The following is a 70,986-nucleotide window of genomic DNA, read 5'->3' as shown; positions in this document are numbered from 1 at the left end:
TAACCAGAGTGACCCTCAGAGCTCTCGCTGCGGATCTGGGACGCAAACTCTGGCTCAGCCCCTGGGCTTGTTGGGACGGTGCTTTACTTGGTGCTTTACTTGGGACGGTGCTTCACTGATGAGCGCAGGTTTTCTTTTCACTCCTCCCTTTGAAGGGTGGGGTCTGTTTGCCCTCCTCTTCTATGTGGGTTGATCTGTGATTGCTCTGAGCAAGGAGAATGGTGGAAGGGGTGTGTATGAGTTCTAGGTCAGGCTTTTAAGAGGACCAGCAGCTTCTGTGTTGGTTTACTGAGCCACAGGGTAAGAAACCAGACTGCCCCGCTAAAGGGACCTCTCTCAGGAGAGGGCAGGGCCCAGCTGAGCAGCCTGCCGGACACCCTGGCCAAGGGGCTGGGTATCTTTTGGACCCTCCAGACTAGACCAGCCACTATCTGAATACCTCCCAGCAGCACCAGCTGTTGCCACATGAAGCAGAGGACTTGCCTAGTTGAGCTATGCCCAAACTCATAATCCATGAAACTGCAAATTATAACAAAGTAACTGTTTTAGTCCATCAATTTAGGGATAATTTATTATGCAGCAAGAGTTGTTGCGGCCACAAGTGGGGGTGTCTAAAGCCAGCACGTAGCCATCCTGGGGACCAGGTAATAGAGCTGAACCAGGAAATCAGACCAGGTAATGGATCTGGTGATCTTTTTGAATCCTGGATCAAGCTTGACCTGAAGCTGTCCCAGATTTGCCAGTTACACGAGTCTACTATTTTCCTCTTTTGCCAATTAGGGTTAGGTTTTCTTCTGCTTATAAACCAAAGAATCCCAAGTAATCCAGCACCCAGTTTTTTTTAAGCTATGAAGAATATAAAGTTTAGTTTTGTTCTGGCGTCGGCAATGGTTGAAGGGCAGTTACTTGATAAGGCTATGTCTCAAGGGCATGAGAATCCTGATTCTGGCTACCTGTCAGAAACACTGAGAGATCTTTTAAAAATACAGATGCCTAGGCCCATCTAGTCAGTAGCACTGACCTTGGGGGATAAAAATAAAAATTCAAGTGAAAATCTAGGTTCTGAGGGGACTTGGGGGCAGATGCAGAGATTCTGAAGCTTTCCTTGAGGAGCCAGAGGGAAACTTCCAGCATGCCCCTCCCCACTGTCTCAGAGGTTGGCCATGCCCAGCTTGGGGTGGGACGGAGCTGGGGTAAAGCAAAAGAGTGCTGGGCCAGCCCAGGTAGGGGTGAGGGGCCTGTCGAGGGCGGAGTGAATCTGTGGCTTCCCAGAAGGACCCGAGAGGATGACGAGCCCGTAGCGTGTCCCCAGGATCAACTTAGCACAGAAGCCCAGTGGCTGTGGGGTGAGTGAGGGCAGAGGATGTCCCAAACATCCAGCGTGGGGCAGCATGGGGCGGGAGGAAGTATTTCGTGCCCCTGGGAATATCCCGGAGGTAATAATGGATCCTCCCATCAAATCTTCTGTGTTCCCAGAGAGGCTCAGGGAGAAGCACTATTTCCAGATCCTGAGTTCAGAAGTCCAGGCTCAGAGAGACCTTCCCCGTGTTAATGAAGAAGATTCAGAAGTCACTTGTGTAGACCAAAAAGTAGATGCCCACTTGGCCTCTGACGCCTCTACGCTGTGCCAGCCTTGCAAACTCAGACTCCGCCCAGGGGAGGCACCCTGCACTCACGGGATTAGGCCCCCTACACTCTCTTATCCCTGAGGGAGGCGTTTGAGTTTGGGAACTGTATGCATGGCCGCTGTGCTTATTCTGCTACTGTTTAAGAACCCTCCCTCCACGGGGAATCCACTGCTCCGTGTTTAACCAGAGTCCTCAGTGTATCTTCATCTCCCTGGTTTGCTCTGGGATCCCACAGACTTGGGGTAGAAGGCCAGGTCTTCCATATGAGGTTGGAGAGCTTACTTCTCGTCCTTTGCACTGTTATCTTCCGGCTCATCATTTCCAGGCTTTGAAGTGTTTCTCCTTAATGTCCTTATTTAAAGGAATGAATTGCACACAGTCTGCTTCTATAGTCAGCACACTGACTTGCCTGATTCGTGTGCCTTTATGCATTTTTTATTTTTCAAAGATGATACTCCTTTGGCGAAGTTTGATTCCAAAGAACTAGACTTGTGAATTCTTTAAAAAAAAAAAAATGTTTTAGCTTATTTAGAATTTTTGCCTCCTAATCTAGAGTCTGGAAGACTAAAAAGTAATCAGGACATCATCTTCTTAATATATACATATATTTTTGGCCACACCGCACAGCATGTGGGATTTCTCAGATCAGGGGTTGAACCTATGCCCCCTGCAGTCAAAGTGTGGAGTCTTAACCATGGGCCCCCCAGGGAAGTTCCCAAAGTCTTCTTAAATTTGACCTCAAATAAGAGCTCTTAAATTGAAGTTCTGTAACTTTTTTTTTTTTGCACTCACTCTACTTGACTCAAGGTACACACGCAAACACGTTGTTATCACTTCCCTTAAAATTCACAAGCGTGTGTTACGTGTCTAACAAGAGTCAGATACTGAGCTAGGGATGCTAGGTAAAAATATGGGCAAAACTCTAGACTAGTGGAGGAGACAGATGTTTGATCCTTTCAGTACAGAGTGGTCCATGTTCAGGCAGAGCCAGGTACCCAGCTCCCAGAAGAGGGGTGCTTAGCCCAGCCCTGGGGCTCGGGGAGGACTCTGGGGAGACGCTACATGAACTGTCAGGCCTGATAGATAAGAAAAAGCTGAAAGGAGGAGAAAAGGGGACTCCTTTTTAAAAATTATTTTATTGAAGTATAGTTGATTTGCAATGTTGTAATTTCTATCGTACAGCAAAGTGATTTAGTTATACATATGTATGCGTTCTTTTCCATCATGGTTTATCACAGGATATGGAACATAGATCCCTGTGCTCTACAGCAGGGCCTTGGTGTTATTCATTCTGTATACACTACTTTACCTCTGCTAATCCCAAATTCCCTAATTCTCCTCCCCCTCCCCTTCCCCCAGTAGGGAACAAACAGTACGTGTGTTCTCTGAGACTGTGCGTCTATTTCTATTTTGTAAATAAGTTCATTTGTATCATTATTTTTTAGATTCAGCATGTAAGCAGTATCCATGTGACATTTGTCTTTCTCTGGCTTACTTCACTCAGTAGGACAATATCTGGGTACACCCATGTTGCTGCAAAGAGCTCATATTTTATTCATTCTCTCTTGTGTCTGAGTAACATCCCATCGTGGTCTGCATGCGCGAATCTTCTCTGTGCACTCATCTGTTGATGGACAGGTAGGTTGCTCCCATGTCTTGGCCATTGTTCACGGTGCTGCAGTGAACACTGGGGTGCATGTCTCCTTTCAGATCATGTTTTTCTCTGGGTGTACACCCAGGAGCAGGATGCAGTATCAGATGGCAGCTCTATTTTTAGTTTTTTAAGGAACTTCCATACTGTTCTCCACAGTGGCCACACCAATTTGTATTCCCACCAACAGTGTGGGAGGGTTTCCTTCTCTCTACACCCTCTCCAGCATTTATTGTTTATAAATTTTTTGGTGATGACCATTCCGACTGGTGTGAGGTGATATCCCAATGTAGTTTTGATTTGCATTTCTCTTGTAATTAATGAAGTTCCCTGGTGGCTCAGACAGTAAAGTGTCTGCTTACAATGTGGGAGACCTGGGTTCGATCCCTGGGTTGGGAAGATCTCCTGGAGAAGGAAATGGCAACCCACTCCAGTACTCTTGCCTGGAAAACCCCATGGATGGAGGATCCTGGTAGGCTACAGTCCATGGGGTTGCAAAGAATTGGACACGACTGAGTGACTTTGCTTTCTTTACTTTCTATAATTAATGATGTTGAACATCTTTTCATATGCCTATTAGCCATCTGTATGTCTTATTTGGAGAAATGTCTATTTAGGTCCTCTGCCTATTTTTTGAGTGGGTTGTTTATTTTTATATTACACCACACGAGCTGTTTGTAAATTTTGGAAACATCCCTTGTTGGTCACATCATTTGCAAACATATTCTCCCAATCTGTGGGTTGTTTTTCGGTTTTGTTTATAGTTTCCTTTGCTGTGTAAGAACTTTTGAGTTTAATTGGGTCTCATTTGTTTATTTTTGTTTTTATTTCCATTACTCTGTGAGGTGGAATGAAGATACGGCTGCAATTTATGTCAGGGTGTTCTGCCTCTGGTTTCCTCTGATAGTTTTAGTGTCCAGTCTTACATTTGGGGCTCTAATCCATTTTGAGTTCATTTCTGTGTATGGTGTTGAAGAGTGTTCTAATTTCCTTTTTCACATGTGGCTGTCCAGTTTTCCCAGCACCATCTATTGAAGAGACTGTCTTTCCTCCATTGTAGAGTCTTATCTCCTTTGTTGTAAATTAACTCGCCACGGACGTGTGTGTTTATTTCTGGGCTTTCTGTCCTGTTCCATTGATCTATATGTCTGTTTCTGTGCCACACTCTTGTGATGACTGTAGCTATGTAGGATAGTTTGCAGTCAGGGAATCTTATTCTTCCAGCTCCATTTTTCTTTCTCAAAATTGCTTTCTCTGTTTTTGGGATCTTTTGTGTCTTCATACAAATTTTAAGACATTTTTGTTCTGGTTCTGTGAAAAATGCTGTTGGTAATTTGATTGCATTGAATCTGTAGATTGCTTTGGGTATTTTTGACAACATTCATTCTTCCAATCCAAAACACGGTGTATCTTTCCATCTGTTTGTGTCCTCTTCAATTTCTTTCATCAGCGTCCTATAGTTTTTAGATTTTTGAGGAAGGGGCTGCACCAACCTACATTCCTGCTGACAGTGTAGGAGGGTTCCCTAGAAAAGGGCATTCTTGGTAAAGAGAATAGCATATCAAAAGCAGGTACAAAAGGAAGAGCGTTGTATTAGGGACCACGTGTTGGAGACAGTGGGATGAGTGGCAGCTGGTGAGTCCAGAGGCTAAAGGCCAGGCTAGCAAGGAGGTTGTAGGCACGCTATGCTGGGGGTCCATGGTATTACTCTGAAAATAACGGGGGAGCCATAGAGGGGATTCCATCAAGGGAAGCATTTTAGCGAGATCACTTGAACTGTAGGAAAGATTGAAGATGCTTGAATGAATGAATCTGAGGTTCAAGGGAGGAGTTGAGGCTGGAGAAACACCTGGGAATTATTTGAATATAGGTGAATTATTATATCACACATAGGTATTTGAAGGGTCACTGGATGCTGGGCCTGTTGCTGTGGCAATTTTGGAAAAAAATAATTATTTACAAATGTAAGTCTATTTTGTGTCCCACTTGGCAAGTGTACTTAAGAAGCCTGTTCGTTTACTTTCCTGGAATTGTTTTTGAAATAGCTCTGCCTTCCCAGAAACCAGAGAGTACATATCCAACTCCGTCTGAGTCTGCGCTGACATAATAGGCAGTGAAGATGATGTTTTGCAATTTTCTGATTCATGGATGGCTCATCAAGGTCGTCCAAGCTTAGCTTCCCCAAAGCACATGGGATGAGGACCTAGCTGTGTCTTTGATACATGACAGAGATTCAAGAAATACTTGGTTCTTTTTAATTTGGAAAGTGACCAGAAGTGTCTAGAATTCACTCTGGAAAGAGCAACGTAATCTGGGACTTGAACAGCAAACTTATCATTCAGAAGCTTAACTTTGAGCTCTGCAGGCCTCCTAAAGCCCAGCTGTTGAAACTCATCAGAGCACAGAAAGGTTTTCACTTTGCCAACTCAGTCCTCGTGGGTGTCAGCAGATGCCGCACCTTCTGGTTAATCACTGGGCAAAGAAGACGAGGATTAGGACCAAAGGGCTAGAGGATTTTGTCTTAAGCACTTGCCTTATGAGAAAGCCTTGAGGAAATCCAGAGGCCCCTTGACAACTGCCATGTAATGAGTTCTGCCACTCATGAGGAGCAGATGAGTTAGGAGGCTGAAACTGTTGTTTTAAATGAACTCCCCCAAACAAATTCCTATATCTCACACAAAACAGGAGGAAAGTCATTATAAATCCCAAGGGACATTCCCTCCTCACGTTCAGAAGCTGTACTTACTTGCTGTTTATGTTTCGTTTAGAAAGCAATGGAAACCTGCCTCTCAGAGACAGGAGTAATGCTATGCTATGCTAAGTCACTTCAGTCGTGTCCGACTTTGTGTGACCCCATAGACAGCAGCCTACCAGGCTCCCCTGTCCCTGGGATTCTCCAGGCAAGAACACTGGAGTGGGTTGCCATTTCCTTCTCCAATGCATGAAAGTGAAAAGTGAAAGTGAAGTCGCTCAGTCGTGTCCGACTCTTAGCGACCCCATGGACTGCAACCTACCAGGCTCCTCCGTCCATGGGATTTTCCAGGCAAGAGTACTGGAGTGAGGTGCCATTGCCTTCTCTGGATGGGAGTAAAGGGAAAGAGTTTTACAGGCTGGTGCTCAGGGCCACAGTGTTTTCCAGAAGGTGTGTGAGAAAAGAGGTCAAACACCTTCGCCTCTCAGCTTGTCTGAGCAGCCCCCAGGGGTGGCGGGCAGGATCTGTATGCCAGGCGCCCCACACTGTGAGGTGGGAGCAGAGCTGGTTGGACAACACCCAGGAGTTGTGAGCACAGCACGCTGTGGGTCTTGGACTCAGGGTCAGGCAGTTTTCCTTTCATAATGATAAAGAGCAGGAGCAGAGCCCAGTCTTGCCTGAGAGAGGCGCTGTCTCAGCAGCAAACACAGGCCCTGCCCCAGTCAACCTCCCGTCTTCCTGGCTGGCAGAGCCCCAGTGAGCTCTGAGCAGCAGGGTGCCCAGCCCTGTCCTCTTTGTGAGGGACTTTCCATGACCGTGTGACCCAGCTCTGGCCAATGAGGCAGAGGGAAGTCTACTGATAGGAAGTTGGGGGCAGGTCAGGGGAAGATCTCTCTCAACACAAAGATGTTGGAGGAGAGCCTCCTTCTGCCCCCTCTCTTCCTTCCTACCTGGGATGCTGGGCCAAGGATGTCATGGTAGGTGTTGGAATGGACATCCTGTAACCATGAAGGGATGGATGCCAGAATGCAAAGCCAACAGGGATGGCAAGCGGAAGGCAGCAAGAGCCTGTCGATGAATGAGGTCTGTGAGCTGCTGCAGCCAGTGGGGAACTGCCTGCCTCTGAACAGGGCGTGTGAAATGACTCAAGAGTGCCATTTCATCATCCCCTGGGAGCCGATTATTCCTTTACTTGCTTCCAAACTCATTAAACTGACTAAATTTTGGTAGATCCTAATACGAACTGTGGCGTTGGAGAAGACTCTTGAGAGTCCCTTGGACTGAAAGGAGATCCAACCAGTCCATTCTGAAGGAGATCAGCCCTGGGATTTCTTTGGAAGGAATGATGCTAAAGCTGAAACTCCAGTACTTTGGCCACCTCATGTGAAGAGTTGACTCATTGGAAAAGACTCTGATGCTGGGAGGGATTGGGGGCAGGAGGAGAAGGGGACGACAGAGGATGAGATGGCTGGATGGCATCACTGACTCAATGGAAGTGAGTCTGAGTGAACTCCAGGAATTGGTGATGGACAGGGAGGCCTGGCATGCTGAGATTCATGGGGTCGCAAAGAGTCGGACATGACTGAGCGACTGAACTGAACTGAAAACAACTTGACTCTTACTTTCACCCATTCCTGTTTGGGTCATTGTAACAAACACTGGGAGGCAATACTGAGAGAGATAATCCTTTGGTAGGTTGATAAGGAGTCCAGGACCCTCAAGGAGGAAGGGCTCCAGGGCTCTCAAGGAGGAGAAAGGGACAAACTTTTTTTTATACATTGCTTTGTCTTAGTCACATAAGATGTTCTTTTCTTAAACTCTGAGTTGTTATGACAACAATCTTTAAGACTTTCTTTAAGCCCAGAGCTAATGATTACACAACAAAACAACTCATGCTTTCCCTTAAGCTCTGTGAAAGTGAAAGTGAAGTTGCTCATTCGTGTCTGACTTTTTGTGACCCCATTGACTGTAGCCCACCAGGCTCCTCTGTCCATGGGATTTTCAGGCAAGAATACTGGAGTGGGTTGCCATTTCCTTCTCCAGGGGATCTTCCCGACCCAGGGACTGAACCCGGGTCTCCCACATTGCAGGCAGACGCTTTACCGTCTGAGCCACACAGTTCAGTTCAGTCGCTCAGTTGTGTCTGACTCTTTGCGACCCCATGAACCGCAGCACGCCAGGCCTCCCTGTCCATCACCAACTCCCGAAGTCCACCCAAACCCATGTCCAACGAGTCGGTGATGCCATCCAGCCATCTCATCCTCTGTTGTCCCCTTCTCCTCCTGCCCTCAGTCTTTCCCAGCATCAGAGTCTTTTCCAATGAGTCAAATCTTTGCATGAGGTGGCCAAAGTATTGGAGTTTCAGCTTTAGCATCAGTCCTTCCAATGAACACCCAGGACTGATCTCCTTTAGGATGGACTGGTTGCATCTCCTTGCAGTCCAAGGGACTCTCAAGATTCTTCTCCAACACCACAGTTCGAAAGCATGCTTCCCTTGTGGCTCAGCTGGTAAAGAATCCGCTTGCAATGTGGGATTCCTGGGTTCAATTCCTGGGTTGGGAAGATCCCCTGGAGAAGGGAAAGGCTACCCACTCCAGTATTCTGGCCTGGAGAATTCCATGGATTGTATAGTCCTTGGGGTTGCAAAGAGTCAGACATGACTGAGAAACTTTCACTCACTTCACTGGCTTCCCTTGTGGCTCAGCTGAGCCACATAGCCTCCCCTCAAAATCAAAAGGTGAACAAAAGGCATCCCTGGGTGGACGTCCTCGGTACTAATGATTATATAACAGCAATTTATGTTGCTCGAGGACATGTTTTTTCTTCTTAACAAGAACCTTCTGACTAAACTTGTTATCTTAAGACATGTGTTGTGGGAGTGTGCCGGGGTCCAGCCCCGGGGGATCCAGGGAAATTCGAAGGGGAGACGGCTTCAGCGATCAGGATACGATAGCTTTAATTAAATATTAATTAGAGATATAAAGAGTAATAGAATAAGGATAGCTCAGTGAGAAAATTCAGTGGAGAAAAGGGGCTGAATAACTTGGTTTACGTGGAAAGCTAGTAAAATTCCAAGGCAAGGAATTTACATCACCTACGTAGGCCGCAGGCGTCGTCCCCTTCTCCTGAAGGAGAGGAGACACTAAGGCCTCCCTGGTCAGATCGTAGAAGCCCAGGCATAATTAGTAGGATTGACAAGCCTCCACATTCCAGATGGGGATTCAGCCAGAAGATGAGAGAAAGAACGACATGGGGAGACCAGTCTTTCGAGGAACTGATCCCATTCTTTATTTTCCAGGGTCTGTTTTTATACACTGAGATGTTATACAAAAGTCACGCGGGGTCAGCAGTCCTGACTTTTATTAAAGTCAGGTGCTTCATACAAATGTATACAGAGGTCTTAGGGGTGTTACATCATCTTTTGGCCAGGGGGCCTGCTAACAATTTATGACCCTCTCCTTGTGACAACAGTCAGTCAACCAGAACACTTATTTTTCCAGGGGTGATTATTCTTAAAACAGATGCCACCTTCCGAAGGTACCAGATAAAGTTACATTCCTATATGGTGAGGGTGTAGTGGGTTTTAATTAAGGAAAGAATTTGCTAGCCTAAGGTCCAACGTGATTAATATCAAAGGTTAATAGTTATTTCTTCTATATATTCATTAATGTGTGTAAGGGCAGGGGATGTGGAGACTTAGCAGTAAACATTGGCTCAACAAATAAAAAACCCTTCACCAACACAATTTCTAATCAGCCCACTATACTATACTAATAGTTTTCTAACTTCTCTAAAGAACCTGTTTTTAGAAGGTTTAAAGCATCTCGTGCCTCTCACGGTTGGGAGGCTGTGAGCAATCACATGTGGCCGGACAAGCCTGTCAGGCAGGCTAGAGAAGCTTCAGAGGAGTTTGTAGGTTAAAACACTCCTGTCACGCCCAGGAATTATTATTAACTGGAGCTCTAAGTTAACTCTTTTTCAGAGAGAGGTGGTGGGGGACAGCCCCCCGTAAAGTCAGAGGTGTAGGTGAGAGCACAAAGCAATAAAGTAGGCAGACTCTGGTTTTGGGGGTAGATGCTCGAGAATTTCCAGGGGGACTCCTGAGGCTCCATCCCGCCTTTGCATATGCCGAGCCTCCTTCCTCATGACCTTTGCCACGGGCGGAGTTCCTCACACTGGCTCCCGGCAGGAGTGGGTCTGGTAAGGCCTTTCTCTTGTTAGTTCTAACCTTGTTAATTTAAGATGTATGTTGTGCAGTGGGTCTGGTAAAAGTGTATAAGGCCTTGCTAAGACTAGTGAGGGGGGCACTCTCCTGATGTCCCTCTTCTGATGTCTCTGTCAGAAACTCCCTCTGTCCCTTTTTACACTTTAATAAGACTCTGTTACACAAATGCTCTTGAGTGATCAAGCATGGTCCCTGGTCCCAAAGCTAAATCTTCTTCTTCGGAGATCATGAATCCAACACTGTTCACCGTAAACTATCAATACGATGTGGAGGTTAAAAATAAAGACCTTGGAACCAGGTGAAAACCTGGGTTTGTGATCTAACTGCATCCCTTTCTTGGTTTGTGGCCTTGGGAAGATTGCTTCATCCACATAAGCCTTTCTTTCTTCAACTATAGAATGGGATGATATAAAATGAGGATTATAATGGTACCTACTTTGTTGGCCTATTGTGAATATAACAAGAAATAATGTGAGTTAAGCATTAGGCACAGCTTCATCGCCTGTGGCTGTTATTGCTATTATTTCTGATGGTGGGTACATATGTTTGTCGCAGACGTCTTATTGTCTCTTGCCTAGTTAGTGTAGAAAGTTTTTCCTACTTGATTTTTCTCCAATCTCTTGAAACATCGTTCATCTGTACTACACTTCCTGGTTTTCCCTCTGTGATAGAATCCATGGAGTTGAGCGTCCAGCCCTTCGGTAAGTGCTAAGGGGGAACATCATGAGAAACGCTGGGCTGGAGGAAGCACAAGCTGGAAGCAAGATTGCCAGGAGAAATATCAATAATCTCAGATATGCAGATGACACCACCCTTATGGCAGAAAGTGAAGAGGAACTAAAGAGCCTCTTGATGAAAGTGAAAGTGGAGAGTGAAAAAGTTGGCTTAAAGCTCAACATTCAGAAAACGAAGATCATGGCATCTGGTCCCATCACTTCATGGGAAATAGATGGGGAAACAGTGTCAGACTTTATTTTTGGGGGCTCCAAAATCACTGCAGATGGTGACTGCAGCCATGAAATTAAAAGATGCTTACTCCTTGGAAGGAAAGTTATGACCAACCTAGATAGCATATTCAAAAGCAGAAGCATTACTTTGCCAACAAAGGTCCGTCTAGTCAAGACTGTGGTTTTTCCAGTGGTCATGTATGGATGTGAGAGTTGGGCTATAAAGAAAGCTGAGCACAGAAGAATTGATGCTTTTGAACTGTGGTGTTGGAGAAGACTCTTGAGAGTCCCTTGGACTGCAAGGAGATCCAATCAGTCCATCCTAAAGGAGATCAGTCCTGAATATTCATAGGAAGGACTGATGCTGAAGCTGAAACTCCGATACTTTGTCCACTTGATGCAAAGAGCTGACTCATTAGAAAAGACCCTGATGCTGGGAAAGATTGAGGGCAGGAGGAGAAGGGGATGACAGAGGATGAGATGGTTGGATGACATCACCAACTCAGTGGACATGGGTTTGGGTGGACTCCGGGAGTTGGTGATGGACAGGGAGGCCTGGCGTGCCGCGGTTCATGGGGTCGGATAGAGTTGGACATGACTGAGCGACTGAACTGAACTGAACTGAAGGGGGAACAGGGGCTTCCCTGGTGGCTCAGATGATAAAGAATCTGCCTGCCAATGCAGGAGAATTTGTTCAATCCCTGGGTCAGGAAGATCCCCTGGAGAAGGAAGTGGCAACCCACTCCAGATTCTTGCCTGGAGAATCCCATGGACAAAGGAGTCTCTGATGGCTACAGTCCATGGGGTTGCAAAGAGTCAGATACAACTGAGTGACTAATGCTTTCACTTACTTTTAAGGGAGAACGAGGAAGTGCAGACCATGGCTCTTTGCTGAAGAAAGCCTGCTGCTCTGCTCAGTCTGGGGTAGACTTCCACTGTGAGCCAGACTGACCAGCAGTGCTGGACAGGGGCCATCGTAAGACAGCGGCACCATGTTCCCATCCGGGCCCCACCAGTGAGTCTCGGGCCAGCTGGGTAGGGAGGCAATGCAAGGAGGTAGCAGACCGGTTTGAGGAGGGGCCTGGAGACCCGACCTCAAAAGCTGGAAGGCCTTTGCTCAGACGGTCCGTGTGGAGATGTCCCTGTCAAGGGCTGGAGCCTCAGGGAGATGGTAGCAGCTCCACCACCCAGCAAAGCAACCACTGCCTAGAGCCCTGGGCACAGGCCTCTGTGGAGAGAGGTTAAGGGTACTCTTAAGAGCTGACTGGAGAAGAAAAGAGCATTCCCAATAAAGAGTAGGAAGAGTGGTTGCTCATCCTCCCATTCCATGAGGCATCTGACCAGCATGCGGGAACAAAACAAGACCTCTCCACAGCAGGTCAGCGTGCTCAGCGGCACCTCTCTCCGGGTGGTCGGAGTGATGGGGACATCTGTTCCTTGTGCTTGGTGAAGGCTCGCTGGACAGGCTGGGTCAGTGACCTGCAGAGCAGAGATGGGGTCGGGCGCTTTGAGCTGTCTGTGTGGGGGGAGGAGGCGTCCCCAGGCTGTTTATCAGGAGCCAGCCTTGGGCATGTGGGCACCAACTGTCAAAGGGCATGACAGGCTGGCAGCTTTGCATGCAGATTGCACCAGGCAAGAGGTACCCCTGGATCTGGCCTTGCAACACACTCCACGGGCCGTGTTGGCTCAGGAGCACAAGGAGGGAGGCTGATTGGCCTCGTGCAGCCTGGCCTCGAGCCCTGCTATTGGGAGGGCCTGACTCCAGCTTGTGTGCTGAAGTCTGGCTGAATGGGCTGCCAAGGATCAGAGTTTATGTAAACACACAGAGGCCATGGTTCTTGCCCCACGCAGGAGCTCATATCTGATCGTCCTCACTTCCCAGTTGCAAGGGAATCATGCTGGGGGGAGGCAGGGAGCATGTGTGTTGCCCTTTGTTAGTGTCTTCACCACCATAACCTAGAAACATGTCGGATTTCATCGGTTCCTGCAGTTGAATCCCATTGGCTTGGCTGAGATGCTGAGAGGTACTCTGCTCCTTAGCACCCCTCCCTTCCTTGTTGATGCTGCCTGTGGTCTCATTTAGGAAGCTCACCCTGCCTGACCTGTCAACCGGGAAGGCGCGGGGCATCTGTGCGTCCAAGGAAAGGCAGCTGACAGCTACAGTGTCAATGTTTTATATTTTGATTTAAATAAAATGAGTCATTTGTTTATTTCTATTTCATTCTAAAAAGGATTGGAGTCTGTTTACAATTAGATCCTGTTTTTTGCCCTCTTGTGTTTTCTTTCCTTTTTGGTTATTTATAATGTGAAAACACCCTATTTTTAAACTTTCCACCTTTAGTCACAGTTTCTTTGGGAACAGTTTTCTGTTTTTAAAGGATCTATCATTTGTCTCCTTCTGCAGCTGGAAAGAGGAGGTAAACAAGGCCTGTGAGCCACATCGGCCCCACCACCTGTTTTTGTAAATAAAGTTTTATTGTAACACAGGGACGCGCATCTGTCTATCATTGACCTTGCCTGCTTTTGTGCTACAAGGGCAGAGTTGTAGAGTCAGGGAAGAAACCATGTGGCTGCAAAGCCAAAAATATATACTATCTAGCCCTCTGGAGGAAAAGAATAAATACTAAATATAATTTAAAACTTTAAGTTATAATTTTAAAATGCCATCTGGCCCAAGTGCATTTATCCTGATCGGCACTGTGCGGTGATGTGAGGCTAGAATTGGTGTCTGTTCTTCTCTGTACCAGTGTCGCCCTGATTCCCAAGGCTCAGCCTTTCTGGATCTGTCTGGCCTACAGAGGCTGCTCTTTCTGGGCTCTGTCCCAGATAGGGGCTCAGCCCAGTTCCGTGGTTTCCATCCTCCAGCACAGGACATGGTCAGTGTGGAAGGCTTGACTGAAAGTTTGGGGTGATAGAAATAAAGTTTTAGACTGAGGACTAGACACAATTCTGAAAGTCCCTCTGGTAACCCTTCCTGCCCCCACTAGGAATATGTTTTTGACCATCTTGCTCTTTAGATGTTCGTGATATTGTTTGACCCTTCTCTTCCACTTTCTTCTGGAGAGCTATCGTGCTCTCTACTTCTAACTTACAGGTGATACCTGATATCTTCTAATAACTGGTATGTACCAGTTACTGGAAAATAACTGGAATATGAGAGGGAAATTTTCTGTGTTGCAGAGGAACTTTGCTTCCCTAGTCTTCAGGTTTCCACAAGGAGGGGCATCAATTAGAGGAACATGAGTGGCCTCTCTCTGCTTCTCACTCATTAGTCCTCAAGGAAGAAGGACCTCTAATACTTTAGATGAGCTTGGGATAAGGACTGACCACATGCCCCTTCCTCAGTCTCTTTCCCTGGGGACACAGCTTCCTGGAAGCCCATATGCTGGTCTTGCAGTTTGGTGAGATAATTTCAGTCCAAGGGAGTAGGAGTATTTGGCGCGTGGGGTGGGAGTACTATAAATAAGCAAAGATTGGAATTTGATGAGCAAACTGACTCTTGTAGGCAGAAACTGTTAGTGGACAGGCCATACATTCTAGGGTGGATTTCCCTATTAGGAGACAAGGAGATAAGGATTTGAAGGCAAGCGATTTGTCTGGAAGGTGAGCTTAGGAAGCACCTGTTGGGCTGTGAGAAAAGGATTGCAGCCAATCAAGCCATTTACCATTTGGGTGCTCAGAGCTTCACCCCACAGTAAACTCTGGGAAATGGTGTAGAATCTGCACCTCAGAGCTGTCCTGCTGGAGAGGTGGGGCAGCTGAGGTATTTATACTCCAACTCTTGTCAGTCACTGATTGAGGATTGCTCCTGGTGGGCGGGGGCAGGGGTGACTTCCTAGGCACATCTGGCCTTCCCCACATCAGAAAGCAACCTTTTTATCTTTGAAGAAAATCCACAGGCAAAGAAGGCCATGCTAGTGGTAAAGAAAAGTGAAGTTGCTCAGTCATGTCTGACTCTTTGTGACCCTGTGGACTGTAGCCCAACCAGGCTCCTCCGTCCATGGGATTCTCCAGGCAAGAATACTGGAGTGGGTTGCCATTTCCTTCTCCAGGGGATCTTCCCGACCCAGGGATTGAACCTGGGTCTCCCGCATTGCAGGCAGACGCTTTAACCTCTGAGCCACTAGGGAAGCCCTGGTGGTGAAAAACCCACCTGCTAATGCAGGAAACATAAGAGATGCTGGTTCAATCCCTGGGTTGGGAAGATCCCCTGGAGGAGGAAATGGCAACTCACTGCAGTATTCTTGCTGGAAAAATACCATGAACAGAGGATCTTGGTGGGTTACAGTTCATAGGGTTGCAAAGACCTGGACATGGCTGAAGTGACTGAGCACTCACAGGCAAAACCCCTGAGGCCGCTCCTCACTCCCTGAGGCTGAAAGGCTAGAGGGAGGTGGGTGGGGCCAGAGCACTCTATCACTATCACAGGCTGGTGTGGAAGGGTGAGTTTGGCATCTCTTTCTTAGTTAACTGTGTTTTAACTTTACTGTGGGACTTAGGATTGAGAGAATCTAATTTGGGGCTTTCTCAGGATTTGTTTTCCGATCATAGAATCTCATGGTTGGCTGTTAGTTACGGCTGTTTTCCAAGGCCTCAGGTCCCGGATCATCTCCAAAAGACTCCTATGGCTCAGTGGTAAAGAATCCACCTGCCAATGCAGGAGACACAGGAGACGCAAGTTCGATCCCTGGGTCGGGAAGATCCCCTGGCAGAGGGCATGGCAACCCCCTCCAGTATTCTTGCCTGGAGGATCCCATGGACAGAGGAGCCTGGTGGGCTACGGTCCACAGGGAGGCACAGAGTTGGACACGACTGAGCTCACACGAACACACAGGCTCACCATAGATCCTCTCTGTGGGCTGCCTGCCTTCCAGGGCCCCGGCTGCCTCCTTGAGACAGGGCCCTCCCCCAGCACCTCCGGCAGCAGCTCTAGCAGCCTGGCGTCCTCTGTCCACAGGCAACGGTATTTCTGCACCTTCACACTGTCGGCTCTCCCAGGAGAGATGAGGCTGAGAACTGCTGAAAAGCTGAGCGATAAACTGGTTTGTCCAGTGCTCATAGATTCTTTGGAGAAGGCAATGGCATCCCACTCCAGTACTCTTTCCTGGAAAATCCCATGGACGGAGGAGTGTGGTAGGCTACAGTCCATGGGGTTGCAAAGAGTTGGACGGGACTGAGTGACGTCACTTTCACTTTCATAGATTCTTACCTTGTCTCTTATGTCTCTTCCAGAGAGACTAATCTCTTAGTCTCAGTAGAAAATTATTGGTGAATAATTAGGTCAATTATTGACCCAATTAGGTCAAGTCTCCTCCTGCCACCAATCGGGGGTGGACTCCTGTAGAGGCAGCAGGTGGCTCCCAGTGTGGCTGTGTGGCTAGACTTGGGGAATGTGCCGGGTGGGCGATTCAACAGCTGCCCGCCTCCCCCTTAACAGACACTTCTCCACCCTCTGAACAGGGTCACTGGTGCATCTGTACTAGTCATGGCTTGAAAAACAGCTTTTCAGGCTCTTCTGGGCCTTAAGTGAAGCATTAAGCATTGCCACCCTTGGCCAGTTCCTAAAGGAGAAGGGTCAACAGTGCCATCAAGAAGGTCGCCCAGTGAAGTAAAGGTGCCCCACCTGCTGGTCACATTTTACTGTAAAGTTACAAGGCTTTCATAAGTCCAAGCTGCAGTTGAATTGGCCCTGTCATCTTCATTTAGCATTTGTCAAGGGTTCTGGAATATCACTTGACTGTGAGTTAGCTGTATGGTTCAGAAATTTTTAACTCCTCTATGGTTTTTCCTGTGGTCATGTATGGATGTGAGAGTTGGACTGTGAAGAAGGCTGAGCGCCGAAGAATTGATGCCTTTGAAGTGTGGTGTTGGAAAAGACTCTTGAGAGTCCCTTGGACTGCAAGAACATCCAACCAGTCCATTCTGAAGGAGATCAGCCCTGGGATCTCTTTGGAGGGAATGATGCTGAAGCTGAAACTCCAGTACTTTGGCCACCTCATGTGAAGAGTTGACTCATTGGAAAAGACTCTGATGCTGGGAGGGATTGGGGGCAGGAGAAGAAGGGGACGGCAGAGGATGAGATGGCTGGATGGCATCACTGACTTGATGGACGTGAGTCTGAGTGAACTCTGGGAGTTGGTGATGGACAGGGAGGCCTGGCATGCTGTGATTCATGGGGTCGCGAAGAGTCCGACACGACTGAGCGACTGAACTGAACTGAACTGAAGGGCAGAAAACGAAGAGGAACTTTAGAGCCTCTTGATGAGGGTGAAAGAGGGGAGTGAAAAAGCTGGCTTGAAAGTCAACAATAAAAAAAGCTAGGATCGTGGCTTCCAGTCCCATCACTTTACGGCAAATGGAAGGGGTAAAGGTGGAACCAGTGTCAGATTTTATTTTTTTGGCTCCAAAATCACTGCAAACGGTGAGTGCAGCCATGAAATTAAAAGATACTTGCTCCTTGGAAAAAGAACTATGACAAGCCTAGACAGCGTATTAAGAAGCAGAGACATTACTTTCCCAACAAGATCTGTATAGTCAAAGCTATGGTTTTCCTAGTAATCATGTACAGATATGAGGGATGGACCATAAAGAAGGCTGAGCACCAAAGAATTGATGCTTTTGAACTGTGTTGCTGGAGAAGACTCTTGAGAGTCCCTTGGACTGCAAGGAGATCCAATCAGTCCATCCTGAAGGAAATCAGTCCTGAGTATTCATTGGAAGGACTGATGCTGAAGTGAAACTCCAATACTTTGGCCACCTGATGTGAAGAGCTGACTCATTTGAAAAGACCCTGATGCTGGGAAAGATTGAGGGCAGGAGGAGTAGGGGATGACAGAGGATGAAATGGTTGGATTGCACACCGATCTGATGGTCATGAGTTTGAGCAAGCTCTGGGAGATAGTGGAGGACAGAGGGGCCTGGCGTGCTGCAGTCCATGAGGTTGCAAAGAGTTGGACACAATTTAGCAACTGAACAACAACAATTTTCAAACATGACGCTGATCTCTTCGGGCTGAGCTTGTAAACTATCACTGGGAGTCAAGGAACCACGCCGACTCTGTTCTTAACCCAAAAGAATCAGGCGACCTGCTTTGATTCATGAGAGCATAGCATATTGGTATAACGTAGAGACTTTGGTGATGAGAAAATATCAACATCCCAGACCTGTGCAAAGAACTACCACATCAGCAAAGATCCTCACAATATTAAAGCCATGCTAAGGACACACTTCCCTATTTAAAGAGCACGTTTCACAGAAGAGGAGGTTGAAACTGCAGAAACATTGAAATAAAGTGAAGTGAAGTCGCTCAGTCGTGTCCAACTTTTTGCAACCCTACAGACTGCAGCCCTCCAGGCTCCTCTATCCATAGGATTTTCCAGGCAAGAGTATTGAAGTGGGTTGCCATTTCCTTCTCCAGGGGATCTTCCTGACCCAGGGATGGAACCTGGGTCTTCCACGTTGTAGGCAGATGCTTTACCATCTGAGCCACCAGGAGATTGCAGAAACATTGGAGATTGGAAATAGGGTTCTAGAATCCTAGAAATATCACCTCCTTGGTTATTGTGCTCAACATAATTATTGAAAATATACCCAAATCCAGGTGTTTGAAGAATCAGGGCAGGACTTGTAGGCGCTTTGGGCTTTGGCCCAACAAGCGGCATTTCTAACAGAGCCTTTACAGAACAAGCATAAACAGCGTCCACAATCTGTAGGGCTGTGCCCATCAAGCAGCCCACGGCAGTGTCCAGATTTAGTGACTGGTCCCAGGTCGTTTGGTGCCCAACTGGCTTTTTCATGGCCTCTCAGTGCAAAGCGGAAGGCTCCCCTTGAGGTGGGCACGATAACGTGACCTCCAATGATGTCAAATTCTGGCACAGTGACTGACACACCATCAGCTCGGGCCTGGGGGACTTTCTGATGTTCGTGGGAGTTGCGATTCTAAATTGGCCAGTGGGATTAATGCATTGAGACCAAAGAGGAAATAGATCAGGGCCCCTCTAGGGATGACATCTGCTTTCATTGTGAAATAGCACAGTGTTTGATTCTAACATTGTTGGCTGAGAACTCTCTTTCCCCACAGCGGGACAGCCTCAGGATATTAGGAGAAGTTGTGTTGAATATAAACAAGTCTGAAAGAAGAAGATGGTGGTTGAATCTCTTCTTTCCATGGGATGATGAATCTATCTAGATCATTGCTTACTAATGATGGTGAATTCAGTCTTAAAACCCAAACAATAAAGTCTTACAAAATTCAGATGGACAAGTGAAACTCTTGGGAATCAAATCTTCTGACTGCCAGATTTCTCTACTTTTAAATTGATTGCTGTAGATAAAATCAGAACTGAGTCCATAGAGGAGAGGATTTGAATACTATTACCCTATGATGAGGAGAAGGTTGAATTTCTTTGAGAATTAAGTGGAGGCATCTGTTTTGTTTAAATTAAGGGTCTTTAAGTACCAGCCAGGGACTGAGTTGACAGCCATTTCTGTAATAAAGTAATAAATCATGGGGATGTTTAAGGAAGCAAGAAACACCACATTCTTACTTTGTTCAACCAATTAAGCAATAAGCCATCTGGGTCCTTTTGTAAATTACTGTCAAGCACAACTTATACAATTCAATTCAGCCTTTCATTTAATTATATTAATTTATTCCAGCAACTTTAAATACCAAACAATGCCAATACCAATGTTCATTTTTAAAATAGAAGTCTAGTTTAGCTTTTATTTTTTAATGATTAACACCCTTCCCAAGGTTGTCATGTGAGAATTTTTAGCTCTGTCTCGGCCTCAGGATATTAGGAGAATTTGTGTTGAACATAAACAAGTCTGAAAGAAGAAGATGGTGGCTGAATCTCTTCTTTCCATGGGATGATGAATCTGTCTAGATCAGTGCTATCCCACAGGCCTGTTTTCATGATGGAATGAAATGGAGAGCTATTGGATGGAGAGCTATTATCTGTGCTCTCCAACACAGTGGCTCTTAAGTCCTTGAAATGTGGCCAGTACTACTGAGGAACTGAGCCTAAATTTTCTTTAATTTTAATGAATTTATGTTTAGATAGCCACATGTAGCCAGTGGCTCTTTGCCCAAGTCTAGAGTATATTCTGAGGAAGGAAAAATACAGCGTGCCATTAACCTCAACAGGTGGAGAAGAGATGTGCAGTATGACGGATATTTTTTGGAAGCCCTCACTTCCTGCTCAGTGTTTGTTATCTGAAACACACTGCATCCCGAGACAGCCCAGAGGAGACCAGCATCTTTGAGGGGAGATTCATATGCTGACCGTGTGAAGAGGGAACTCCATCTGGAAGAGAAATGGGCACCACCTCTTAATCACAGAACCAACCCCACTCAACAACCCTTAAGTCCCATCTAGGTGGGCCAAGTCACAGCAAGAGAGACATCCGGCTTTCACCAGCATGGACTCTGCCCTGAGGAAGATGTGTTCTTCCTATGGCTGAATGTTCAGACGTGGGCCTCTTTGCGGGTAACCAGACATTTCCTGGGGGTTCAGACCCAGCCCTTTCAACCTCATGGACATCAACACCCCACTCTAGTTCCTCTCAAAGGAATTTTGACTCAGATGCTGGCAGTTCCCTCCCAGGGAGATTTGCCTCTTTGCAAAAGTTGCTTGTTCTGATCCAGTCAACGCAAACTTGGTAACAGGACATCAGGAGTTTCTCAACTGTACACACTTCCTTTTAGTGGGAGTGTTCAGTCTAAGCTGACCCAACACCAATGACTATAGAGAAGCGTATTGCATGAGAATCTGATTATAGTTAATCAAGCTAGAGAACAGTGAGGGCAAAGGTGAATGGAGGTAGAAAGTCCCAAGAAAATTCTCATTAACATGAAAACATCTTACTCCAGGTCTACTGACTCTCTGCAGTTGCTAGGCTGAGCTGAAAAGTGGGTAAAAGTCTCTGTAATCCTGTTTTCTCTAAGTAGCTTGCTTCCTTCATCTGAGCTATGGTTCAACCAATGAACATGAAATTTGTCTTCATAAACTTATTCTCAAGTTTTTGGATGTCAGAACTTTGTACCTTCTTCACACTTTAATTTTTATGGTTGTCAACACGGACAGTCCAGGGTAAGGCAGTTTAGAATAAACTGATCAGTAGGAATCTTGCGTCCTGAAGGTGTTGCCAGGCCTCTGTCCTCTGTTGCTGCTGTTTAGTCGCTCAGTTGTGTCCAGCTCTTTATGACCTCATGGACTCCAGCCTGCCAGGCTCCCCTGTCCATGGAATTTTCCAGGCAAGAATACTGGAGTGGGTTGCTACTTCCTTCTCCAGGGGATCTTCCCAACCCAGGGATGGAACCTACTTCTTCTGCATTGGCAGGTGGATCCTTTACTACTGAGCCACCAGAGAAGCCCCTTCTCTCCTTAGTCAGAGATAAAAGGAATTGTACAGTGCTCAGTGGGGGGAAAAAACAAGAATCTTCTGTACCATGCCATGATCATCTACCAGTGATGAAGACAAGGAGACAGTGGGTCCATATTTTTTGTCTAAAAGAGACAGTGGCCTGTGAAATAAGGGGCGGGAAGAAAAGACTTTCCGTATTCACGCATGGAGCTTGCGTTTCTGCTCTCGCCACCGCACACACGTAAACGGCCCGCTTCATGGACGGCACGTGCCGCTGCAGTTCCCCTGGGCTAGGCTGCGACGGCCACGCTTCTGTGTTCCTTCAGAGGGTGGCCTTCACCGTTCATCCACGGTGCTGACGCTGTCAAATCGCCACAGCTGGCTGGCTTTTCCGTCACACTCACGCAAGTACAGATCTTTATTGTTTTCCTGCACCACAGCTTCCATGCATTTCCCAGAGAGAATGTGAACAATCATTCCATTCTGAAAGGAGAGAAGAAAAGGAAAAATATATATATAAAGAAAACTAGTCAGACCCTCACAATCAGTCAGCAAAGAAAGAAATGCCTAAAATTTGTGCTAGTCATTAAGAGAACGATAAAAGGGTTGTCCGCTGGCCTGATAGGGAATTGGAGTATTTTGGCTACTATGTAATATAATTTATGTAGCCCTAAGTTTCCCAGGTGGCTCAGAGGTAAAGAATCCACCTGCCAAGCAGCAGGCACAGGTTGGATCCCTGGGTCAGGAAGATCTCCTGGAGAAGGACATGGCAACCCACTCCTGTGTCCTTGCCTGGGAAATCCCATGGACGGAGGAGCCTGGTGAGCTAGGGTCCGTGGGGTTGCAAAAGAGTCAGACACAACTTCGCAACTAAACGACAACAATATGTAAGATAAAACTTCCCACCTTAACCATTTTTAAGTGTAAAATGTATTCGTGTTAAGTATGTTCACATTGTGATGAGACAGATCTCCAGAACTTCTTCTTCTTTCAAAACGGAAACTCAATTCCCATTGAATGAGAACTTCCCTTTCCCTGCTTCCCCTCGGGCCAGGTAACTACCGTTCTATTTTCCGTTTGTACGAATCTGACTTCTCTATGCACCTCATATTAAGTGTACTCATATAGTATTTGCCTTTTTGTGACCGGCTTATTTCACTTAGAATAATGTCTTCAAGTTTCACCCATGTTGAAGCAAATGACAGGATTTCCTTCTTCCTTAAGATGGAATAATATTCCATTGTATGCACATAGCGTATTTTGTTCATTTATTCATCAATCACTGGACTCTTGGGTTGCTTCCGCCTCTTGACTATTGTGAATAGTGTTGCTATGAACAGTACCTCATTTCTTTTTATGGCTGGATGAGAATACTTTTTTAAAGTCTTACTTTCTAATGCCTGAAAGATGCTGGGTATATCTTAGTCACTAATCTTTTACACATTATGCTTAAATGCGGTTTCTAAATCTATCTTATCCAGAGGCCTTGCTTAGAATGATCCTTTATGATCATTCATAAAGGGCCTTAACTTGGTTTCCACGAATTCTCTGAGCACGTGTGGCCCCCTGAGTCCTGGGCTCACCTGTCGCCAGAGCCCCAAGAGCTTTGTTCTCAACATTTCTTGTGAGTTCAGCTTAAGTCTTAGACTATATGATTTTCCTCTTTCACAGCCTGCTTTAAGAGCGCTGATGCATGGAGTTCTGATTAGTTATTTAACCACCACTATTTCTAAGCAAAAGGTGAAGATAAGACATTTTAAAAAGACGTGTGTATTAATTTGTTTTTTCATGTCCTTACACCCTAGCTCACGTCAGAAGGGATTTGAGGTGAAGGAAAAACAATGTAGACAGTTGTTAATACTGTCTCCTTCCAACCCTTAAAGTGCTCACTCTGCCTAAATACTTAGACTCCTCCTAGTTCCTCTTTATTGGATGCTGACCTCTAGAAAGGAGCTAGAGCCTCTCTCTGGGGTAATGGGAATTCAAGTCTTACGAAAATGATGAAACGCTCAGCACGAAATTAGCAAAGGAAGAAAGTACAATCTACGCCATCATCTATTTGGTTGTGGAACAGGAGGTGGGCCTTTCCTCTGCTCCTAAAAGCACACCACCCATGGGGTTTGACAGCGTCTGTAACACGCCCCACAGTCCTACTCGAGGCCTAAAGCGGATAAACTTTAAAGCTAGGGGGTCTCCACTTTCCAGTGCATGAAGACTGAGCAACGCAGAGACCTGGGAAATTAGCACCCTTCTGGATGCTGGCGGATAACTCGGCTGCAAGGTTGGCTTCACCGCCCTCCAAGGCCTTAGTGCCAAGCCACTAAGTTCAGCCCCAGGGACACAGGCTTGTGCGGTAATACTTGACCTCTCGGAAGAGGCAGACACGTGCCCGCCAGCGGCCCCGTGAGCTCCTCCTGGGTGGGTCACTCACCTCCTGGTGGTCCCAGTGCTGCTGGTGGATGGCAGGGCCCCCCTCGGTGCAGTTCTGGAGAATCACCTGCTCTCGCCTGACGTCAAAGCACAGGTGCCCTGGGCCGCCGTAGCGGATGGTGCTCCGGCCCGTGTGCTCCAGGCGCTGGGACAGGGGAATGGCCGTTAGCACCACTAGAAGGAGACCCTGTCCAAAGCTGGATAAGGGAAGGAGAGCTCACCGCAACAGGGCCGAGGTCTGGGGGCAAGCTTCAGATTCCGATGGAGTCAACAAGGCTCTGTCTCATAGTCAGGTTCACAGATACCAAGCTGGACTAGCCCTGACCTCTGACACCACCTCACTACAGTTACCGTGACACTCACATTTATACATTCTGACAGTCTTCTCCCTTATTCTATTTACCGCAACATAGGCGAAGCCATCAGGCTTCCCTCATAGCTTAGCTGGTAAAGAATCCACCTGCAATGCAGGAGATCCCAGTTCAATTCCCAGGTTGGGAAGATCCGCTGGAGAAGGGATAGGCTACCTACTCCAGTATTCTTGGGCTTCCCTGGTGGCTCAGCTGGTAAAGAATCCGCCTCCAATGCGGGAGACCTGGGTTCAATGCCTGGGCTGGGGAGATCCCCTGGAGAAGGGAAAGGCTACCCGCTCCAGTCTTCTGGCCTGGAGAAGTCCATGGACTGCATAGTCCACGGGGTCGCAAAGAACCAGGCAGGACTGAGCGACCCTCACTTTCCTTTCACTTCCAGGTGAAGCCATGCAGGATGCCCTGTGTTTTGTGAGGGTCCCTGGAGATTTCTCTTTGCTATAAACTTAGTTCCTTATACATAAAAGAGTGTGTTTCTTCTTATTCTTAATACAGCATATGGTGGTTTCAGCTTAGCAAGTTCACAGTTTTTCTTGATACAGAAGCCGTTGCTAATCCCCACCTTCCCACCAAGAATCTTGGTGGTGGTTTAGTCACTAAGTTGGGTCTGATTCTTGCGACCCTGGGGACTGGGAACCTACCAGGATCCTCTGTCCATGGGATTCTCCAGGCAAGAATACTGGAGTGGGTTGCCATGTCCTTCTCCAGGGGACTCTTCCCAGGAATCGAACCCAGGACTCCTGCACTGCAGGCAGATTCTTTACCGACTGAGCTACAAGGGAAGCCCAAGAATCTTAACTCCCAAACCTAACATTCCTCTTGCATGAGGGAGACCATTATCCCTACTTGCAGATGAGGAAACCAAGACCCAGAGAGGTTAAGAAGCCTGCCTGACGTCACACAGCCAGAAGGTGAGGTGCGTCCACGGTCATAAAGCCTCCTCACCTACCGCTCTCTCTCTGTCCTCTGGGCCAGGAGTGCCCACTGGTGATTCTAGAACACTGGTAGACAGTAAAACCAGAAGGGGACAAAGGGATCCTGATTGCCTGCTTCCCAACAAGTCCTGCAGGCCCAAGGCCTTCGCCTGGGGTCCCAGAGCCTCGCTGATCCTGCCTGCAGGGCTGAACCCTTGAAAGCATTTTCTTGCTTTGGCCCCAGGCTCTCGGGGGCTTATCTGACTCAGTATCTCCAGGAACTCACACTTTATTGTTCGCTTTTAATATAGGCCTTTGGGGTAGAAGAGCTTAATGCAACAGCCCCATCACAGGCTCAAAGCAGAAAGTCTTGGGGGTGGGCTAGACTTTTTAGGATATCATCCAAGCTGTGAAAAGAAGTGAACCCCCCAAACCCTCGGCCAAAGTCACAGGGGTGTCCCATTACCTGGGCAGGTATTTGTGTGATGGGAATTTGAAGAGAAGAAATACCCTCCCACAGAAGCCCTTCCTGATAAGCCAGGAGCCCACATGATGCTGGAAGCACCCTCTGCCTCTAACCTCCCCCTCACTCAGCGAGGATCTCCTAGTCTGTCCCGCCAGCCACCTGCGCCCACCTGCAGGACCTCAGGTCAAGGAGACCCTCCCCCTGTGGGAGAGTGCCTGCCCTGGTCGTGTTCATCGTCCCTCTTTGGCCGCGCCTCGGGTCATAAGCTGGAGAAGGAAATGGCAGCCCACTCCAGTATTCTTGCCTAGAGAATCCCATGGACAGAGGAGTCTGGTGGGCTCTGTCCGGGGTCACAGAGTCGGACACGACTGAAGCGACTTAGCAGCCACAGCAGCAGCAGCAGCGGGTCATAAGCTTCTGTTGTCCTGGGGCGGCCAGCCCTTCCGGCTACCCCCGGGGTCCAGCCTCGCTGCGGAGGGAGCCCCCGGGAATCCGTGGACAGACGGTCTCTAGCGCACCCGCCCCAGGAGAGCTGTTCCCCTCCCTTCCCCAGGGGCATTTCCACCCTCTGCCTCCCTTCTGACTGTGGAGTGCAAGTCCTTTTCCCTGAGGAAGGAGTTTCACAGACCACATGCTGAGTGCTGAATGAAGCTGCTCCTCGGAGACCTGCAGCCAGCTGGGTGACCCCTCGTCCGGCAAGTGGGGCGGGGGCGCTGAGGCCACGAGGCTGTCTGCCCAAATCCAGCCCTTTCTCCCACCACACACACACACACACGGCTGTTGTGTTGCCCTAAGAGCCCCCTCTGGCCTGGAAGTCTTGGCCCCCAGAGGTCCGTATTAAATGCCTGAAAGACGCAGCGTATCTACTCGGGCAGGACTCAGCGCCAGCAGCTCGGAATCTCAGGAACAGTCACAGTCACAGGTCTGAGGCACCGCTGTAAACGGGGGGCGCTTTCTGGGGTCTCCTCGCTCCCTCGGGGCTTCTGTGCCCACAGACCCTGCTTGGTCACCCGCTGTCCCCGTCTCTGGTTCTAGTTGGCTAATGGTCTTGAACTGGTCTTGAACTGGTTTCAAAAAGGTGCCCTGGTGGGAATTTGCCTGCACATAAGTTTTCTTTGATCTCCGATTATAGATTTTTAATTTAAATGATGAACTTTTCCATTTTGTAAATAAGTTCATTTGCATCATCTTTTAGATTCCATACATAAGAGATATCTTAAGATATTTGTCTTTCTCTGACTTACTTCAGTTAGCAGGTTTACAAACCAGGAACAGACCCACATTCAGAGAAGACAAACTTATGCTTACCAAAGGGAAAAAGGTGGGGGAACAGATAAATTAGGAGTTTGGGATTAGCAGACACGAACTACTATACATAAAATAGATAAACAGCAAGGCCCTACTGTATAGCACAGGGATCTATATTCAATATCCTGTAATAAGCTACAACAGGAAAGAATCCGAAAAAGAATATAAATATGTATATATGTAGAACTGAATCACTTTGCTATACACCAGAAGCTAAGACAACATTGTAGATCAACTACACTCCAATAATGGAGAAGGCAATGGCACCCCACTCCAGTACTCTTGCCTGGAAAACCCATGGACGGAGGAGCCTGGTGGGCTGCAGTCCATGGGGTCGCCAAGAGTCGGACTTGACTGAGCGACTTCACTTTCACTTCTCACTTTCATGCACTGGAGAAGGAAATGGCAGCCCACTCCAGTGTTCTTGCCTGGAGAATCCCAGGGACGGGGGAGCCTGGTGGGCTGCTGTCTATGGGGTCACACAGAGTCGGACACAACTGAAGCGTCTTAGCAGCAGTAGCAGCAGCACACTCCAATAAAAAGAAAAAAAGGAAATTCCCTAGCAGGGCAGAGGTGGGGATTCCACGCTTCCCCTGTAGGGGGCATGGGTTTGATCCTTAGTTGGGGATCCTGCATACTGTGAGGCTTGGCCAGTAAGTAAACATTTTTTTTTTTTAATGGGAGTCTTTTTCATGAATTCTGGATTTCCAGTGTCTTTTATGTTTTTGGATGATCTCGTAATACTGGATCCACTTCCACACAAGACAAGAGACATGCATGTGGCAGGGGCAGGCGCTCCTCAGTGAGAACAGCCTCTGCCCACCTCCCTGTGCCCACCGCCCCTTGCCCACCGCGATTCTGGAGACACCTGCCTTGGTCGCCCCTGGGCTAGCCGCCCTCCAAGTCTCTGTTCCCTTTTCTGTCAGCCGAACGCACTGGCTAAACAGCCCGACCCTTTCCCTTGAGCTCAGAGGCTCGCCTTCTCTGACGGCTCCACATCTGGGCTAGGGGCTGGGGACAGGTTGCGGGGCGGGTCACAAAAGTGGGGGACCAGGCATAGTGAAGGACGCGGGACCCGGGAAAGGAGAGGCCCCTAGAGGAAGAGAGGGGCACCCCGGCAAAGACCCCCTGGGGGTCTGGGCGCGCTGGCCACCCACCTGCTGCGGCTCACCGTCCCTGCAGGGGGCCAGCATCATGGCACAGCCTGGGGCCGCCTCCTGCCCCGCGCAGTCCGCGCAGAAGCCCAGTCCAGTGTTGTGGAGCTGTAAGCAGACACACGGGGGTGAATCCCACCCTCCGCGCAAAGACGCCCTCTGTCAGCAGCGTTCCCCTCCTTCCCTCTCCGCAGTGACCCTCAAGGCCCACGTGGGGGCCACAGAAGCGAGGGAGGTCAAGCTCAAGCCAGCGATCCTAAGGGCCGGGCCTCCTGAAGGACGTGGACGCACCCCAGGGTGAGGGGCCCTGTGGTGGGTTGCAGCACAGCCCAGCCATCCCTCAGGGAGGCCCCGCTGGGCCGGGCCTGGGCGCCCGGGGTTGGGGGAGAGCCAGGCCCTGGCTGGGGAAGCCACTCAGCCCGTTTCCTCCTCTGCCCTTTGTCTTTCTCATGCCTTGCCTTTCCGGAGAACCTGGGCCTGCGTTCCAGTGGATACAGCTCAGGGTAGACGTTGGCCAGAAACCAGTGGAAGGTCCGGCAGCCCAACCTCCTCTGCAGCTGCTGGCGCTCTGTGCAGTCCGGCTTCTCAGCCTGGGGAGGGGGGAGACACAGGCGGCAGCATGAAGAAAGCGGCTTTACATCAGAGCTCACGTAGGGGAGGGACGGGGTCTGGGAGGGAGCTGAGGGGGGCGGACAGCGCGCGTGACCGTGGGCCGCGTCCCGCGCCAAGCAGTGTTCACGTGTCCTGCCAGCAGAACTGTGCTGAGTGGTCGTGGGCCAGTTGAAAATGCCCTGTTTGTGGACATTTAATCAAATGTTTGAAGGGTTTGTTTTTCTGGGCCTTTGAGGGGAGGTCCTTTACGTTTGGGCTTCTATTTGTTTCACGTCTTGGGGTAATTGCATAGCCCTGAGCACTTTCCCTGGGATGAAAGGGCCCTCGGGGGCCATCTCAACAATTACGCCCCACCCAGTTTTTCCTCTGGGCCCAGGATGAACGGTCGCAGCCTTAGATGTGATGACAGACTGTCCCATGATGACAGACCCCGCCCCACAGACATCCGGGGATTCGAGCTGTGAGCACTTCCCCCTCCCACTGCTGCCCCCACCCCCCGCCCCGCCCAGACGCTGGGAGAGACAGAGGACAACCCCACCGGGAGAGGGAACCCCTTGAGAGGGCCCCCATGGAAGTACCAGCTGGAAGCTTCTATTTGCCCTTCAAGGCGGAGGGGAGGTGCTTCTGGCCCAGCCTCCAGCTGCGGAGGGGGCCCTGGGTGGGCACAGAAGCCTCTGCTGGGCTCCCCCCTCCCTTACCTTGCTCAGGGACAAGGCCTCTGGACTCTGCTTGTAGAAGGTTTCTTTGAAGGAGTCCAGCCAGGTCTCAGCGATGCGGACCTTGTTCTGCAGGGCGGCCTCCCGCTCAAGCTGGGAGTGGGCATCTTCATTTTGGTAGAGGTGCCCCACCCGGGAGCAGGGCAGGATTTCCACGGAGCCCCCACAGAGCCAGGTCTGCCAGGAAAGGAGAAAACACACATCTCTGTGCTCCTCTCCAGGGACGTGGGACGCGAGGGACCCTGGGAGGGGCTGGCAAAATGCCTGGGGCATCACGAGTGCACAGTGACGCTACTTCTCAGGGTGGAACAGTTTCCTGATCTGAGAGTTCTGGGCAAGGGGGATGGACAGGTGGGGAGAACCAGGGCGGTGGTCCCAGGCCAGGACCTGTGGGTTGAGGGGTCACACCCCGGCAACAACGGGAGACAGTGGAAACAGTGGCAGACTTCATTTTTGGGGGGCTCCAAAATCACTGAAGTCAAGTGGGCCTTAGAAAGCATCACTACGAACAAAGCTAGTAGAGGTGATGGAATTCCAGTTGAGCTATTCCAAATCCTGAAAGATGATGCTGTGAAAGTGCTGCACTCAATATGCCAGCAAATTTGGAAAACTCAGCAGTGGCCACAGGACTGGAAAAGGTCAGTTTTCATTCCAATCCCAAAGAAAGGCAATGCCAAAGAATGCTCAAACTACCACACAATTGCACTCATCTCACACGCTAGTAAAGTAATGCTCAAAATTCTCCAAGCCAGGCTTCAACAGTACGTGAACTGTGAATTTCCAGATGTTCAAGCTGGTTTTAGAAAAGGCAGAGGAACCAGAGATCAAATTGCCAACATCCGCTGGATCATGGAAAAAGCAAGAGAGTTCCAGAAAAACATCTATTTCTGCTTTATTGACTATGCCAAAGCCTTTGACTGTGTGCATCACAATAAACTGTGGACAATTCTGAAAGAGATGGGAATACCAGACCACCTGATCTGCCTCTTGAGAAATGTGTATGCAGGTCAGGAAGCAACAGTTAGAACTGGACATGGAACAACAGACTGGTTCCAAATAGGAAAAGAAGTACGTCAAGGCTGTATATTGTCACCCTGTTTATTTAACTTATATGCAGAGTACATCATGAGAATCTCTGGGCTGGAAGAAGCACAAGCTGGAATCAAGATTGCTGGGAGAAATATCAATAACCTCAGATATGCAGATGACACTACCCTTACGGCAGAAAGTGAAGAGGAATTAAAAAGCCTCTTGATGAAAGTGAAAGTGGAGAGTGAAAAAGTTGGCTTAAAGCTCAATGTTCAGAAAACAAAGATCATGGCATCCGGTCCCATCACTTCAGGGAAATAGATGGGGAAACAGTGTCAGACTTTACTTTTCTGGGTTCCCAAATCACCGCATATGGTGACTGCAGCCATGAAATTAAGACGCTTACTCCTTGGAAGGAAAGTTATGACCAACCTAGATAGCATATTCAAGAGCAGAGACATTACTTTGCCAACAAAGGTCTGTCTAGTCAAGGCTATGGTTTTTCCTGTGGTCATGTATGGATGTGAGAGTTGGACTGTGAAGAAGGCTGAGCGCTGAAGAATTGATGCTTTTGAATTGTGGTGTTGGAGAAGACTCTTGAGAGTCCCTTGGACTGCAAGGAGATCCAATCAGTCCATTCTGAAGGAGATCAGCCCTGGGATTTCTTTGGAAGGAATGATGCTAAAGCTGAAACTCCAGTACTTTGGCCACCTCATGCGATGAGTTGACTCATTGGAAAAGACTCTAATGCTGGGAGGGATTGGGGGCAGAAGGAGAAGGGGACGACAGAGGATGAGATGGCTGGATGGCATCACTGACTTGATGGACGTGAGTCTGAGTGAACTCCGGGAGGTGGTGATGGACAGGGAGGCCTGGCGTGCTGCGATTCATGGGGTCACAAAGAGTCGGACACGACTGAGCGACTGATCTGATCTGAAAATCACTGCAGATGGTGACTGCAGCCATGAAATTATAAGACGCTTACTGCTTGGAAGGAAAGTTATGACCAATCTAGACAGCATATTAAAAAGCAGAGACATTACTTTGACAACAAAGTCTGTCTAGTCAAGCCTATGGTTTTTCCAGTGGTCATGAATGGATGTGAGAGTTGGACCATAAAGAAAGCTGAGCGCCGAAGAATTGATGCTTTTGAACTGTGGTGTTGGAGAAGACTCTTCAGAGTCCCTTGGACTGCAAAGAGATCCAACCAGTCCATCCTAAAGGAAATCAACCCTGAGTGTTCATTGGAGGGACTGATGCTGAAGCTGAAACTCCAATACTTTGGCCACCTGATGCAAATAGCTGACTCATTAGAAAAGACCCTGATGCTGGGAAAGGTTGAAGGCAGGAGGAAAAGGGGATGACAGAGGATGAGATGGTTGGATGGCATCACCAACTCAATGGACATGAGTTTGAGTAAGCTCTGGGAGTTGGTGATGGACAGGGAGGCCTGGCATGCTGTACTCCGTGGGGTCGATGAGTCAGACACGACTGAGCCACTGAACTGAACCCCTGCAACTGCCTGAATGTCCCTGCCCTGCTCCTGAAACACATGCCCAGATTCAGCACTTAGAGGATGCGTCTGTGCTGTTAACACCTGGACTCTCCCAAGGCTGCTTCCTGGGGAGAAAGAGTACCCCTAGTGGCCAGGGAATCTCTAAAAGTTTGTGAAGTCTCCTGCTGCAAAGTTACCAGAAGCCATTCCTGTGGAGATTAAAGCAAGCTTTCCTCAGTCTTTCCTACTTCTGGGAGTTTCCCTGCTCTCCACTCACTCCTACTCCCAAGTGCCTGGAGTTCATCCAACAGGAAGTCTCTTATTCCCTACTTGGGAATAAAGAGGAAAGCGAAAACCTCCCTAGGACAGGCAGAACCAAAAGGCACCAAGCAGGCAAACCACGGGCTTTCCAAACTGTGTGCCAAGGCACCCCAGGGTGCCAGAGCAAACCCAGACGGCTGAGTGGGCTGTTTCCAACGTTCGGGAGAAACACAATGACACCTGTTGGATGTTCTGCAAACTGATTTCAGCCTCAGATTGCTGTACTTTCAATGCTCTATGTCTTCGCTGGGTTGGGTTTTCAGGGATTGCTGTGGTGAAAAACCAGGCTAAAAATCAATGAGGAAATGAGGGTGGAGGGTCCAATCTGATCCAAGGCTTGAGAAATTGTGTGGTGCACAGTGGGGCTACGCTGTTTGGACAAATACTTATTAACTTATTAAGTTGTTTAGTCACTAAGTCGTGTCTGACTCTTGCGACCCCATGGACAAAGAAGCCTGACAGGCTGTAGTCCATGGGATTCTCCAGGCAAGAATACTGAAGTGGGTGGCCATTTCCTTCTCCAGGGGATCTTCCAAACCCAGGAATCAAACCTGGGTCTCCTGCATTGTAGGCGGATTCTTTACCAACTGAGCTACAAGGGAAGCCCCATTACGTTGTTCGGATCAAACTAAGCACACAGAACTGTGTGGTATTTGCTTCGGCCAGTGGGCATGGTGAAAACTCTCCAGGTGCTAAGGCTGCTGGCCTCGGAGGACGTCTAGGAAGTTCTGCGTCAGGCGGAGATGACTGAAGACATGCTTTTTCCTATGAGTGGGCTCAACAAGTGGGTTCAGGAGGGAAACTGTGATGAAGTCAAGAGAGAGGACAGAGGAGGAGAAAGCAGGGTGGGACACCCCCCTGATGATGACTCTGTGTTTGTCTGAAGCAGCATCCTTGACCTCCAAGCTGTGACCCTACCCATGGCTCCAGAGAACCTCCGGGGCCTCCCGTGGCCCAGGACGTACCTTAAGAGACAGCTCGAGGTTTCCGCCTCCCTGCAGTGACAGGAGAGGGTCGTACGCTCCGGTGTTTTGGAAGTAATGTCGGTCCACGGCCACCACCCCGCCAGGCACCACGGGGCTTCTGGGAAGAGAAGGTGGGAACAGACAGCAGTTCAGAACCCGGAGTGCCTGGGGGTGGGGACAGCAGGTGGGGATGCTCCAGGGGCCCAGAGAATGGACTCGGGGCTCAGTCAGACCTCAAGGCTTTTAGTTGCGAGACTGGAGCCAAGTGAGCATGTCACAAGTCCCGGGGTTTCATGAAAGGAGAGCTCTGGCCGCCTGGACCTTTTATACCGCATCCTGGGACTCTGCTTCTTCAGGGAGGGCCCCTTCTCTGGTGAGGTCTTTGGGAAGAAGACTTTGGTTAAAATAAGATGCCCTGAGGGCAGCAGCACCAGGCCTGGACCAAAGCGGCCAGCGGGCCTCTTCCTGCGCTCACTCTTGACCTCACACTCTTATCTGCTTCACGATCACGCACCCCCTAAGACGAATTCCGCAGGGACTCTGGAATAGATAGGTCCCCAGCCGCTCTGGGGGAAATACACATGCCTTAAAAACACAGAAAGCTGGAATCCCTGAGTGAGGGAATTAGGATGACAGCAACATCCTTTAGAAGAGCTTACCTGAGGAGGACAGAGCCAGAGCCTTCGGAATCAGAATCTCTTCATTCAAAAGAGCACACATTTCACTATGGCCAAACTCTGGGTATGCCTCAGGAGTGGATGACTCAGAGTTCAGATTTTTTTAATTACCAAGACAATAGTTTTACATGAACAAAACTACTGACATTTGGGCTATTAAAAACATGAAGTTATACCACACTAAAAACCAGTAGTATAGTTATTTCCAGTTTTACCACTTACAATTTGTAAGATCTTCGATGAGATAGATGACCACTCTGGGCTCAATTTCATCACCTCTAACTGGGGACAGTAACGGTGCTTCATAATAAGAGTTTTGGGGGACTAAAAGAAATGTCACGTGAAGTACATTTGCTTGCCAAAACCCAAAGATCTCTGAAACTCAAGTGCTTCCTCATGATGCCTTTGGCAGCAAGCCCTGTCCTGAACTGACATGGGTATCTGTATAGCCTTTATGTGCCTGGCAATGACAGATTGTATTTAAAACTTGTCTGTAAAACACAGCAGAGTGGAGCCACGAAGAGCACTGTGGCAGGAGGCTGGCCTCCAAGTTTAACCTTGGATCTACCGCTTAACAACTTCATGCAACTGGGCAACCTCTGGAGGCTTCATGTCTAATTTAATCTCTGTGTACCTCCATTTTCACATGTGGGAAATGGGACTAATAATAGTGATTAGTAACAGTAACTGCTGCACAGAATTATGTGCGTGCTAAGTCACTCCAGTCGTGTCGGACTCTGCGTGACCCTGTGGACTGAAGCCCACCAGGCTCCTCTGTCCATGGGATTCTCCAGGCAAGAAAATGAGTGGGTTGCCATGCCCTCCTCCAGGGGATCTTCATGACCCAGGGATCCAACCTGTGTCTCTTGCGTCTCCTGCATTGGCAGGCAGGTTCTTTACCACTGAGCCAGCTGATATGTATAATATGTTTATAGCATTAACTAAGCACTTGTTCAATAAATATCACTTAATACTATCATTTGCAAATGTACAGATGATGATATCCTTTCTGGAATTTTCTTGGCATCTGTATATAATCAGTACCCAACATCATCCTAATTCCTCTTTCATGCTCTCTCACAAGACTGATGAGAGAAGCCATGAAGTCAGAGTATCCAGGGTGGGGAAGACACAGTTAAAAATGTATTAATGTGTGTGAAAAGCGATCTGGGCCCTGCACAGGGAGCCTGAGGCCTCCACAGGGGCCGGGTAGCAGCTGGGTCTCAGGGAAGGAGCAGCCGCCCTGGGCAAAGGTGACTGGATTCTCCTTGGCTGGAACAGGAGAGGCTCCGACTTTGGCCAATGGTAGGTCAAACTGGGTGGGTCAAAGTGACTACAGTGACCTTGGGCATCAGAGAGACCCTGAGGCCTAAAAGAAGATTCCAGAGAGGACTGGTGCCTGGAGTCAAGGAGCCTTTGCCTCAGGTTGGGCAAAGGTCGTCTGAGAAGTCTGTTCTCTTGAATGGAATCCCTTGGCTTTGGCTGGAGCAGAATAAATTTCTCCCTCAGGCAGGCCCCTCTCTTAACTTTCTGTGGACCCACCTATCCAGCACTCCTCATAATGCTGAGATCTACCATCCTCCCGCACCATAACTCAGAGAGGTCCAGAAACTTCTCTTTCGATTTTTTGGGTTCACAGCCCTCAGGAGAGTGTCTGGCATGAAACAGGGGCTTAGAGGCACTGACAGGCCAGTAATGAAGTCAGATAGAGTTAGCTCCCTGTGCTTTCAGGATGCACACCTATGACGGAAGGAGGTAAAATATGGCTGGTTCTGCACCCCATCCCTTACACCTGCATCTCAGCACCATGACCCTTCCCCACTTGGGATACGAGACCTGAGGTTGTTATGGGCGGGTTCCAGACTGAATGTCTGTGTCCCTCCCAAATTAACCTGTCAAAGCCCTAACCCGCAGTGTATTGTATTTGGAGATAGGGCCTCCGAAGAAGTAATTAAGGCTAAATGAGGTCCAGCAACAGGAGAAAATAAATCTCATATTGGTTAAGCCGCCCAACCTGTGGTTTTTTGTTACAACCGCTGAGCTGACTACAACGTGGCCCCAAAACCAAGAACAAAGACAGCAGACTCTGAGTTTTCAAGTCTAACAGCAAGCCTGCAGTCTAGGCCTAAGGTGAGGGCTCATCCTCACAGAGCCAGGATTTTCTATGCCCAAACTAGATAAGATCCTCTGGCCCGGGGAGAGAAGATAGAGCCTGTGGGGAGACCGAGACACAGAGATTCAGGTAGATCCCGAGAAGGGTCTCGTATCCACCGTGACACCTTCAGGGCAATTCCTGGAGGAGGAGGATCCCTTGCTTGTTGTTTGGAGATGAGACAGTAGAGGGTACATAGCCCACTTCTCAGCTGGCTGTGCTGGGAGTTCAGGACCCCCCTGATGGCCCTTGGCCCTAGGAGATAGGGTCTAGGTGGTACCCGGGGAGGCAGGTGGTAGATGCAGTGCCTTAGAGGCTCCTGGACCATCAGCATGCCACTGTGGGCCGGAAGAAGATGTGGGACTTCGGCAGAAGCCATGTGGAGGGTGCAGGCCAGTGGGACCCCTGTGCCAGCCCCCCTCTGCGGCCACAGCCAGTGAAAGCGCACGTGTATGGTGAATCTGACACAGGACTGCCAGAGCCTGAAGTGGAGCCCTTCCTTCCCACCAACATCCCCCATGGAAGCCAAGAGCCCAAAGTCCACCCCAGAGGGACGGGAGGGTGGACACGCCTGGATGACAGATTCAGTGACGAGAGGACTAAGCTATCACTGAACCTAATTTGTCCAGAAGTTTTCTGCTGTTAGGAAACAGGGATCAAGAGGAAAATTACCTAAGTTCAGTTAGTAGAAAATAAAAAAAATATTTCTTACGTATCTTGGTGGCTGAGGTCAGCTGTTAGAGTCATACGCTCTCGGGCAGACACGGGGAAGCCCTGGTTGTGACTAACACCTCACTTTTAGAGTCATACGCTCTCGGGCAGACGCGAGGAAGCCCTGGTTGTGACTAACACCTCACTTTGTGTCCATAGACTAGGCACATGGAAACAGCTTAGGTGACTGCTTGGTGCTGGGCAGGTCAGCGGCGCCAGAATCCTTGTTCCTTGGGCTCTGTCTACAATGTGACATCGACCCCACTGCGACTTGGGGCCACATCTCCCTCCTGGGAACCTAGGTGGCCTGTGGTTGTGGAGGAAGTGACCCCGGGTGACCTCTGAGACTTGCTTATAAAAGGGGGTACATACTCTGAAACATCACGGTAAATGGGAGAAGCCAGACACAAAAGGTCACCTACGTGTGAGTCCCTTGGTATTAAATATCCAGAATTGGTAAATCCATGGAGACGGACAGTGGATTGGGGATTGCTAGTGGCTGAAGAAAGGGGACAATGGGAGACGCAAGTAAGGGACTTGCCTGTAGTAAAGGGAGGTGTTTTGGAACTGTGAAGACGCAATGTTTGCTCAGCACTGAGAATATACTGCATGTTCACTTAGAAACGGTTCATTTTACATTATATGAATTTCGCCTCAATACGTTATTTTTTTTAATTGGGTAGGAGATTACAGCTTGCTTTGCCTGGCTCTTCTGGGACCCTTGCTGTCTGAACCCAGGGCCAGGGTGTAGGAAGCCCCAGGGACCCGCCTGCAGGGATCTCATGGAGAGAACAGGGAAGAAGCTCCCACTGGTCCCAGAGGTGGCCACCATCAGACCCTGGGGAATCCTGCCCCGAGCTGTTGAGTCATTTCCAGCCGGTCTAGTCTGGTTCTGCTGAGGCCCCGGACACCATGGAGCAAACAGCCAACACCAGAGCTGCCTTCAGAATTCACAACCCAGAGTCCAGGCTCCTGATAAAAGCTCTTCCACACCCTTAAGTCTGGACGGTTTGTTACACAGCAGAAGCTCTCTAGAACATCGACTAGATGTTAAACATAACATATCCTATGTTAAACATAGGATATTTGTCTGAAAGTCAAACACGGGAGAAGCAAACCACAGAGCTTCTGGTGTCTTAGCATTTACCCAGCTGAATTCTTCCCTTTTACCAAGAAAGCATCTGAGGCCTGGGAAACTCCAGAGTTTCCTGGTGAGATGGAGCTGGATTGAGACCCCAAATATCATGCTTCTGCTTTCTACTTTCAGGGTCTGGAAACTTCGCCGGACTCCACTCGTGAAGCAATGTGAGGATAATAATACTCATCCCTGAGGGCCTGAGAGTCTCTGTGTGCTTCTCATGTATTAGCTCATTCAGACCTCCCAGCCCCCAGAAGGTAAGTATCATTGTGATCCCCCGCTTATTTATTATGTAACTTGCTAGGAAGCTCCAACAGAGAAGGCAATGGCACCCCACTCCAGTACTCTCGCCTGGAGAATCCCATGGACGGAGGAGCCTGGTGGGCTGCAGTCCATGGGGTCGCTAAGAGTCGGACACAACTGAGTGACTTCACTTTCACTTTTCACTTTCATGCACTGGAGAAGGAAATGGCAACCCACTCCAGTGTTGTTGCCTGGAGAATCCCAGGGACAGAGGAGCCTAGTGGGCTGCCGTCTATGGGGTCGCACAGAATCGGACACGACTGAAGTGACTTAGCGGCAGCAGCAGCAGGCAGCTCCAATATTGACACTCCAATACTGGGCCACCTAATGCAAAGAACTGACTCACTGGAAAAGACCCTGATGCTGGGAAAGATTGAAGGCAGGAGGAGAAGGGGATGACAGAGGATGAGATGGTTGGATGGCATCACCAACTCAATTGACATGAGTCTGAGTAAGCTCTGGGACTTGGTGATAGACAGGGAGGCCTGGTGTGCTGCAGTCCCTGGGGTCGCAGAGAGTCAGGCACGACTGAGCCACTGAACTGAACTGAACCTGCTAGGAGAGGAGGAGAGCCCGGGTTGGCCCAGGCCACCCTATGCCGAGGCCGCCCGCTGCTGAGCCCGCGTGGGGGAGGCAGTGGTGAAGCCGGCTGGGGAAGGAGCCTCACCTGATGGGACTGACAGGGGAGGCGAGGGCCCTCCTCTCATGCTCCGGCAAAGGCTCCCAGTGGAAATCCAGCTTCCAGTCCAATACTCCTCGCTGCTGGTCCGCGGAGGGGTAATACTGCAAAGTCTTCCAGTCAATCACGTCTAGGACTGGAGACACCACCCTGCTCCTGGAAGGAACCGTGAGGTCAGAGAAGGGATACACACCCCCATTTGCTGGGGGGGCAGAAACATCATTTAGACACCAGCCCCCAATACGGCAACCACCAGTCACGCAGCTACTGGGCTCCTAAAAATATCAGGTGTCTGAACCGAGATGTGGTGTAAGTGTGAAACATGCACTGCATTGAGAAGACTTAGTATGAAAAATGGTGTGCCCATCTCAGTAATTATCGTATTGATCGCGTGTGGGAATGATAATATTCTGGACGTATTGGGTTTACTAAAATATTCTGTTGAAATTAATATCATGTGTCTCTTTATTTTGCAGTGGACTACTAGAAATATTTAAGTTATACCTGTGGTTCCTATGCTATTTCTACTGAACAGAACTGTTCTAGAAAATACATTTTTCCACAGGGAGTTGGGGGCCCATTTCATTAAAGAATATTCCTGCGCCCTTCTTTAAAAATCTCTCTGTCCAATAAAAAATACAAACACACACACGCACACACACACACACCCTCTCTGGACAAAACTGAGAGACAGAGGAGTGGTGGCCTGGGCTCAGCTCTGCCGCTAATGCGCTGTGTGATCTTGAGGTAGCTGTTGTGCCTCTCTGGGCCTCAGCTTCCTCATTTGTAAAACGGGAGGCGGAACTACTTCCCAGAAAGGCCTTTCTTTCTCAGCTGTAATGCTCTAGGCCTATGGCTCTTGACTTCTTTGGAGGTCTTTGATTCCTTTGAGAATGACGGGAAAACAATGGATCCCTCCTCTGAAAAATAATCATATGCACATATACAAAATATTGTGTACAACTGTAGAGGGCTCACGGGCCCCTGCTCTAGGGTCTAGCTCTGGTTCCTACCTGGATCATGAAACTGGGTTGTCTTGAGAAACCAGGATTGTCAAGCCCCAGAAGTCTCCTTGATGTTAAAGCATGTGTGTGTGTGTATGCATGCACGTGTGCACGTGTGTGTTTATGAGTACATGGTGTCTCTCAGCGAAGTCCTGCAACTAGATTTACTTGTTCATTTATTGTAGCTGTTGGCGTTGTATTTCATCCCAGATTTTTTGCATGGCTTGGGACTACCTGACCTCAGAGAGGGCGCTGTGGGAAATTGGTACAGATTTCGGTACAAGCTGGAAACCCTGCCTTTAGCCGCATCACTCAGGTGTACCAGCAGCTGCCCTCCACCTAGTCATATTTCAGTCACATTTTTTTTCCTTTCATGGCCATTCATGGCAGTGAGAGGCATGAAACTGGCCTTTCATGACAGTTTCTTCTAAAAGCTGTATCTTGGAATGAGTTAGGCATGAACTCAGGGATTACCCAGTTAGACTGGTAAGAGAAGTCTTAGACTGGCTGGCAGCTACCAGTCTAAGAAAAGGAATATTTCTGGGAAAGAGATGCCAGCCATGCTGTTTACACTCCCATCAATTTCCATCCCCTTTGGAGACAGCCAGGGCTGGCATGAGCCCAGCCCATATGGAGAGGGCCAGAGTGGTCCTGGCATTCAAGGATCTGCTTTAATCTGTGGCCTCCACTGACTGGCCTTGGCTTGAAGGGTCATGGGGTTTATATTTACAGCAAGGATCTTGGAAGGTAATGGTAACTTGAGACCCCTGGCCTCCGCCACTTTGGAGCACTATGTATTGACCTAAGAAACTGAGAAGTACAGGCAAGGATTTCAGGGGGCACGCTCCCAGGTCTGCTTACTGTTGAAAGAGCCGTGCAGAGCGGATGGATTTGGCAACTGGCAGAGCATTTTGTGGAATTTCAGAATCAAGAGCCAGGGAAGCCGTGCGGCTGACTTCTGAGGAGTCCCATCAAGTTTGTGCCACCTTGGCAATGTAACAGGACAAGAAAGAAACTGCAGTTAAGTGGCTACACTGTTTGTCCCAGAGCTTTCAGCTGTGTCCTTCTTGATAAAAGGTGTACATCCCTTTTCATCAGAGAATGATCACCCTAAAGTTCGTCAAGTTTCTCTTTTTGCTCCGTCTTGCTGGAGGCTCAGAGTCATATGTAAATCTCGTTTCTAATAACTGTATTACCCCCAGTTTCCAACACCATCTTTTCCTTTCTGAAGTCTTCTTCTATTTTAGCCAGTTACATAAGTGATTCATCATAAGCCTCTTTGAATACATTTTGGGTAAAGATGAAGATTAAAATGTCAATGAATGAAATGAAAGATGTTTCCTTGTTTTGTTTTTTATTCTCATGGGCCAGAGCAGCTGCTTGGTCAGGGCTGAATTAGGAAGAAATTGGAGTTGAGAGACTTGAAAAGGAGTGATTAAAAAAAAAAAAGTCTTATATTTAGCTTTGTGTTTGGAACCTACAGATGTATCTAGAGTTCTTGGAATTCACTAAGGGCAAAATAGCAAAGCTTCCCTGTCTGACTTGGAAGGAGCTAGGAAAGGACTCACTCCATCATCCTGTCACTTGTGAACTGAGTTTTAACTCACAGGCAGACTTGAGGTCAATCCTCTCCTAAGCCTTTCTAAGTCCTAGGTGGTCAAGCATTTGGGTTTCAATGGAGCCGTCAACAAACACCAGCTAACTGAAATACGTGAGGTCAACCAAGGCACCACTGTCCAGAGAGCCAAAAGCTAACTGCAGCTGCAAACTCATCCACCAAACTTTTACCCCAAGGAGGAAGGACCCTAGTTTATCTCACCACTCTTTGTTTTTCCCCTGGGCCTGAACGTTCCTCTTGCTCTGTGATGTAGAAAGTCATTCTGGAAGCCCATGCAAATTCTCGGCATTTGTGGGAAGTGTCTTATACTAAGAAGCAAGAAGCTCTACAGTCTCTCTTCCCAGAGTTTTGCTGCTCAGGTGCGACCCCAAGATTGATGCTGGCCCTCCCAGGACTCTGTCTGCTGAGGGGGACAGAGCAGGACAGGGGCTGAGAGCTTTCCCAGGCCACAGACCAGAGGAAGGTGGCTCGCTCTGCAGGGCTGGAGGCATCTAAATCCCCTGCTGCTCCTCAACACACGCACACACACATGCACACACATACACACACACAAATGTGGGATTCTTCAGACTGCCTTCCATCACTAAGCCCTCAAATACAGAGCAGCCTCAACCTCAGCTAAGAACTAGGTGACCTTGAGAGCTAGGTGACCTTGAGAACTAGGTGACCTTGGGAACTAGACGACCTTGAGAACTGGATGACCTTGAGAACTAGGTGACCTTGAGAGCTAGGTGACCTGGAGAACTAGATGACCTTGGGAACTAGACGACCCTGAGAACTAGGTGGCCTTGACCTTGAGAACTAGGTGACCTTGACCTTGAGAACTGGGTGACCTTGACCTTGGGAACTAGGTGACCTTGACCTTGGGAACTAGATGACCTTGATAACTAGGTGACCTTGGGAACTAGGCATCCCTCTTGGATGCTTTTGATTTGTTAATGTGGGTTCATCAATTGTTAACCATTTTACCACTCTGGTGGAAGATGTTGACAATGGGGAAGGCTGTGCACATGTGGAGGGAGAGGATATATGAGAAATCTCTGTAACTTCCTCTCAACTGGGGGCTTCCCTCATAGCTCAGTTGGTAAAGACTCTGCCTGCAGTGCAGGAGACCCAGGTTTGATTCCTGGGTTGGGAAGATCCACTGGAGCAGGAAAGGGCAACCCACTCCAGCATTCTTGCCTCTCAATTTTGCTGTGTACCAAAAATTGTTCTAATAATAGAGTCTATTTTAAAAAAAATAGAATGAAGACATCCCAGACCCTGCACTTTGACCAGTGATCCAGGAGCTCTTTGTAAACTATAAAGTGATACACACATATTTTTAAAAAAGAACCAGGTGTCCCTAAGGCAGGAGCCTGGACCAGTCTTCTAGTGGGAAATAGTGTGGTCAGCCTCCTGAGCCAGGAACACCCCTAAGAGGGGGGTCTGCCCCTTTGCCCTTTGAAATCTCCCTTTCTCTCTGGTCATGACTCTTCCTCCCTGGCTTGGGCACTGGAGCTGCAGTCAGCTCAGGCAGTGGTGGCCAGGAGGTGGGGTGTGTTCTGTGAGTGGCTAAGGCCGTAGACCATCTCCCCATTCCCCGCCCCCTGCTCTACAGCCCCCGGGGGGTGAGTTACCTGTCACCAGCTATTCTGGCCAGGAGGGGCTCCAGCCAACCTGGCTGGCACTCGCAGTGGGCGTCCATGAAGACCAGCACGTCCCCGGTGGCCCTGGCAGCCCCCAGCATCCGGGCCCCGCTGGCGCCCAGCCTTCTGTTGCTCCTGAGCAACTTCACGCCCTCCAACTGGGCCACGTGCTCACTGAGAGCCATCTTGAGTTGTCCTGGAATCAATAGGGGGGTGGTCAGTGAGGTCACGGGATGCCACAGCCCCCGAGAGTGCAATGACCATCACTAGGATCATTGCCAACAGGCTGCTCTTGGGAGCAGTGGTGAGCATCGCCTACATTATGGGGTGGTTGTCGCTAAGATGAGAGATGCCTAGTTCCTTTGGGTGGATCAGGGTTCCCTCCAGTAAAAACCAGGAGACATGGCGTCCTGAAGCTAGGAGAGAAGAGAACGTGCTCACATTCTCCAAAGGCAGCAGTGAGGCTGAAGCAGATGCTGCTGGTGCCCCGCTCTGCTGGGACCCCTCTTGCTAGTTTGGTTTGCAGGTGCCCAGCTGCTGGGGGTTGGCTGCCAACTGAAGTCCCCATCCTACCCTGGAGACGTGCCCCAGGGGACCAGAACCCAGGGGACCGGAACCACCTCTCCTGCAAGTAGCAGAGAGTTGGTCAGAATGCCACCCCTCGCCCCAGGTGAGTGGTGGGTGGGTTGGCAATGACCGACGGCTGCCTGAATACCAAGGCCACTCTTTGCCTCAAGGCAAGACAGCTGAGGTGCACCTGGGAACGGGCCGTGGCTGACCTTCACCCGACACCGCGTCTTAGCTCAACTCCTCCTGCCTCCTCCAGGCTTCCCCACTCCCCTAGTGTTCCCCTGAGAGCACCACCCCGCCCCCCAGTAACATACACATGAGTCCCCGTCTCAGGCTCTGCTTCTAGGGTACCTGACTAAGACACAGGGATCAAGGAAGTCAAAGACAGAGGGTCCATTGTAGGCGGCCCCCAGGAGGGTGGCACTGGCCAGAGAGGTCTTACTGCAGTCGTGGGGGAGTGAGCAGTGAAGAGAAGATGGGAGGCTAGAGATTGAGATCAAAAGTCTACACATTCTTTCAGGAATGACAATCCTACAGCGGATACAGGTTGAGAGAGGCTTTTTAGGCTTTGTCTTCAAGATCAGGTTTGATTCCTACGTCGGGAGGATCCTCTGGAGAAGGCTACCCAGTCCAGGATTCTTGGGCTTCCCTGGGGGCTCAGCCGATAAAGAATCCGCCTGCAATGCGGAAGACTTGGGTTCCATCCCTGGGTTGGGAAGATCCCCTGGAGGAGGGCATGGCAATCCACTCTAGTATTCTTGCCTGGAGAATCCCATGGATGGAGGAGCCTGGTGGGCTACAGTCCATGGGGTTGCAAAGAGTTGGACATGACTGAGCAACTAAGCACAGCACAGCACATTCAAAATCAGAAAAACTGTGCAAATGGACAGGTGTGAGAGCACCCAGATGAGCACTAGCAGAGATGGAAAGACCAACGTACGGTCATCCTTCAGAGTCGGGGTGCTGGCGTTGGTTCCAGGAGTCCGCCCACCCACTGCAGACACCAAAATCTGCAGATGCTTCAGTGCTCAAGTCCCTTACAAAAAAGGTGAGCACAAGGGACCTCCCTGGCGGTCCAGTGGTTAGGACCCTCCACTTCCAATACAGGGGCATGGGACTAAGATCCCACATGCCCTGCACTGCGATCAAAAGAGCCAATAACGAGAGAGCAGCACAGTCACCCTCCAGCTGCTGGTTCCTCGCCTGCAGCCAGCATCACACTCTGGGGGTGTCACAGGGGGCGGAGCCTCTGGGGCTCTTCCCGGATGAGTCTCCTGCACCCGAATCCCCGTCTGCGGGACCGCTTCGGGGACTCCCGCCTACATAGGCTCCAAACTCCAGTCTGTGCACGGAGGCCCTCAGGGTCCAGGCCCTCCCAAGAGAGCCTGCAGGAAGCCCGCGGCCACCTTGCTGGCTGAGGTCGTCCACAAGGACGATCTCCTTCAGGAAGGCCCTGGGCGCCGTGTCCAGGATGCTGTGCACGGTCCTCAGGAGGGTGGCCCAGGCCTCGTCGTGGAAGCAGAGGACGACGCTGGCGGTGGGCAGGCTGTCCGCGGGCGGCGGCTGCTGCAGGCACCTGCAGAGAGGAGAGGCAGGGCGTGAGGGGAAGGCTCTAGCCACTGGCTCTGCTCCCGACTCGAGGGCTCTCTCCCTGCGTTGTCTCAGAATTTCCACTAAAGAGAACCCGTGACGCCCTCACAGACGTGCTGTCCACCGTCTCCCAGGCCTCGGACTCCGAGAACTGCTTTACAGTGTGTATCCTCGCCTCTCCCCTAGCAGTTGAGAGGTTACCACCATTTCTCAGCAGACAACTGGCCTAATCTGTGAAATGGGAATGAATGACAAGATCACCCACCTCTTAGAGCTGGTGTGAGGCCTTAACAGGGCAAGATACACAGTAAGTGTCCTATCAACATGAAAGATCAATTGTTTAAGAGCAAGGACGCTGTTTTCTTTACTTTTGTATTCCTACAATCTAGCATAGCGTCTGACACATCATACGTGTTAATTTTTACTTCACTCTGTGTGTAGCCTTTGCCCTGAAGTGGGTCTCTTGCAGGCAGCATTATCGTGGGTTCTTGTTTTGTTTTTTTTAACCGACTCTGCCACTCTATATCTTTTAGATGTGGCACATTTAGCCCACTGGCATTTAAGGTAATTATTGATAGACATGTATTTATTGTCATTTTAAACCTTGATTTCCCATTGATTTTATATTTCTTCCTTGTCCTTTTCCATTTTGCGGTTGGCTGATTCTCTTTCGTATTATGTTTATGTTCTTTGCTTCTGGTTTTTGTGCATCTATTGTATGTTTTAGATTTGTGGTCACTCTGTTTTTCAAGCACATTAATCCCTCCCTATATCTTCTTGTGTTAGACTGGTAGTCATATAGGTTCAAACACATTCTAGAAAAAAGAACTAGCGTATTTTCCTAAATACTATGAGTATTTTCTTACTCACCCCCCACATTTTATGATTTTGATGATTTTACATCTTCAGGTTCATCCTTTTGTTGTCCATTGTGGTTGTCATCACTTTCACAGAAAAAAGTCTTCTTTTTTTTTTTTTAAATCTGTGTACTGGTTTATTTATATGATTTACCTTCCAATTGTAATTTTCTCTTTCCTATAGATTCTTACTTATTTTCTATTTAGAGAAGACCTTGCAATATTTCCTTAGGGTAGGTTTAGTATGGCTCTATTCTTTTCGTTTTTGCTTGTCTGAGACATTCTTTACTTCTCCCTCTATTCTCAATGATGATCTTGCTGGGTAGAGTATCCTAGGTTGCAGTTTTTTCCCTTTCGGGACTTTGTATATATCTTGCCCCTCCCCTGTGACCTGCAACTTTTCTGTAGAGAAATCGGCTGATGGCCTTATAGGGGTTCCCTTGTCATCCTCTCTTTAACTTTTGCCATTTTAATTGTCATCTGTCTTGGTGTAGATCTGTGTCTGTTCAGATGACACGCAGGTGCTCACTTTACAAAGCCAGGGGCGGGGGTGTAAATCCATGGTTCGCACAACCGCAGGGAGAAAAAATTCTGCCCTGCTTCCCAAGTAGTGTGGCCCCTGGGGCTCAGCTGTGGTTTCATCCACCCTCTGCACATGGGCAGCCTGTGGCATCTGCTACTGAGCCCCTGAGTGGTGGCTGGGGGCACTCTCTAGGAGCCCGTGGAGGTAGGGGTCAGTGCGTGGAGACAGCAGCTGCTATAGTGGCCCTGCCCTTGGCACGCTACTTAGCAATGGTGCGTTGCTACTGTGGAGGGCTGGGCTTCTTCCAAGAACACCCCTTGTTGAGCTGGGCCACACTCCAGGCCTTTCAGGCTCCCTCCCAGCAGCCAACTCCAGTCCCCTCCCCAGGCCAGGACTCTGAACTCCGGGTCTCAGCACCCAGCCCCGTCCGTAGCAGCAGACCTGTGTCTCAGGCTGGGTGCCCAGCCTGCTGGCTGGACCGTCTGTGCAGGCCTCTCTGCTCTGTTTGCCGCGGGCTGGTGGCTGGGCTCGCCTCTGAGCCTCTGAAGCTCCGTTTCTGAGCTCCCCGCTGGTGAAGGGACTTCCCAGGGTTCAGGAATGTTTCCTCTTTCCGGATCCCTCCCAGAGACCCAGGACCTGTCCCACTTACCCCCTTTCCCCTTTCATCCTGCCCAGTCGCATAGGAACCTTTCTTGTCCTTTCAGGAGTTTGAGGTCTTCTCTTACGGCCTGGGAGGTGCTCTGTGAGAACTGCCCCACTTGTAGATGTGTTTTTGAGGTATTTGGAAGGAAGTGAGTTCTACATTCTTCTACTCTGCCATCTTGATTAGAGCTCTCTACATGTTAATTATTATTCTTATTAGTATTATAATTATTATTGAAGAAGGGGCAAGGTTTGAACCTTTGGGAGCAGTAACAACATGCCAGATGCTGTGTCAAGCCCTTTACGCACATCACTGCCTGGTGAGTCTGTGGGTTGGACCAGCTCATCCCACTTTACAGATGAAGAAACTGAGGCTCAGAGAGAACAAGGCTCATCAAAGCCATGTGATCAGTGATTGGCAGAGCTGGATATTATACCTTCACAGCAGTCATGCCCTTTCCCCTTTGCTGCTTTGTGACGGGACCAATGGGTGTGTGTGTGTGTGTGTGTGTGTCTGTGTGTGATGGTGTGATCTCTGCCAGGAGACTCTCAGGTTCCCACCTTCCTCTCCAGGTGAAGAGAATGCTCTGCTTTATGTTTGCTAAGCATGGGGTCTGTGAGGACTCTGAGTGAATTCACAGTGGAATGAACTCTAATAACAACCTGACCCCTAAAGCAGCATGCAGTTCATACCTGTCCACAAAGACACTTTCTTAAAACTCACTGCTGGAGCACGCCTTTCCAGGTTGTAGCTGCTGAAACCACCAGTCTGTCCTCAGAGAGGCATTTGCAATTGAACTGGGGTTGTCTCAAGGACCTCAAACTTCTAACATCTAAAGGCGTCTGTGCTGGCCTGGGGATCAGCTCTAGCTGCTCACCAGCTGGACACCAGCCCTAGCTGCTCACCAGCTGGACACCCCTCTGCTGGATGTGTCCCAGCTGAAGCTGGAGCTCTCAATGCCATGGAAACTTGCCTGTGACTATCTGGGAAAAATGCTACATGGTGAGTGCTTTCAGATAAAGTTAAAACAGAAACCTTAGATGATGAAACAACAAGGCACATGAACGTCTCGTAAGCTAGCTGTGACAACTGTAATATTGTTTCTGTATTTATACACTATTTCTTTTCATAAAGTATTCAAAGTCACTCCAAATTGGGAAAGGAATACGTCAAGGCTGTATATTGTCACCCTGCTTATTTAACTTATATGCAGAGTACATCATGAGAAATGCTGGGCTGGATGAAGCACAAGCTGGAAGCAAGATTGCCGGGAGAAATATCAATAACCTCAGACATGCAGATGATACCACCCTTATGGCAGAAAGTGAAGAAGGACTAAAGAGCCTCTTGATGAAAGTGAAAGAGAAGAGTGAAAAAGTTGGTTTAAAACTCAACATTCAGAAAAGTAAGATCATGGCATCTGGTCCCATCACTTCATGGAAAATAGATGAGGAAACAATGGAAACAGTGACAGACTTTATTTTGGGGGCTCCAAAATCACTGCAGATAGTGACTGCAGCCATGAAATTAAAAGACATTTGTTCCTTGGGAAAAAAAAATTATGACCAACCAAATAGCATATTAAAAAGCAGAGACATTACTTTGCCAACAAAGGTCTATATAGTCAAGGCTGTGGTTTTTCCTGTGTTCATGTATGGATGTGAGAGTTGGACTATAAAGAAAGCTGAGCACTGAAGAATTGATGCTTTTGAACTGTGGTGTTGGAGAAGACTCTTGAGAGTCCCTTGGAATGCAAGGAGATCCAACCAGTCCATTCTAAAGGAAATCAGTCCTGAATATTCATTGGAAGGACTGATGATGAAGCTGAAACTCCAATACTTTGGCCACCTAATGCGAAGAACTGACTCATTGGAAAAGACCCTGATGCTGGGAAAGATTGAAGGTGGGAGGAGAAGGGGCCGACAGAAGATGAGATGGTTGGATGGTATCACCGACTCAATGGACTTGAGTTTGAGTAAACTCCGGGAGTTGGTGATGGACAGGGAGGCCTGGCGTGGTTCAGCCCAGGGGGTTGCAAAGAGTTGGACACGACTGAGTGACTGAACTGAACTAAACTGATTCAAAGTCACTCCGAGGAAGTATGCACGACAAAATAATGATTAAAAAAAAAAAATCCTAAAAAGAATGCTGCCTGCTGGTCCTGTAAAAAAAGAATGTTGCAGCCATCAGACAGTACAGCTCCTTCCCCGCCCCCACCTCTCCGTGTACCCCACGGGGATTCAGGATAGAGGAAAACAGGCTACTGAAGATGAGTATTTAAGACATGATTTCAATGAGCCCAGATTCTCGCATCTTCCCACACAGAGCAACGTTCTAAGATCATTAACCCGAGATGTCTGTTTTTTGTGATTGGCAGTAATCTTCTGATGTTCGACTCCATTCAATGTTGACTCCATGGTTTATTTGCTTTTCTTTTTTTCCAGCAAAAGCTCCTATATATCTGGCTCCTCTCTTACTTCTGGGGAGCAGTTCCTCAGAGCTGTCTGAGTGATGTCTCCCCGGTTACAGTCCTCAGTAAGGCTCCCAAATAAAACACAACTCTCAACTCTTAGGTGGTGCCTTTTTCTTTAGTTGACAAGTGGAAAGTCAGCATTTGGAAAAGGACATACATATGTATGTCCAAAGAGCCTTGGTATTTCTAGAGAGAATTTAAAATTTGACTCTAAGCTTCCTGGAACCCAAAGTAAAACGGGAGATTTATAGAATTGTTACCGTCAGAAAAGCTACATACCAGGTAGACTTTTTTTAATACAATTGATAACGTTTTAATTTGAAATCATTTAAGACTCACAGGAAGTTGCAAAAGTAGTACAGAGAATTCTCATTTTATCTTCACCCAGCTCCACCCAGGGAGAGTCTTGTACACCACCACCCACAACTATCAAAACCAGGAACTGGACATGGTTCAGTACTATTAAGTCACATACAGACCTCATTTAGATTTCACCTGTTTTTAAATATAGCACTGATTGTAAAAGACATTCCAATGGACTTTAGGGCTTCTCTGGTGGCTCAGTGGTAAAGAATCCACCTTTCAGTCCAGGAGACACAGGTTCAATTCCTGATCCAGGAAGATCCCACATGCTGTGGAGCAACTAACTGGGGTCTCCTGCACTGCAGGTGGATTCTTTACCAACTGAGCCACAAGGGAAGCCCAGCTAAGCCCAAGGGCCACAACTGTTGAGCTGTGCTCTAGAGCCCGGGAACCGCAACGAGGGAAGCCATCACAATGAGAAACCCGCTCACGGCAATTAGAGACAAGCCTGCACTGCCGTGAAGACCCAGCACAGTGATAACCAAACAAATAGAATTTTAAACAGAAATTCCTGTGGACTTTAGAAAGAAGGCCCTCTTAAAGAGATGACAGTGTTCTTAGAAGCATCCCCAAGATGAACAAAATAGCGAACTATACAGGAACTTTTGCAGCTTGACTTCAGGGCTATTCAAATAACACGTTGGAAGTGGAACAATACCAGGATTGGCAAACCCAAGGGTCCTAGAAACAGGGGTCTCCGATGGCTACTGGAAAAAAATCTTACCACAGTGAACTCAGTGGGTACAGAAAAACCCCAAAACATTATTTGGGCAGTTGCTTGCATGATGGCTGTTTTCTGAGTCAGATAGGAGAGGAGGCGGGGACAAAGAGGCCTGCATATGGGGTTCCCACGGGTGTAGATTCAGAGGGACTAACGTCCATCTCCCAGGGGAGTGACCCCTTGCTCTATCTCCAATCCACAGAATATGAGGACAGGAGACAATGCGTGTGTGTATGCGTGCCTGTGTGCACACATGTGTCCTTGTAGTGAAAGCGAACAACAAGTGAAAGATGCTCAGTCGTGTCCGACTCTTTGCAACCCCATGCACTATCCAGTCCATGGAATTCTCCAGGCCAGAACACTGCAGTGGGTGGCCTTTCCCTTCTCCAGGGGGTCTTCCCAACCCAGGGGTAGAACCCAGGTCTCCCGCATTGCAGGCAGATTCTTTACCAGCTGAGCCACAGCTTGGGGGTACCCTTGTGGTTCAGCTGGTAAAGAATCCACCTGCAGTGTGAGAGATCTGGGTTTGATCCCTGGGCTGGGAAGATCCTCTGGAGAGAGGGCTTCCCTGATAGCTCAGTTGGTAAAGAATCCGCCTGCAATGCAGGAGACCTGGGTTTGATTCCTAGGTTGGGAAGAGCCTCTGGAGAAGGGACAGGCTACCCACTCCAATATTCTTGGGCTTCCCTGGTAGCTCAGCTGGTAAAGAATCCACCTTCAATGCAGGAGACCTGGGTTCGATCCCTGGGTTGGGAAGATCCCCTGGAGAAGGGAGAGGCTACCCACTCCAGTATTCTGGCCTGGAGAATTCCATGGACTGTATAGTCCACGGGGTCGCAAGGAGTCAGACACAACTGAGCGACTTTCACTCACTCACTTACTCAACTCATAGCTGATTTACTTTGCTGTACAGCAGAAACCAACGCAACACTATAAAGCAACTAGACTCCAATAAAAAAAAAAAAAAGAAAGAAAGAAAGAAATGGAGCTGGCCCTGAGCGAGCGCTCTGCATTCACTGCCTTCATCAGAAGACATATTATTACTGCAGGATGAGTCCCAAAGGCTCTTGCAAGCCTTGAAATTCTGTGCTCCTGACTTTTCGGAGAGCCCTTTGCATAGAACAGGGGGAAGGGATGAGGACAAAACAGGGGAGCGGGGTTTTCAAAGAGAGTCTCATAGGACTGTCCTCCTCTCCCTCCACGTCCTGTTCCAGAGTTTTCTAGGTTTTACGAGTAGAGAGAACTGTGTTCTGTCTTCCTGGTGAGAGAAAGGGGTGAAGAGATGACAGGGATGGTGCGTGGCTGGGATGAACTCAACCGGCTTCGAGGACTTTGAAAAGCAAGCGAGCTTTTGAAAACTCTTCAAGGCTAAGGGGGTGGGGGCTCCCTGAGGCGTGGAGGCAGGTGTCTGGCAGCAGCTCAGAGAGGACCCTTCATGTGCTCCAGGGAAAGAGGCTCACACATCCTCAGAACATAAGCAGACGGCTCTGGAATACCTCTTCAGGCAACCACAGAGCTGCCGGGGCTGCAAGCTGAAAATAACCACGGTGGCAATGTGGTGCTCCCAGGAGGACCGGTGTGGGCTCCTGGGGGCAGGCCAGCTCTCCCACCGAGGCTCTGAGAGCAGCACAAAATAGCAGAGACAGAGCTTCAGTCAGGCCTATGTCTCAGGGCCTGCGAGATGCTCTTCAGAGGAGCCAGGATTGATTCTTTTGCTTTTGGGGGTGGAGTGAGCAAAAACAGGGGTCTATTGGTTGGGCAGGCTGTGCAGACCCCCGTGGAAGGAAGAGGCTCCAGATACATGCCTGGGCTGCTGGGGTCCAAGGTCATCACTTCAGCGATGGCCTCATCAGCGTCTGGGAAGCACCGCGTCTCATGGGGGTGGCCAGACGGGTCCATGTGGCAGCACAGGGGCAGAGGGGTGTGGAAGGGGATTCCCTGAGAGCTCCAACACCCTGACAGTTGAGGGAATCTTAGGAAGTTCAGTTCAGTTCAGACGCTCAGTCGTGTCTTTGCAACCCCATGGACTGCAGCATGCCAGGCTTCCCTGTCCATCACCAACTCCTGGAGCTTACTCAAAAGCATGTCCATCAAGTCGGTAATGCTTAGGAAGAGTGCATATCAGACTTTGACACTGAGTTCAAATCCCAGAGCTGTCCTCATGTGACTTGGACGAGAGACATAAGCTCACTGATAGCCATCCTTCAACAGTTTCCAGATCCACAGGCCCAGTCACTTCTGCAGTACCAATGCTTATTTTTCAGAATCTCCTTGATTCCAACAAGTCCTTTTCAAGCATGCAGTTTACTCTCAATGTTTCAATCTGCAAAATGGGTTTGTTGGAAGGAGCAAATGAGTGAATTCATATAAAGTGCTTAGGCACTACTCATAAGTAAACTTTCAATACAGGCTGTTCATTATCGTTTCCTTCAAGCCTTCCAAGAGCCTGACTGCCTCAGCTTCTTCATCCGTAAAATGAGGATAAGATGTACAGTGACCGTTAAGGACTAAGGGAAGATTAAAAACCTCATGTAAATGGAATCATATGATCTGCAGCCTTTCGTGTCTGGCTTCCTTCACGTTGCACAGTGTTTTCAAGGTTCGTTGTGTTGAAGTACGTATCAGTACTTCACTCTTCACTGGCGAATGTTGTTCCATTGTTTAAGCAGACCTCACTCTGTCCATTCATCAGTTGATGGACATTTGAGTATTTCTGTTTTTGGTTATTATGAGTGGTGCTGCTATGAACATTCATGTGTAATTTGCATGTGAACATGTGTTTCCAGTTCTCCTGGGTATATACCTAGATCTGGCATTGTTGAGCTATGTGGGAAACGAATGTTTGATGTTTTGAGGAACTGCCAGACCGTATTCCAAAGCAGCTGCACCGTTTTGTATTCCAGCAACTTTGTCACAGCCTTGTCGGCACTTGCTATTGTCTTTTTTTTTTTTTTAATTTAGTCATTTCAGTGGGGGTGAAATGGTGCCTCACTGTGGTTCTGATTTGCATTTCTCCACTGACTAATGATTTGAGCATCAGCTCCTGTGCTTTTTGGTAATTTCCTAAGTATTATTTGGAGAAATGTCTATTCAAATCTTTTGCCTATTTTTAAGTAGGATATCTTTTTATTTTTACTATAAGGGGTATTTATGCATTCTGATGCAAGTCCCTAATCAGATACATGATTTGCAAATACTTTCTACCATTTCTGGGTTGTCTTTTCACTTTCTTGAAGAACATTTAAAAATTTTATGAAGTCCAATTTACTTATCTTTTAAGGTTGTATTTATGTAGCACTAGATAAGGCATATGCAGTCCATTCTAAAGATGAGAAAACTAGAACCCAAAGGGCGTAAGTGACCTGCTTAAAGTTGCACAGCAAACGGGGCTTCCTCGGTGGCTCAGCAGTAAAGAAATTGCCTGCAGTGTAGGAGCTGCAGGAGACTCTGGTTTGATCCCTGCGTCAGGAAGATCCCTCGGAGGAGGGCATGGCAACCCATTCCAGTACTCTTGCCTGGAGAATCCCATGGACAGAGGAGCCTGGTGGGCTACAGTCCCTGGGGTTGCAAAGAGTCAGGCACGACTGAAGTGCCCTAGCATGCCTGCATGCACAGCAAACAGCTGACGGTCAGTGGGACTCTGCACCTTGTGCTCTTGACCAGGATATGTATACCAGCATCTTGGACTGAAGTGCTGACAGAATGTTGTGGATTCAGTCATAAAGCTTGTGTTCCAGTGACTGTGAAGGGAGGGGATTATTTGAAGAACATATAATCCATTTGTTTCATCAAATGTTCTGGGCTGTCTACACTGATTTAGTAAAGTCCTCAGAAAGCAACTTCCTTTGATCCCACTGTCTTGGCTGCCTTAGAAACTTGCTTCTGTGGTGTCTTGCTTGGCACCATGCTCTCAGCTTTTCTCAGAGAACAGTGAAAGAAAGCTTTTCATGACAACTGCTTTGCATTATGGTCTCTGTAACACCTGTGGAGGCATTGTCTCCTCCAGCACTTTCTTCTATCCCCTCCACACAACTCTGGGGGAAATTTTCTCAAGATAGAAGTGCCGGGAAAATCCTTTCCTCCTTTGAGGACATGATGTGTGTCCTCCTCCTGAGCAACAAGGGTCTCAATATTTATGGTGTTTCCTTTTTCACTTTGGCCGCCAGGAAGCTCAGAGTAAGAAAATGGTGACTCAGCTGGTTAAGAATCTGCCTGCAATGCGGGACACCTGGATTCAATCCCTGGGTTGGGAAGATCCCCTGGAGAAGGGAACATCTACCCACTCCCGTATTCTGGCCTGAAGAATTCCATGGGACTGTACGGTCCCTTGGGTTGCAAAGAGTCGGACACGACTGAGCGACTTTCACTTCCCTAGTCGTTGATTGCCTATTTTCACTCTGATTTTCTCTTTGGTCTCAACTTTCCATTTTCTATCCAGTCATATAACATTTATTGACTGACAACTTATTACTACTGGAAGGTGGGTTAAATACAGTAAGTCCCCTCCATATGAATCTTCAAGTTGCAAACTTTCAAAGATGTGAATGTGCATCTGATTCCAACAAAGAACCAGACCCTGTGCCATCAGCGTCAGGGGTGAGCGACGTTGCAGTTCCCCCTCTGTCTACCAAGGCTGATGACCCTTCAGCTCTACCATCTCCCGCCTTCTCTGTCTCCTCCATTCAGCAACTCTTCTTGCCCATTCACTCAACACCAGCCCCTGTGTGCCAGCTGTGGTACTGGACTACTGTACATTCAAGGTAACTGTAAGATTAGAAACGATTTATTTACTTTTTGTGATTTTTTAATGTATCATTTGTGTGAGAAGTATTATAAACCTGTTACAGTACAGTACTATTGAGTTGATGATGCCATCCAACCATTTCCTCCTCATTAGATGTCATCACCAAATCGATGGACATATGTTTGAGTGAACTCCGGGAGTTGGTGATGGTCAGGGAGGCCTGGCATGCTGCAGTCCATGGGGTCGCAAAGAGTCAGACACGACTGAGCAACTGAACTGAACTGAACACTTCTATGTAGCCCATTGTGTTCGTTGGGTACCTAGGCTAACTTTGTTGGACTTGCGAACAAATTGGACTTGGGAATGTGCCCTTGGAACGAACCTTGTTCACATGTAGGGGACTCATCGTAGATAAAAGCCTTGAAGCAGAGTTGTGTGATGCCCCCGCCCGTATCCCCTGGGGGATATCCTAGCGTACAGCACAGCTTGACTTTCAACCATCTGGCGGTTTTCTCTGACGGTCAGAGACGTTCCCCTTAAGCACCAGCGGCCTGAAGAGCTGCAGTCACCTCCTCCAGCCCTGGGAGCTGCCTGCAGGAGGCACCTGAAAGGAGTCGGTGCATTAAAATCCAGCAGCCCAGATCCTAGGCGAAGGGCAGCAGGGTGCTGTTGCCAGCTGCCCCCGCAGGGCGAGCCTCAGCTGCCCACAGAGGAAGCCGCCTGCAAACCCGCTTTTCGTCAGCTGTCTCTTGTTCTCCGCCTCACCGTCCCCGCCCCAAAGCAGGGCTCCCTGGCACCATGGACAAAACAAATCCTTGCCTTGGGGTCTGCCTCGGGGGGAACCCCAGCTCAGAGAGCCTCTGATGTCGTGGACTTTATATCCCATTAAACAGAAAACCAAAGAAGTATTCAACAGCTGAGGCCGGGACCTGAGGGTGGGTGGGGCACAGTCAGAGAAGGTGCCTGGTGGGGAAGGGTGTTCATGGTGGGGAACAGAGTTCCTGGCGGATGTCACAGCCTCTGCTAAGGACTGGAGGTGGGCAGGGGCTTGGCGTGTACCAGGAACGGAAAGGAAGATTTTCTCAAGTACACTTCCCTTTGTCTTGACTAAACAGGATGTTAGGAGCAATTTTCTATTTCATGATGTATCTTCAAGTCCCTCAAGGGAATACAGTAGGTAGGAAGGCAAACAACAGAGCAAAGGTGAGTGGTCCATGCAGGGGGCCTGGGCAAGTCCCTTCCCCTCCTGGGGTGACTGGGGTTCCTTCTGTCAAGTGGGGTTTTTCCTGCTCTGTCTGTACCACGGCTTTGCCGGGGGGATGGGTGAGGCAGGGCAGAGGAACAGCTCTTGGACACCGAGAAGCAATGCTCGGATGTGACCAGGTCCGATGAGGCGCTCCCAGAAGAAACGCTTGCTTTTATTACTAAGCGATGGCGCCGCTTTCTTTGTCCTTCAACCAATCGCCTGCTGCATGTTTTACGCTCTCAGTGTGTGGACATCACACAAGTGTCCAAAAGCCCACCCGCGCTCACTTGTCCACCTTCTGAGCGGCAGCAGGGAGGAAGGAAGGACCCAGGGCTTTGGAACCAAATCAATGTGGCTGTGAATCTTGGCTCCACTATTACACCCGCTAATTAGTCAACACGGGGAGGCTGAGACCCCCCTCTAATCCAGGGCAGCTGCCTGGATTAAAAGGGATCATTCTGGCTCAGGAGAGCTGCTCAGTGCACACAAACTTCACACTCAGAGATCAGAAGAGCCTGGGTCTGTGTTGACACACAGATGCACGCTCCAGCTTCCTGCAGCTCTGGGGTCCCCCATGACCTCAGAACATGCATTTGGAGGCTGATTCTGAAGGGAAGGTGTCACAGCCTTCTCCAGATGGCTGGGCTGTGATGCAAACCCTTGTCCACCCTCCCCTTGCCTGGCCGGAGTAGAAAGGTTTCTGCTGGATTTTCTAAAGCTGGTTTGGAGTTCCTGGCTCCCGTGCGTGCTAAGTCGCTCCACAACTCCTACCAAATCAGTCGCGGTCCCCGACTGAAATGGGCTTCCTTGTCTCAGCCCTGACCCCGCGCATGTCACAGCTGGTTGCCTGTCTGCAGCCCTCGGGGTACTCCAAGCTCCTTAGGGGTGGGGCTGGGGCTTGCTCACCTTCCCACCTTCAATAGTCGCTAACCAAACACTCAGAGCGGGACATGACGGAAGTGACTCAGAATGCATGCGGGCACAAAGAAATATTCAATGAATGAAGGTGGATGCTGTTCTTGCTCTCAAGAGGTGTACAGGCTGGCCGTCTATAGGAACAGGATAATGATACAAATGCCCTGCATTCTATGAAAACCCCTAGGTTCAGCCCATGGTGCCCCTAATTGGTGGAGCTCATCATGGAGACCACAATTTCCAGGCCAGGCCTGGGGCCAGGGCTGCTGGGATACAGCCTGGGGACGATGCTTTAGAGCAGTGGTCTCCAACCTTTTTGGCAAGAGGGGCTGATTTCATGGAAGACAATTTTTCCATGGGCGAGAGAGGGGGATGGTTTGGGGATGATTCAAGAACATTACATTTATTGTGCTCCTATGAGAATCTAGGGCTTCCCTCATGGCTCAGTTGGTAAAGACTCCACCTGCAATGTAGGAGACCCGGGTTCGATACCTGGGTCAGGAAGATTAGCTGGAGAAGGGATAGGCTACCCATTCCAGCATTCTTGGGCTTCCCTGGTGGCTCAGCTGGTAAAGAATCTGCCTGCAATGAGGGAGACCTGGGTTCGATCTCTGGGTTGGGAAGATCCCCTGGAGAAGGGAAAAGCTACCCACTCCAGTATTCTGAACTGGAGAATTCCATGGGCTGTATAGTCCATGGGGTCGCAAAGAGTTGGACACAACTGAGCGACTTTCACTTATGAGAATCTAGGGCTTTCCTGGTGGCTCAGATGGTAAAGAATCCACCTGCATCAGCAGATGAATGGATAAGAATGCTGTGGTACATATACACAATGGAGTATTATTCAGCCATTAAAAAGAACACATTTGAATCAGTTCTAATGAGGTGGACGAAACTGGAGCCTATTATACAGAGTAAAGTAAGCCAGAAAGAAAAACACCAATATGGTATACTAACTCATATATATGGAATTTAGAAAGATGGTAACAATAACCCTGTATACGAGACAGCAAAAGAGACCCTGATGTATAGAACAGTCTTTTGGACTCTGTGGGAGAGGGAGAGGGTGGGATGATTTGGGAGAATGGCATTGAAACATGTATAATATCATATATGAAATGAGTCACCAGTCCAGGTTCGATGCATGATACTGGATGCTTGGGGCTGGTGCACTGGGACGACCCAGAGGGATGGTACGGGGAGGGAGGAGGGAGGAGGGTTCAGGATGGGGAACACGTGTATACCTGTGGTGGATTCATGTTGATATATGGCAAAACCAATACAATATTGTAAAGTTAGAAAATTAAAAAAAAAAAAAGAATCTGCCTGCAATGTGGGAGACTCAAGTTCGATCCCCGGGTTGGGAAGATCCCCTGGAGAAAGGCATGGAAACCCACCCCAGTTTTCTTGCCTGGAGAATCCCCATGGACAGAGGAGCCTGGCGGGCTACAGGCCATGGGGTCGCACAGAGTGGGACACGCCTGAGCGGCTAACACTTTCACCACTTTCACTTTATGGGAATCTAATTCCACCACTGATCCAACAGGAGGCGAGGCTCAGATGGCGATGAGAACAGCGGGGAGCCACTGTAAATACAGAAGAGGCTTTGCTTGTCTACCCACCACTCACCTCCTGCTGTGCAGCATGGTTTCTAACAGGGCACGGGTCGGTGCCAGTTGGTGGCCTGGGGGTTGAGGACCCCGGCCTTAGAGGGACAGACAAAGGAGCTTACAGATGAGAGAGAGGTGTGGACGGGCTTGAGCCTACATATGAGGCTGAGGCTGCCAGCCCGTCACTGCCCACGGAGGAGACAGGTCACACAAGGTGCCTGCAACCCTCTTCTCTTTGTGGAGGGATCTCCAAACTCTCCCAGCCTCCTCTGAGGGGCTCCAGGCATCCTTGGCTTTGCTCTGATCCTGATTCCCTTGCCCTGGACTAACGAGGGCTGCACACGAGAATCTCTGACAGTGAGTCCCTGTGGGCTGTGTCCACTTAGCTAGTCTGGGGGGAGGAGCCTGGCCACGGTCATTCATAAAAGCCTCCAGTTGATTCTCACGTGCAGGCAGCGCTGTGAACTGTAACCCTCATCAGTGTTACTCAAGCTTTGACACGAACATAAATCACCTGGGAATCTTGTTAGAAACAGATTTTCCAGCAGTAGGGCTGAGTGGGCTTGAGACTCTGCCCGGGTTCCGCTTGCAGGGATTCTTAAGTAGTCTGTCTGGGCTGAGGCCTGGGCATCCCCTGGAGTTGTGACGTGTTGTCAAGGAAGAGGGGGTGTGGCTCTCCACAGGGTCAGGTCAGTTCCTGACAGGAAGCCAGACATCGCAGGATGGCTCTGCCACCTGGGCTGCAAAAGAGGGCAGCTGCCAGGGCATCAGTAAATCTGAGTGGATGGGCCCAGCCCTAGGGCAGGTAAGGGGACCTCTGCTGATTTGGTAGGAGCTGGAGGGGGGGTAGTCAGTAACTGGGCAGAGATGGGGGGCGGGAGCCCAGCTAATTCCCCACCTGTAATGAGAGGGAAAACAAGCCAGTGTGTGTGGTGCCTGGCTGGTCAGGTCACAAAGGTACCCCGTGATCACCAAGCCCCCCACGTCCAGCAAAGCCATGGCCAGGGAGGGCACCTCTCTGCATCTCCACTCTGGATCCAGCCCCCACAGGGGGGCTGCAGTGTAGACTGTGCCGAGTGCCATCCTCTGAGATGGAACACCCAGTACCCAGGGTTGGGGGGGGGGGTCCTGCCTTGGGCTTCGAGGGTTAGATCAGAAGTGGTCAACCTGCATCTTATATTTTTTAATTACTAGTGAAAGTGAAAGTCGCTCAGTTGTGTCCGACTCTTTGTGACCCCATGGACTATACAGTTCATGGAATTCTCCAGGCCAGAGTACTGGAGTGAGTAGCCTTTCCCTTCTCCAGGGGATCTTCCCAACCAGAGATCAAACCCAGGTCTCCCGCATTGCAGGAGGATTCTTTACCAGCTGAGCCACAAGGGAAGCCCAAGAATACTGGAGTGGGTTGCCCTTTCCTTCTCCAGGGGATCTTCCCAACCCAGGGATCGAACCCAGGTCTCCCACGTTGCAGGATTCTTTACCAGCTGAGCCACAAGTGAAAGCCAGTGTTATTTACTCCAGGGCCACTCAAAGTGTGGGGCTTCAGACCTGCAACATCAGAAATGCAGAGTCTCAGGCCCACTCAGCCCTATTGCTGGAAAATCTGTTTCCAGGTAATTCCGAGAGCTGCCAAGCTTGTGATGATTTGATAGCCCGAGGGGGCTGAAGATAATTCATGGGTCAGAGAAAGGACAACGGTGTGCAGTCCCCAGGTGCCGCCTCCAAGCTTCTTTCCAGCTCACTCCTCGGACCTACCCTTGAGAATACGCCAAGTATGTCTTCCATTTGGACTTGAACACTAGGGGGAATCAGCGCACGGGTCATCTCGTTTGCATCACAACCCTATGCGAGGGCGTTACTGTCATCACCACTTTACAGTTGGGGAAACTGAGGCTCAGGGAGGTTGAGTGATGACGCAAGGTCATACAGTAAGGGGTGATGTCCAGAATTCAACCCCGGGGCCACTGTTCCATGGGTGTATGGTTTAGTCACGAAGTGGGTATACAGCCAAGGAAACCCAGACCAAACCATAAACACAAAGTTGGCGTAAGCAAGTGGCGCATAGCTGGCTACAGCTGAACCCCGGGCCATGAAAGGGACTGCATCCCTTTCGGCCTTTCTTCTCTATTTTCCAATCTCAATACTACTTCCCCTGTGGAAACATCCAGAACCCCACTGCCTCTCCACTTGACATACAGCAGGGCTCTGCGGGCCTCCTGGGCACGAAGCCTTTCTGTCTCCCCCATTCCTCTGATTACAGGAAGCAGCCTTCATTCAGCCTCCGTGACCTTCCCTGAGTGCCAACGGGATTCAAGCAGTTGTTAATTAGGGGAGATGGGAGGCACGTGAGAGCAGGAGAAACAGCCAAGAGGAGCAACAGTGGAGCCTTGGGCCAGGGTCCTGGGTCCCCATCAAGGGATGCACACAGCAATACCTCTGCGCTGTTTTGCAGAAACTGAACCCCCCTCCAGCTGGGAGAAGTTAACTGTACACTGCCCACAAGCTTGTAGACCCCAGACCAGTTGGAAACAGAGGGTTAATGACGCTGACTCCTACTTACCTAGTGAAAGGGAAAGTCGCTCAGTTGTGCCCGACTCTTTGTGACCCCATGGACTATACAGTCCATGGAATTCTCCAGGCCAGAGTACTGGAGTGGGTAGCCTTTCCCTTCTCCAGGGGATCTTCCCAACCCAGGGATTGAACCCAGGTCTCCCGCATTACGGGCGGACTCTTTACCAGCGGAGCCACCAGGGAAGCCCAACTACCAACCAATTAGAAGAATGTCCATGAGCTGCTCACGCCCTCTTTGAGCCACTACTATAAACCTTCTCGATGCCCCCTCCAGGTTGGGGGACACACAGTTTTGAGGGCATTAGCCTGCTGGGGTCCCCTTTGCCTGGCAAAGCAATAAAGCTATTCTTGTTTACTTCACCCCAAATTCTGTCTCCAATATTTAGCTCAGTGTCAGAACACAGAGGCAGATTCAGCTTCATGCTCACCCCCAGCTGTCTAGTACCAACTTGTGAAAATTCATGTTGCTGGACTCCAACTCAGAACCACTGAGAGTTTTTAGTAACGGTATCTGAAAAATCTACTTTTTTTTTTTTAACAAGCAATCTGCAGGAATCTGACATGCACATACATTTGGGAACCAGTGATAAAGCCCCTCGCTGCTCCAGAGTGTGGTTTGTGGGCCAGCAGTGCTGGGGCCAGCCGGGAGCCTGATAGAAATGTTGCATCTCGGGCGCCCCCACCCCCCCGGCCAAATATGTCATACTGCCTACTCCCACAGGATGCCCAGGGGATCTGCGCACACGCTGAGATTTGAAAAGCGCGCTCTGTGCAACCTCTGTGAACATAGTGTCCTCAGACACACAGGAGAGGTGCTTCTGAGATGGCTGTTCTTTAAAGGACTGCATTTGGGGCCGGTTTTAAAGTCCCGTCACCCTGGAGGGAGGTGGGGTTGGGGCCTTACTTTGCAGACAAGCCGTTGTCATCCGGGAGCCCCGCCAGGAAGGGGAGGCCCTAGCGCCTCGGTTGTCCCTGGCGGGTGGGGGAGCTGGGGACCCAGGGCCGGGCTCGCGGCTGCAGGGACAGACTGCAGCCGGGAGAGGGCGCCGCACACCTCCGGAAAGAGCCCTGCTGGGGGAGGGGAGACAGCCCGACAGACGGAGCCTGGGACCAAGGGGCTTCCTGACCGGACCGTCCAGCAAACTCAGACAGCTGGTCACTCTGAGCAGGAGTGGTGCACACACACCCGTGCACACATGCACGTATGCACATCTCATGCATAACACGGGGGGCTCGCACACGCACAACACTCACCCGTGCATTTAGGCCACAAGCACACCAGCAACACACCTGCAAAAGTACACACACACCACTTGCACAACACATTTATAATACACACTCAGCACACGCACACAGTACTCATGAGCAGCACACTCACAACAAATACACATGTTCACAGACCACACAGACACGCCAAACGAGCCGTCCATCACAGCACACGCACGCACACCCTCACAGTGCAGGTGCACACCATGCCCCACGCACAGCACACATAATGCACACATGCGCCATCCGCGTGTACCACACCCATGCGCTTCACACCACTCACACAGCACATCATACGGATCATACGTGTGCAGCACAGTCACAGCACAATATGCGTACGTACCACAAAAACATGCAGCCTGAGCATCACGTCACAACAGAGACACAATGTCACGTGTACAACATGTGTGATGTGTGCACACGTCATGCACTCATGACGTGTACACACACGAACCCTGACACCCTGAAGACACACACGCGTACGTGACAGCACAGCACAGCACGGGCACCACTAACACTGCACACAGCACACATGCACAGCATCCATTCAACACACAACTCAGTGCGTTCACCTTGCACGAGGCAGATACCCAGTCACACACATACACACACACAATCACAGACTCTTGATTGAGGCCGTGTGTCTGGTTGGTAAAACATTCTTGCTCTAGGCCAATGAAAAGATGCATCAAAGAATTAGAAGACGATATATCGGCTCATTCAGTCGTTCCTTTACCGTGTGCTGGGCCTCCAGGCTCACCGCATGGCAAGGGAAGCAGGCACTGAATGAACCGATACATCAAGGACCATTTAGCCTCAGCTGCAGCGAGTGCTATGAATTAAAGCGGCCGGCAGCACAAAACGGCGACAGGGCGGGCCTGGCGGGGTCTGGGAGTTTCCCGAAAGGAGCTGTTTCGGTTGAGACCTGGAGACTAGCAGCAGGGCGGGGGCTTGCGACCTGAAGGAGGCGCTGAGGTCCAGAGTCTGCGCATCTGCCCACCCCTGAGGGCGAGGAGCCCGTCGGCTCCGAGGACTACGTGGCCCCGCCCCCTGCTGCCCCGCTCCGACCCTCCCACCCAGAGACGCGGAGGGTGGGTTTGCTTCCCGGGAAACTCTCCGGGCTCCGGGAAGAGCCGTGCCTACAAGGAAGGGATCCAAGCACCCAGCTACCCAGCTGCACTGCCCCTGGATGATGGGGATGGTGGGGAGAGCAGGGGGTCCAGGACGAGCCCACCGTCTCCCTGAGCACAGTTTGTGGGTCATCACACCTCCCAGCCTGCCTCCTGGGGTGGTCCTAGAAGTGATGGAGCCACCCTGCCAGGTCAGACTGCATCAGCGCAGTATTCTAACTCCTGGGTCCTGCACAGTCCACCTCGTCTAGTGGACTAAGGGGGAAGGCATAGTGTAGGGAGGGGCTCGGGCTGGTTGGAGCAAATCCCGGCTTCGGTGCCTCCCAGCTGTGTGACTGTGGACGAGTCACTTGGCCTCTCTGTGCCTCATGAAAGTGAAAAAGTGAAGTCGCTCAGTCGTGTCCCACTCTTGGCGACCCCATGGACTGTAGCCCACCAGGTTCCTCCGTCCATGGGATTTTCCAGGCAAGAGTACTGGAGTGGGGTGCCATTGCCGTCTCCATGTTCATACCTATAAAATAGGCATGGTAGCAGAGCTAGCACCCCTCTCGCTAAGCTGTAAGGCCTTTATCAGTGTATACGTGAAAAGCTCTTTGATTAAAGCCAAGCAATGGCAAGATCCACATAAATATTAACTGCAGTCGTTACTTTCATCTAAAAGAAAAGCAAGCCCATCACTCAGAATATCAAAATGTGCCGGAATCACTTAGTCCTGGAAGCGTCTCGGGGAACATCGGCTCCCAGGCCCCTCGGGGTTAGGGATACCTCTGACCGGCAGATCCAGAGACAGAAGGACTGGAACCCGGGTCGGTGGGGAAGAGAAGGGACAGGGAAGAGTTTCTCCTTCTCCGTCTGTAGGACGGTGGGTCTCCCCTGGAGGGCTGGTTAAAGACAGACGGCCGGACCGCACCCGGGGTTTCTGCCTCTGCGGCTCTAACAAGTCCCCAGGTGATGCCGCCGGTCCGGGAACCACACCTGGAGAAGCGCCGCCTGCCACAGCGGGGGCGGCGGGCGGAGCGCCTGCGCCCCTCCGGGAACCGGGAAGGGGCGGCCGGGGTTCACTTACAGCGGATGCCGCGAGCCCCCGCTGTGCGGGGGGCTGCGGGCACTGGGCGCCTCCTCCCGGCTGAGCGCGGTCCGCTCCCCTTCTTCGGACGCCTCTCCGTCCTCCTCATCCTCCTCCTCGGCCGCCCAGTCCCTCTCCGGGGCCGCCGGGTTCTGCTGCTTTTGCGGCCGCGGGATGAGCCGGTAGCCGCCGCCTCGCCCACCCCGGCTCCGGTTCCTTCCGGCCCTGGGCGAGGCCACGGCCACCAGGAGCTGGTCCTCCCTCAGGGAGACGAGGGGCGGCAGGCGGCCGTACTCCCGGTCCTCCTCCTCGGACTCCAGCAGCCACTCCTGGGGGTCCCCAAAGTCCAGGCGGTAGCCGGCCTGGGGGCTGCGCCCGGCCGCCTGCGGGGCTGGGGGCGCCCGGGGCAGGGCGTGCGGGGGCGGGTGCAGGGCCCCCAGCATCAGCAGCACGCACCCCAGCGCCAGGAGGGCGAGCAGCGCCTGGCGCCGGCAGGGCCCTTGTCTGCGCCGCTTCCTCACAAGCATGCTGCGGGGAGCCGCCAAACGCAACAGGTCATGCTCCACTTCACTGTCTCCTCCCGCTCCGGGGTCCTCCACGCTGGCAGCGCAACCTGGCTTCCTGGGTCCACTTGGAAGCTTTTTTTTTCTTTTTTGCCAGCTCACTTAACCTGGTCCTTTTTTTTCCTCGCAGCTGACACTTGCCAGCAGCGTGTGTAAGACCGGCTGCCACTGACAATCAGAAAACCACCAACCCAGGTCCCAGCCCAGGTCCTCTCTGAGCGGATGTCTTTAATTGCCTTCCGAAAGCCCATCCACGGGGGGCCGGGGAGGGGGGAACTTCAGATCGAACCCTGATGCCCTTTTCCTCTTTGGGAGAAAGAATAATTCCTTTCTGCTCAGGGAGTCCCACGTGTTTCGCTCCCAGCCCCCCGCCGCTTGCATGAAGGGTCAGGTTGCTGTGGGGTGTCTGGTGGGGGGTGGGGGAAGCCGGGAGGTCTCAGTCCGGCGGAGCTGACCCCCGTCCTCCTTTGGACCCTTCAGGTCAGGTCGGATCCACAGATGTGAAGCCGGAGCAGGCTAATTTGCTTTCACACAGCGCTCAGCGCTCGGCCAGGACGCTGCGGGCCCGGCGGCGGGCGGGCGGGCGCCCGGCTCCTGGTCCTAAAGCCCTCACTGTTCTCGGGAACACGACCCGGGGAAAACAAACACTGACGCTGCTGGGACCAATCCCAGCGGGAACACCCCGGGGAGGTCGGATCTGCATCTGACCCCAGGAAGGCTTCTCTCCCCACCCAAAGGGGCGGGAAAGAGGATTCCCTCTTGATTTCAAGAAAGCTGTTCCAGGGACGGAAATGCGGGGAGCTGGGGGGCTGTTTGCACCCTCAGTCTTCTATAGGTGATCCCGGAGAGCCAGGCTGGGCCCTCCCTCCCTTCCTGAGGACCCTCCTCCTCCTCCTTCTGAAAGGGAGGTGAGCTGGTGAAGATGCTCCCATAACAAGCTCTTCCCAAGCCCCTGAATGCCCGCCCGGCCTCAGCTACCCAGCAGGTGGGGACACGGAGAGGGATGCTGAAACGCGAGGGGCACACTCCCTCCGTTGTCAACTCCCTTCATTCAAACCACACGTAATGAAGAGCCTCCACCTTCTGCCGAATTATCCCGGGGGCTGGGCGCAGAGATTGCAGCGAATAAAACAGCAAAATGTGTGCCTTGTGGAACTTACAGCCTGGTGGGACAGACAAGCGCGATTAAGACCTACAGTGGGAGAGATGGCTGTAGTGCTAAGGAGAAGACAGAGGCAGGGGGCTGGAGAGCAGGGGCTGGGGGTGGGCAATCGACCCGGAGTGAGGAAGGGGTCCCAGAAGCTCTGCTGAAGGAGGAGGACTGGGCAGCTTGGTGCAGGGAGAGGAGCAGCAGGTGCAAAGGTGAGAGCGTGCCTGGCCTTTTGAGGACTCGCAGAGGGCCCGCGAGGCTGGAACAGAGTGGGCGGGTGGGGGTGGGGTGAGAGAGGTAAGGGCGGCATCTTTTAGGACTTGGGGGGCACTGAGGGCACTTGGGCTTTTCCTCTAAGATGGGAGCCCTTGGAGGGCTGTAAGCAGAAGACAGGCACCATGGACTGGGATGCTAACTGGGGCGCTCTGGCTGCTGAAGTTAGACAGTGGGAGCACAGGGCAGAAGCAGGAAGACCGACTGAGGTGTTGCTGCAGCGAGACACAAGGGCATCCCTGGAGCCAGAGGTGAGTGCTCAGCTTGGGCACGTATTTTAAGGAAAAGCCCGTAAGATTTGTCGGTGAATTTGTGGGTGAGAGACATATGAGTCAAGGATGGTTACAAGTTTTGGGTCCAGGCAGTTGGAGGAATCAAGTTGCCCTCGAAGGAGATGGGAAGGCTGGGAGCAGAGGAACAGCAGAGGCTCAGCGGGGGACATGCATCCTTGAAGATGGCATCTCGACAGCTAAAGGGAAGGGAGGTATGGGCAGCTAGACGTATGGATAGTGAAAGTGAAATCGCTCAGTCGTGTCCGACTCTTTGCGACCCTGTGGACTGTAGCCCACCAGGCTCCTCCGTCCATGGGACTCTCCAGGCAAGAATACTAGAGTGGGTTGCCATTTCCTTCTCCAGGGGATGTTCCCAACCTTGGAATTGAACTAGGGTCTCCCGCATTGCAGGCAGACGCTTTAACCTCTGAGCCACCACCTGGAGGTCAGGGGACAGGTCTGGCTTGAAGATGTAAAATCAGATGCCAGCAGTGCAGATATGGCTTTTGAAGATTTTGGAGGGAGTGATGAAGACAAGAATATAATCAATCTGAGTTTGGTATTCACCATCTGGGGATGTCCATGTGTAGAGTCTTCTCTTGTGTTGCTGGATAAGGGTGTTTGCTATGACCAGTGCGTTCTCTTGGCAAACTCTGTCAGCCTTTGACCTGCTTCGCTTTGTACTCCAAGGCCAAACGTGCCTGTTACTTTAGGTATCTCTTGACTTCCTACTTTGGCATTCCAGTACTCTATGATGAAAAAGACATATTTTTTCAGTGTTAATTCTAAAATGTCTTGTAGATCTTCATAGAACCCTTCAACTTTAGTTTCTTCAACATTACTGGTTGAGGCATAGACTTGGATTTCTGTGGTATTGAATAGTTTGCCTTGGAAACAAACAGAGATCATTCTGTCATTTTTGAGATTGTACCCAAGTACTGCATTTCGGACTGTTTTGTTGACTATGAGGGCTACTTCATTTCTTCTAAGGGATTCTTGCCCACAGTAGTAGATATAATGGTCATCTGAGTTAAATTTGCCCATTCCAGTCCATTTTAGCTCACTGATTCCTAAAATGTCAACGTTCACTCTTACCACTTCCATTTACCTTGATTCATGGACCTAACTTTCCAGGTTCCTATACAATATTGCTCTTTACAGCATCAGACTTTGCTTCTATCACCAGTCACATCCACAACTGGGCATATTCGGCATCTACCGACCTGGGGGTTCCTCTTTCAGTATCCTATCTTTTTGCCTTTTCATACTGTTCATGGGGTTCTCGAGGTGAGAATACTGAGGTGGTTTGCCATTCCTTTCTCCAGTGGACCACACTTTGTCAGAACTCTCCACCATGACCCATCTGTCTTGGGTGGCCCTATACACCATGGCTCATAGTTTCATTGAGTTAGACAAGGCTCGAAAAATTAAGATCATGGTATCTACTCCCATCACTTCATAGATGGGGAAACAATGGAAACAGTGACAGACTTTATTTTCTTGGGCTCCAAAATCACTGCAGATCACTGCAGGTGACTGCAGCCATGTAATTAAAAGATGCTTGCTCCTTGGATGAAAGTGAAAGTCACTCAGTCGTGTCCAACTTTTTGTGACCCCATAGATTTTACAGACCATGAAATTCTCCAGGCCTGAATACTGGAGTGGGTAGCCTTTCCCTTCTCCAGGGATCTTCCCAACCCAGGGACCAATCTAGACAGCATATTAAAAAACAGACATTACTTTTCCAACAAAGGTCGTCTGTCAAAGCTATGGTTTTTCCACTAGTCATGTATGGATGTGAGAGTTGGACTATAAAGAAAGCTGAGCGCCCAAGAATTGATGCTTTTGAACTATGGTGTTGGAGAAGACTCTTGAGAGTCCCTTGGACTGCAAGGAGATGCAACCAGGCCATCTTCTGCGGGGGGGGGGTGTGGGGGGGGTGTGTGTGGGGGGGAGTGTGTGTGTGTGTGTGTTTGTCTGTGCTCATATTTGTTTTCCCTGAAGCCATTCAGAGTCAGAGGTGAACGAGTGGGTCCTAAACAACTGTTCTCAACGGCCCAGCCCCCAGTGGGCAGCTCATAGGAATTGACAGATTGGACCATATTTTCCAAATCCCACACCAGGATGTCCTGGGGGTGGGAGTTGCATGACTTCCAGGTTCAAGAGGCAGGCATTCTGGGAGATGTGGGTTTATTTATTTATTTATTTTGATGTGGACCATTTTAAAGTCTTTATTGAACTTGCGACAGCAGTGCTTCTGTTTTTCTGTTTTTTGGCACCAAGGCATGTGGGATCTGAGCTCTCTGCCCAGGGACTGAACCCCTACATACCCTCTGGAGTGGAAGGCAAAATCGTAACCACTGGGCAACCAGGGAAGCCCCTGGGAGATGTGGTTTAGAATGTAGGGACCTCTGGGAGTTGGGGATGATGGGAGAGAAAATTCCCCTTCCCGGGGGCTCTCAGAGACCTAAGGGTGTGGGGTTGCGGGGTCTCCACCCTCGGGCAGAGCGCCCCCCCAACATGCACCCCCGCCCCAGTAACACCAGCCTCAGGCCGGCCAGCCTCACCCTACAGCAGGGCCTTTCCTTTACCCTCCGTTCTGCTTGAGGCTCTTTTCGCAGAGGTCCAGCCATAGGGCTCATGTCTCCACTTGGGTGTCGACCCCAGAGTTGCCCGTTCAGGGAGACCCACCCACGTGTGGCTTTGTCGCCCCTGCTTTCTCCATATCTCTGGGGACGCTTCTTGATCTGTTGTTCTTGATCTGTTTCTGTTCATTTTCCTCCTCCTCATGGGTCATATTTTACTGACTCTTTGCATGCCTTGTCATTTTTAATTTGATGCCAGATGCTGTGAATTTTATCTTGTTGGATACCAGATACTTCTGTATTTCTATATTGTTGAGCTTTCCCCAGAAGGTCTGGCCTTGGAGCAGTGTTTAAGTGAGGGTCAGCGTCTCCACTGCTGAGACAAGACCTGAGTCCCCCTCCCGGTGTCCCGTGCATGTCTAGGATCTCTTCTTTGGAGCGGGGCTGCTGCCCACCCTGTGTGAGCGCTGGGGATTCCGCCCTCGGCTCCTCCAGGCGCTCCTTTCCCTGGCCTTGGTGAGCTTTGCCACAGGCAGGTTCTGATCCTTGCTGGTCCTCAGAGCCCTCTGCTCACAGCTCTCTGCTCCCAGCGCTCTGCCCCCCAGGCCTATAACACCCCTGCCTCCGGGTCTCCCAGCTCCACCTCCTCAGATCAC

General features: G+C 49.9%; 1 protein-coding gene across 1 annotated transcript; it reads right to left on the bottom strand.

Moving 5' to 3' along the window:
* Positions 1-19,760: 19,760 nt before the first annotated feature.
* GALNT15 (polypeptide N-acetylgalactosaminyltransferase 15) lies at positions 19,761-66,632 on the bottom strand. Its single transcript, XM_070797174.1, has 10 exons — positions 65,488-66,632; positions 45,176-45,345; positions 43,191-43,395; positions 38,938-39,105; positions 33,290-33,407; positions 29,462-29,656; positions 28,610-28,741; positions 28,155-28,259; positions 23,943-24,086; positions 19,761-21,994 (listed from the first exon to the last, which is right to left on the bottom strand). The coding sequence occupies exons 1-10, from the start codon at positions 66,012-66,014 to the stop codon at positions 21,848-21,850; spliced, it is 1,911 nt and encodes a 636-aa protein (XP_070653275.1). The 5' UTR covers positions 66,015-66,632; the 3' UTR covers positions 19,761-21,847.
* Positions 66,633-70,986: the final 4,354 nt, after the last annotated feature.

Source organism: Bos indicus, chromosome 1 (assembly GCF_029378745.1).
Source record: "Bos indicus isolate NIAB-ARS_2022 breed Sahiwal x Tharparkar chromosome 1, NIAB-ARS_B.indTharparkar_mat_pri_1.0, whole genome shotgun sequence".
Classification (NCBI taxonomy): domain Eukaryota; kingdom Metazoa; phylum Chordata; class Mammalia; order Artiodactyla; family Bovidae; genus Bos; species Bos indicus.
The sequence above is the reverse complement of the archived record's forward strand: the minus strand, read 5'-3'. Positions and strand labels throughout refer to the sequence as shown.

Excerpts from the sequence above, each read along its gene's own strand:
- GALNT15 (XM_070797174.1), bottom strand. The coding sequence starts at position 66,014 with ATGCTTGTGAGGAAGCGGCGCAGACAAGGGCCCTGCCGGCGCCAGGCG. Across the intron at positions 39,106-43,190 it reads GCCAGAATAGCTGGTGACAG|GAGCAGGGTGGTGTCTCCAG; the intron begins GTAACTCACCCC and ends GGTTCCTTCCAG. Across the intron at positions 28,742-29,461 it reads AGGCCTTGTCCCTGAGCAAG|GCTGAGAAGCCGGACTGCAC; the intron begins GTAAGGGAGGGG and ends CCCCCTCCCCAG.